Source organism: Phalangium opilio, unplaced genomic scaffold, assembly GCF_054372755.1.
Source record: "Phalangium opilio isolate 3A_F unplaced genomic scaffold, DU_Popi_V2 ptg000019l_1, whole genome shotgun sequence".
NCBI lineage: Eukaryota > Metazoa > Arthropoda > Arachnida > Opiliones > Phalangiidae > Phalangium > Phalangium opilio.
In genome coordinates, this window is record NW_028324152.1 from 8,629,152 (window position 1) to 8,688,009 (window position 58,858).

At 31.1% G+C, this 58,858-nt stretch overlaps 1 non-coding gene and 15 pseudogenes across 1 annotated transcript; all 16 read right to left on the minus strand.

The window, feature by feature from the left end:
* Positions 1-7,379: 7,379 nt before the first annotated feature.
* On the minus strand, positions 7,380-7,482 carry LOC149701885 (5S ribosomal RNA; annotated as a pseudogene).
* Positions 7,483-7,619: 137 nt separating this feature from the next.
* Positions 7,620-7,738, minus strand: LOC149701886 (5S ribosomal RNA; annotated as a pseudogene).
* Positions 7,739-7,871: 133 nt separating this feature from the next.
* On the minus strand, positions 7,872-7,990 carry LOC149701887 (5S ribosomal RNA; annotated as a pseudogene).
* A 360-nt stretch (positions 7,991-8,350) lies between these two features.
* LOC149701888 (5S ribosomal RNA) lies at positions 8,351-8,469 on the minus strand (annotated as a pseudogene).
* A 122-nt stretch (positions 8,470-8,591) lies between these two features.
* On the minus strand, positions 8,592-8,694 carry LOC149701889 (5S ribosomal RNA; annotated as a pseudogene).
* Positions 8,695-8,829: 135 nt separating this feature from the next.
* Positions 8,830-8,948, minus strand: LOC149701890 (5S ribosomal RNA; annotated as a pseudogene).
* A 122-nt stretch (positions 8,949-9,070) lies between these two features.
* LOC149701891 (5S ribosomal RNA) lies at positions 9,071-9,173 on the minus strand (annotated as a pseudogene).
* A 5,406-nt stretch (positions 9,174-14,579) lies between these two features.
* LOC149701892 (5S ribosomal RNA) lies at positions 14,580-14,698 on the minus strand (annotated as a pseudogene).
* A 1,118-nt stretch (positions 14,699-15,816) lies between these two features.
* Positions 15,817-15,919, minus strand: LOC149701893 (5S ribosomal RNA; annotated as a pseudogene).
* A 375-nt stretch (positions 15,920-16,294) lies between these two features.
* On the minus strand, positions 16,295-16,413 carry LOC149701894 (5S ribosomal RNA; annotated as a pseudogene).
* A 122-nt stretch (positions 16,414-16,535) lies between these two features.
* On the minus strand, positions 16,536-16,638 carry LOC149701895 (5S ribosomal RNA; annotated as a pseudogene).
* A 121-nt stretch (positions 16,639-16,759) lies between these two features.
* LOC149701896 (5S ribosomal RNA) lies at positions 16,760-16,878 on the minus strand (annotated as a pseudogene).
* A 121-nt stretch (positions 16,879-16,999) lies between these two features.
* Positions 17,000-17,118, minus strand: LOC149701897 (5S ribosomal RNA; annotated as a pseudogene).
* Positions 17,119-17,254: 136 nt separating this feature from the next.
* Positions 17,255-17,373, minus strand: LOC149701898 (5S ribosomal RNA). Its single transcript, XR_016382326.1, has one exon. It is a non-coding gene; the product is annotated as a 5S ribosomal RNA (ribosomal RNA).
* A 137-nt stretch (positions 17,374-17,510) lies between these two features.
* On the minus strand, positions 17,511-17,629 carry LOC149701899 (5S ribosomal RNA; annotated as a pseudogene).
* A 122-nt stretch (positions 17,630-17,751) lies between these two features.
* LOC149701900 (5S ribosomal RNA) lies at positions 17,752-17,854 on the minus strand (annotated as a pseudogene).
* Between the last annotated feature and the right edge of the window lie 41,004 nt (positions 17,855-58,858).

Below are 58,858 nucleotides of genomic sequence, written 5' to 3' on the forward strand. Positions count from 1 at the left end.
TTAGATCAGTGGAAGGGCTAATCGTTATTGGGTTATAGCTTAGAAGTTTTCATTCTTATTATGGTGCGTATTGACTTTCAGTGCGTCCAACCACAAGTCAGCTTTGGTGATATTTAACGTTAACACTCATGTTGGCAAACTAAGAAAATCGTAGATAAACGAGACTGTAGTGTTTATATTGCTAACCAGTTGTGAATGTAGCTATAAGAATATAGGGTTAACAGTTGAGGCGTAGACAGTTGGGCGTCTTCAAAGACATAAAGGTTATATCTCTACAAAATCTATACACTTCATTTCCTGTTTTTTCCCATTTACTTATTAAATGTGTCCAAGACGTATCATTATTGGATGTAAATGTCGTCTGCTTTACTGTATATTCGCTATGCTCGGAATACTGGTTTAAAAATTCGTAAATTTTTACTTCAAAAAAGAGAAATAATTCTATATCTAGGTTAATAAGTTTGTAGTAGTAGTCCTCCTCTTGACTCGGAGAGGTAATATTTTGGTTTTTAGAACTTGTTACACTAGTGCAACGCGTTAGCAGTTCGCCTCGTGTAAAGAAATCCTACAAAACCTTAATATTTTCTTTTTTCATAATTTAAAAGTAATATACAGATTTATTTTTCGCAATTTCGATGCCTTTGGTAGTTTTGTAGCTATAAAGATCCGTTTTATTTTGATATTCCAAGAATAATTTTTATATTATAATTTGAAATAGTTGTTTATATATTACTTAAGCTATACCACATCTGTACATTAACGTTGGAAAACTACATGCGGGTTAGACATAAACGTTTTCAATCTGAACGCGTTTGAAATATAAACGTTTTCAATCTCAACGTGTTTGAAACATAAACGTTTTCAATCTTAACGCGTTTGAAACATAAACGTTTTCAATCTTAACGCGTTTCAAACATAAACGTTTTCAATCTTAACGCGTTTCAAACATAAACGTTTTCAATCTTAATGCGTTAGAAACATAAAAGTTTTCGATCTAAACGCGTTTCAAACATAAACGTTTTCATTCTAAACGAGTTTCAAACATAAACGTTTTCAATCTAAACGCGTTTGAAACATAATCGTTTTCAATCTAAACGCGTTTGAAACATAATCGTTTTCAATCTAAACGCGTTTGAAACATAATCGTTTTCAATCTAAACGCGTTTGAAACATAAACGTTCTCAACCTAAACGCGTTTGAGACCTAAGCGTTTTCAAAACAAACGCGTTTGAAACATAAACGTTTTCAATCTAAACGCGTTTCAAACATAAACGTTTTAAATCTAAACGCGTTTGAAACAGATACTTTTTCAATCTATGCGCGTTTGAAACGTAAACATTTTCAAACTATACGCGTTTGAAACGTAAACATTTTCAAACTATACGCGTTTGAAAAATAAAAATTTCAGAACTAAACGCGTATAGGCTGGGCTCGTGTTTAAAAAGGCGTTGCATTTTCCCGTTTAGGAAAACGTTTAGAATCTAAACATCGTTTTTTCTGTGTACAAAGATCACCATTACTATTATACTTATAAATATTATCGCGTACTGTTCAGTCTTGGGTTTCTTCTTGTTATGTGTAACTCACCGCCGTTGTTTGTACTGTTCTTGTCCTCTGTTGTATGGCTTCTTGTTTCTTAAGTCGCTCTTCCTTGGTTGCTTGTTGTGAGCATGTTTTAACTTGTCCAAGACAGTTCCATTCCTCGATTAGTTGACACACTTGGTCTGGGTTTTCTAACCCTAACTTCCACGTTGTACCGGATTACCGCACTGATTTTGACTGCCCCGTTCGTCGTTAAGCCTCGGCTATATACGTTGACTCCGTCCGCGTTTATTACCGCGTCATTACCATTAATCACGTTAAATATTTGTTGAATACCGTTAAATACCGCGAACCACGCTCTGCTACCATGTTAAATTAATATTCAAGAATGACGCCGGATTATATAAAACCATATTAGTTTATTATTAATCTGTTTATGTTAAGTTAGTCATCGTTCTTCATTACGGTAAAGCACTCTTACTGTTATTACATACTGGTTATAATTACAAATAGTTGAATACGTCCTACTACAATACTAGGTCTACTTAGCGTTACACACGAGAGGCACATCCTGAGGGAGACTCACTGGTAGAGAACCGATCGAGAGAGAGAGTGAGTGATGCATTATCACTAATTCAGTCTAATCCTAAACTCGGGTTAGGTGCAAAGGTTCTTTTTCTTTATCATGTGATTATAGCGAAGATAACTGTTCAGTTCAGTTCAGTTCCAACAAGAGTTTTTCCACAATAACTGACGACCATTTAATCTTGGGCTTCCGTGGCGCAATGGTTAGCGCGTTCGGCTGTTAACCAAAAGTTTGGTGGTTCGAGCCCACCCGGGAGCGGTGTTGTGAAGTCTCAAATGTAACGTAAAAAGCCAAAGTTTTTCCAAAATACCTGACGACCATTTGATTTTTGGGCTTCCGTGGCGCAATGGTTAGCGCGTTCGGCTGTTAACCGAGAGGCTGGTGGTTCGAGCCCACCCGGAAGTGGTGTTGTGGGGTCTCAGAAGTAGCGTAAAAAGTCAAAACTTTTCCACATAACGTGACAACCATTTAATTTCTGAGCTTCCGTGGCGCAATGGTTAGCGCGTTCGGCTGTTAACCAATAGGTTGGTGGTTCGAGCCCACCTGGGAGCGGTGATGTGGGATCGCAAATGTAATGTAAAATGCCAAAGTTTTTCCACAATACCTGACGACCATTTAATTTTTGGGCTTCCGTGCCGCAATGGTTAGCGCGTTCGGCTGTTAACCGAAAGGTTGGTGGTTCGAGCCCATTCGGGAGCGGTGTTGTGAGGTCTCAGATGTGACGTAAAAAGTCAAATTTTTCCACAATACCAGACGACCATTTCATTTCTGAGCTTTCTTGGCTCGATGGTTAGCTCGTTCGGATGTTAACAAAAAGTTTGGTGGTTCGAGCCCACCAAGGAGCGGTGTTGAGAAGACTCAAATGTAACGTAAAAAGCCAAAGTTTTTCCACAATACCTGACGACCATTTAATTTCTGGGCTTCCGTGGCGCAATGGTTAGCGCGTTCGGCTGTTAACGGAAAGGTTGGTGGATCGAGCCCACCCGGGAGCGGTGTTGTGAGATCTCAAATGTAACGTAAAAATCCAAAGTTTTTCCACAATACCAGACGAACATTTAATCTTTGGGCTGCCGTTTCGCAATGGTTAGCGCCGTCGGCTGTTAACCGGAAGGTTGGTGGTTCGAGCCCATCCGGGAGCGGTGTTGTGAGGTCTTACATGTTACAGTAACGTAAAATTCAGAGTTTTTCCACAATACCTGAAGAACATTTAATCTTTGGGCTTCCGTTGCGCAATGGTTAGCGCCGTCGGCTGTTAACCGAAAGGTTGGTGGTTCGACCCCATCCGGGAGCGGTGTTTTGAGGTCTTATATGTAACCTAAAATTCAGAGTTTTTCCACAATAACTGACGAACATTAAATTTTTGAGCTTCTGTGGCGCAATGGTTAGCGCGTTCAGCTGCTATTCAAAAGGTTTGTGGTTCGAGCCCATCCGGGAGTGGTGTTGCAAGGTCTCAGATGTGACGTATAAAGTCAAAGTTTTTCCACAATACCTGACGACCATTTCATTTCTGAGCTTTCTTGGCTCCATGGTTAGCTAGTTCGGCTGTTAACCGAAAGGTTGGTGGTTCGAGCCCATCCGGGAACAGTGTTTTGAGGTCTTAGATGTAACGTAAAATTCTGAGTTTTTCCACAATAACTGACGAACATTTAATTTTTGAGCTTCCGTGTTGCAATGGTTTGCGCGTTCAGCTGTTATTCAAAAGGTTTGTGGTTCGAGCCCATCTGGGAGCGGTGTTGCAAGGTCTCAGATGTGACGTAAAAAGTCGATGTTTTTCCACAATACCTGACGACCATTTCATTTCAGAGCTTCCTTGGCTCCATGGTTAGCGCGTTCGGATGTTAACCGAAAGGTTGGTGGTTCGAGCCCATCCTTGAGCGGTGTTGTGAGGTCTCAGATGTGACGTAAAAAGTCAAAGTTTTTCCACAATACCTGACGAACATTTAATTTTTGGGCTTCCGTGGCGCAATGGTTAACGCGTTCGGCTGTTATCCGAAAGGTTGGTGGTTCGACCCCACCCGGGAGCGGTGTTGTGGGATCTCAAATGTAACGTAAAAAGCCAAAGTTTTTCCACAATACCTGACGACCGTTTAATTTTTGGGCTTCCGTGGCGCAATGGTTAGCGCGTTCGGCTGTTAACCGAAAGGTTGGTGGTTCGAGCCCATCCGTGAGCGGTGTTGTGAGGTCTCAGATGTGACGTAAAAAGTGAAAGTTTTTCCACAATACCTGACGAACACTTAATATTTGGGCTTCCGTGGCGCAATGGTTAGCGCGTTCGGCTGTTAACCGAAAGGTTGGTGGTTCGAGCCCACCCGAGAGCGGTGTTGTATGATCTCACATGTAACGTAAAAGTCGAAAGTTTTTCCACAATACCTGACGACCATTTAATTTTTGGGCTTCCGTTGCGCAATGGTTAGCGCCGTCGGCTGTTAACCGAAAGGTTGGTGGTTCGAGCCCAGCCGGGAACAGTGTTTTGAGGTCTTAGATGTAACGTAAAATTCTGAGTTTTTCCACAATAACTGACGAACATTTAATTTTTGAGCTTCCGTGTTGCAATGGTTTGCGCGTTCAGCTGTTATTCAAAAGGTTTGTGGTTCGAGCCCATCCGGGAGCGGTGTTGCAAGGTCTCAGATGTGACGTAAAAAGTCGATGTTTTTCCACAATACCTGACGACCATTTCATTTCAGAGCTTCCTTGGCTCCATGGTTAGCGCGTTCGGATGTTAACCAAAAGGTTGGTGGTTCGAGCCCATCCGTGAGCGGTGTTGTGAGGTCTCAGATGTGACGTAAAAAGTCAAAGTTTTTCCACAATACCTGACGAACATTTAATTTTTGGGCTTCCGTGGCGCAATGGTTAGCGCGTTCGGCTGTTATCCGAAAGGTTGGTGGTTCGAGCCCACCCGAGAGCGGTGTTGTGAGGTCTTAGATGTAACGTAAAGTTCAGAGTTTTTTAAAAATAACTGACGAACATTAAATTTTTGAGCTTCTGTGGCGCAATGGTTAGCGCGTTCAGCTGCTATTCAAAAGGTTTGTGGTTCGAGCCCATCCGGGAGTGGTGTTGCAAGGTCTCAGATGTGACGTATAAAGTCAAAGTTTTTCCACAATACCTGACGACCATTTCATTTCTGAGCTTTCTTGGCTCCATGGTTAGCTAGTTCGGCTGTTAACCGAAAGGTTGGTGGTTCGAGCCCATCCGGGAACAGTGTTTTGAGGTCTTAGATGTAACGTAAAATTCTGAGTTTTTCCACAATAACTGACTAACATTTAATTTTTGAGCTTCCGTGTTGCAATGGTTTGCGCGTTCAGCTGTTATTCAAAAGGTTTGTGGTTCGAGCCCATCTGGGAGCGGTGTTGCAAGGTCTCAGATGTGACGTAAAAAGTCGATGTTTTTCCACAATACCTGACGACCATTTCATTTCAGAGCTTCCTTGGCTCCATGGTTAGCGCGTTCGGATGTTAACCGAAAGGTTGGTGGTTCGAGCCCATCCTTGAGCGGTGTTGTGAGGTCTCAGATGTGACGTAAAAAGTCAAAGTTTTTCCACAATACCTGACGAACATTTAATTTTTGGGCTTCCGTGGCGCAATGGTTAACGCGTTCGGCTGTTATCCGAAAGGTTGGTGGTTCGAGCCCACCCGGGAGCGGTGTTGTGGGATCTCAAATGTAACGTAAAAAGCCAAAGTTTTTCCACAATACCTGACGACCGTTTAATTTTTGGGCTTCCGTGGCGCAATGGTTAGCGCGTTCGGCTGTTAACCGAAAGGTTGGTGGTTCGAGCCCATCCGTGAGCGGTGTTGTGAGGTCTCAGATGTGACGTAAAAAGTGAAAGTTTTTCCACAATACCTGACGAACACTTAATATTTGGGCTTCCGTGGCGCAATGGTTAGCGCGTTCGGCTGTTAACCGAAAGGTTGGTGGTTCGAGCCCACCCGAGAGCGGTGTTGTATGATCTCACATGTAACGTAAAAGTCGAAAGTTTTTCCACAATACCTGACGACCATTTAATTTTTGGGCTTCCGTTGCGCAATGGTTAGCGCCGTCGGCTGTTAACCGAAAGGTTGGTGGTTCGAGCCCATCCGGGAACAGTGTTTTGAGGTCTTAGATGTAACGTAAAATTCTGAGTTTTTCCACAATAACTGACGAACATTTAATTTTTGAGCTTCCGTGTTGCAATGGTTTGCGCGTTCAGCTGTTATTCAAAAGGTTTGTGGTTCGAGCCCATCCGGGAGCGGTGTTGCAAGGTCTCAGATGTGACGTAAAAAGTCGATGTTTTTCCACAATACCTGACGACCATTTCATTTCAGAGCTTCCTTGGCTCCATGGTTAGCGCGTTCGGATGTTAACCAAAAGGTTGGTGGTTCGAGCCCATCCGTGAGCGGTGTTGTGAGGTCTCAGATGTGACGTAAAAAGTCAAAGTTTTTCCACAATACCTGACGAACATTTAATTTTTGGGCTTCCGTGGCGCAATGGTTAGCGCGTTCGGCTGTTATCCGAAAGGTTGGTGGTTCGAGCCCACCCGAGAGCGGTGTTGTGAGGTCTTAGATGTAACGTAAAGTTCAGAGTTTTTTAAAAATAACTGACGAACATTTAATTTTTGGGCTTCCGTGGCGCAATGGTTAGCGCGTTCAGCTGTTATTCAAAAGGTTGGTGGTTCGAGCCCATCCGGGAGCGGTGTTGTGAAGTCTCAGATGTGACGTAAAAAGTCAGAGTTTTTCCACAATACCTGACGAACATTGCATTTCTGAGCTTCCTTTTCTCGAAGGTTAGCGCGTTCGGATGTTAACCAAAAGGTTGGTGGTTCGAGCCCACCTGGGAGCCGTGTTTTGAAGTCTCAAATGTAAAAAGCCAAAGTTTTTCCACAATACCTGACGACCATTTAATTTTTGGGCTTCCGTGGCGCAATGGTTAGCGCGTTCGGCTGTTAGCCCAGAGGCTGGTAGTTCGAGCCCACCCGGAAGTGGTGTTGTTGGGTCTCAGATGTAGCGTAAAAAGTCAAAACTTTTCCACAATACGTGACAACCACTTAATTTCTGAGCTTCCGTGGCTCAAGGGTTAGCGCGTTCGGCTGTTAACCAATAGGTTGGTGGTTCGAGCCCACCCGGGAGCGGTGTTGTGTGCCAAAGTTTTTCCACAATACCTGACGACCATTGAATTTTTAATTTAATTAACCTTCATATTTATAAAACAATAACAAAAAGAAGATATGTTTGGTTTTTTCATATCTGGTGGAATTTAATAGAGGAAACAAAAAGGAAAAAGCCAACGGCACGCAGTGTTCCCAAGTACTGACTGCGCTCGACGCTGCTTAACTTCGGTGATCGGACGAGAACCGGTGTTTTCAGCGTGATTTGGCCGTTGCCGAGAGTGCTAGTTAATAATTCGAATTTAAATTAAGTGAGACAAATTAACCTTCATCTTTTTAAAACAATAACAAAAAGAAAATATGTTTGCTTTTTTCATATCTATTGGAATTTAAAAGAGGAAAAAAAAGTGAAAAAGCCAACGGCACGCAGTGTTCCTAAGTGGTCTCCCTCCCAAATACAGACTGCGCTCGACGCTGCTTAACTTCGGTGATCGGACGAGAACCGGTGTTCTCAGCGTGAAATGGCCGTTGCCGAGAGCGCTAGTTAATAATTCGAATTTAATTTAAGTGAGACAAATTAACCATCTTTTTAAAACAATAACAAAAAGAAAATATCTTTGCTTTTTTTCATATCTATTGGAATTTAAAAGACAAAAAAAGTGAAAAAGCTAACGGCACGCAGTGTTCCTAAGTGGTCTCCCTCCGAAGTACTGACTGCGCTCGACGCTGCTTAACTTCGGTGATCGGACGAGAAACGGTGTATTCAGCGTGATATGGCCGTTGCCGAGAGTGCTAGTTAATAATTTGAATTTAATTAACCTTCATCTATATAAAACAATAACAAAAAGAAGATATGTTTGCTTTTTTCATATCTGGTGGAATTTATAAGAGGAAACAAAAAGGAAAAAGCCCACGGCACGCAGTAGTCCCAAGTACTGACGGCGCTCGACGCTGCTTAACTTCGGTGATCGGACGAGAACCGGTTTTCTCAGCGTGAAATGGCCGTTGCCGAGAATGCTATTTAATAATTCGAATTTAATTTAAGTGAGACAAATTAACCTTCATCTTTTTAAAACAATAACATAAAGAAAATATCTTTGCTTTTTTCATATCTATTGGAATTTAAAGACAAAAAAAAGTGAAAAAGCTAACGGCACGCAGTGTTCCTAAGTGGTCTCCCTCCGAAGTACTGACTGCCCTCGACGCTGCTTAACTTCGGTGATCGGACGAGAAACGGTGTATTCAGCGTGATATGACCGTTGCCGAGAGTGCTAGTTAATAATTTGAATTTAATTAACCTTCATCTTTATAAAACAATAACAAAAAGAAGATATGTTTGCTTTTTTCATATCTGGTGGAATTTATAAGAGGAAACAAAAAGGAAAAAGCCAACGGCACGCAGTGTTCCCAAGTACTGACTGCGCTCGACGCTGCTTAACTTCGGTGATCGGACGAGAACCGGTGTTTTCAGCGTGATATGGCCGTTGCCGAGAGTGCTAGTTAATAATTCGAATTTAAATTAAGTGAGACAAATTAACCTTCATCTTTTTAAAACAATAACAAAAAGAAAATATGTTTGCTTTTTTCATATCTATTGGAATTTAAAAGACAAAAAAAGTGAAAAAGCTAACGGCACGCAGGGTTCCTAAGTGGTCTCCCTCCCAAGTACTGACTGCGCTCGACGCTGCTTAACTTCGGTGATCGGACGAGAAAGGGTTTATTCAGCGTGATATGGCCGTTGCCGACAATGCTAGTTAATAATTTGAATTTAATTAACCTTCATCTTTATAAAACAATAACAAAAAGAAGATATGTTTGCTTTTTTCATATCTGGTGGAATTTATAAGAGGAAACAAAATGGAAAAAGCCAACGGCACGCAGTGTTCCCAAGTACTGACTGCGCTCGACGCTGCTTAACTTCGGTGATCGGACGAGAACCGGTGCTTTCAGCGTGATATGGCCGTTGCCGAGAGTGCTAGATAATAATTTAATTTAATTAACCTTCATATTTATAAAACAATAACAAAAAGATGATATGTTTGGTTTTTTCATATCTGGTGGAATTTAAAAGAGGAAACAAAAAGGAAAAAGCCAACGGCACGCAGTGTTCCCAAGTACTGACTGCGCTCGACGCTGCTTAACTTCGGTGATCGGACGAAACCCGTGTTTTCAGCGTGATTTGGCCGTTGCCGAGAGTCCTAGTTAATAATTCGAATTTAAATTAAGTGAGACAAATTAACCTTCATCTTTTTAAAACAATAACAAAAAGAAAATTAATTAAAAATGTCTTGATTAGAATCAAGACCTAAAAAGTATCGATAAGACGGAGGTTATCACTTGTCTGAAGGTTCAGATATTAATTTTTCTTTTTAATTGAAACTTAAATACATGCTTAAGAAAAAACAAGGTTCCATTACCGTTTTCCGTTGAAATAAATTATTTTACTGGTAATCAATTTCAAAAATTTACTTATCTCGGCTTTTCGACCACAATTCCATTCCCCGAAAATATTTTATCATTGCATTAATTATTTTTGGGAGAGTACGTGTATGGTTTTGCATTTTAAAAGGTTCCTAAAGACGTTACATCCCCATTCGTGACCGGCACGCTTCGCAGTGGAACATTTTAATTATTCTAAAACCAATGGCGCCAAATTCAATAGGGACAGTAAGATTTTTACTCGCGGTTTTGCAAAATGATGTAATATCAAGTGTACTTTAGTCAACCGTCGTATTGTTCTTTCTCATAGTTCAGGGCATGATCAGTGTTACTGCCCAATTTCTCTCTCTAGTTTCTAGCAATGGTTAGAGACTATTTGATATGGCACGGAAGTAGTACAAAAGGAATTTTTTTAATATTTTGGTTTGAATTAAATAAATTCATGATTGTAGTTATAACGAACAGAAAGTCAAGGGAATGGCACCGGTAATGAGCAGCAAAAAGAAAGGAAAGTTTGCTTCAAGTTAGCAGAGGGACATGGTAGTGAAATGTTCGTTCAAACCTTAATATATCATGAAAAATTCAAGTGAGGAGACGGCACTACCAAGAAAGATTGGTTTTGGCAGATAACAGCGAAAAAATTATGTTCTACACACACTGGGACTATGGGAGAGTTTCAAGGCCGAGGCCGCACATGATGAAATTTCAACTCCAGTTTACGTCAATTCTCCCTGGTCGTACTAGTAGCAGGTTAAGCTATAGTTTGCTCAGGTCCTGTTAGTCTCGAAAGGGTTATATAGTGCTTGAAACTTTTAAAAGGTTCTTGTCATGGCTAAACAGACCGCTATTACAGTTTTTTATTGTTTTATAGGTTATTTTGACACGTTATCTCCCAAAAGTAATTAATGTAATGATAAAATGTTTTCGGGGAATGGAATTGTGGTCGAAAAGCCGAGATAAGTAAATTTTTGAAATTGATTACCAGTAAAATAATTTATTTCAACGGAAAACGGTAATGGAACGTTGTTTTTTCTTAAGCATGCATTTAAGTTTCAATTAAAAAGAAAAATTAATATCTGAACCTTCAGACAAGTGATAACCTCAGTCTTATCGATACTTTTTAGGTCTTGATTCTAATCAAGACATTTTTGATTAATATCTGTTCCTTCAGTCTTCATTTTAATTAAGAATGTTAAGAAACTGTTTTACATTTTCATAATCTGCACTAAGCAGAAACTTATATAAAGGGGACCATAAATTTAGCTCAATCAGACATTTATTTATAATGATACTTAAAAAAAAACGTAAATCAATAAAAGTTAGTATTCTTATTGTAATTAACATAATACATTTTTTTACCCCAGAAATAGGACCAAATGGACAATTTTACAAAATTTTTAAAAATGCTGATTTATGTCCGTTTAACATTTAGCTCAAAATTGTCATAAGGCCAATATGAAGTTCGGATATCCTTAAAACTTCACAAAGACGATCCGAGATTGTCAATTTCAAACTTTTATGTAGCAAAAGTACCTACAAGCACCCGGAGCAAGTACCCACAAGCACCCGGGGCAAGTACCTACAAGCACCCACAAACACCCACAAGTACCCACAAGTACCTACAAGCACCCACAAGTACCTTCAAGCACCCACAAGTACCTACAAGCACCCACAAGCAACCACAAGTACCCACAAGTACCTACAAGCACCCACAAGTACCCACAAGTACCTACAAGCACCCACAAATACCTACAAGCCACCACAAGCAACCACAAGTACCCACAAGTACCTACAAGCACCCACAAGTACCCACAAGCACCCAAAAGTGCCCACAAGCACCCACAAGTACAAACAAGCACCCACAAGTACCCATAAGCAAACCACAAGCACCCACAAGTACCAACAAGTACCTACAAGCACCCACAAGTACCTACATGCACCCACAAGTACCTACAAGCACCCACAAGTACTTCATGCACCCACAAGTACCTACAAGAACCCAAAAGTACCTACAAGAACCCACAAGTACCTACAAGCACCCACAAGTACCTACATGCACCCACAAGTACCTACAAGCACCCACAAGTACCTTCAAGCACCCACAAGTACCTACAAGCACCCACAAGTACCTACAAGCACCCACAAGTACCTACAAGCACCCACTAGTACCTTCAAGCACCCACAAGTACCTACAAGCACCCATAAGTACCTACAAGCACCCACAAGTACCTACAAGCACCCACTAGTACCTACAAGCAACCACTAGTACCTACAAGCACCCACAAGTACCTAAAGCACCCACAAGCACCCACAAGTACCTACAAGCAGCCACAAGTACCTACAAGCATCCATAAGTACCTAGAAGCACCCACAAGTACCTACAAGCACCCACAAGTAACTACAAGCACCCACAAGTACCTACAAGCTCCCACAAGTACCTACAAGCACCCACAAGTACCTACAAGTACCCACAAGTACCTACAAGTACCCACAAGTACCTACAAGCACCCACAAGTACCTACAAACACCGACAAGCACCCACAAGTACCTACAAGCACCCACAAGTACCTACAAACACCCACAAGTACCCGGGGCAAGTACCCACAACTACCTACAAACACCCGGAGCAAGTACCCACAAGCACCCGGGGCAAGTACCTACAAGCACCCACAAACACCCACAAGTACCCACAAGTACCTACAAGCACCCACAAGTACCTTCAAGCACCCACAAGTACCTACAAGCACCCACAAGCAACCACAAGTACCCACAAGTACCTACAAGCACCCACAAGTACCCACAAGTACCTACAAGCACCCACAAATACCTACAAGCCACCACAAGCAACCACAAGTACCCACAAGTACCTACAAGCACCCACAAGTACCCACAAGCACCCAAAAGTGCCCACAAGCACCCACAAGTACAAACAAGCACCCACAAGTACCCATAAGCAAACCACAAGCACCCACAAGTACCAACAAGTACCTACAAGCACCCACAAGTACCTACATGCACCCACAAGTACCTACAAGCACCCACAAGTACTTCATGCACCCACAAGTACCTACAAGAACCCAAAAGTACCTACAAGAACCCACAAGTACCTACAAGCACCCACAAGTACCTACATGCACCCACAAGTACCTACAAGCACCCACAAGTACCTTCAAGCACCCACAAGTACCTACAAGCACCCACAAGTACCTACAAGCACCCACAAGTACCTACAAGCACCCACTAGTACCTTCAAGCACCCACAAGTACCTACAAGCACCCATAAGTACCTACAAGCACCCACAAGTACCTACAAGCACCCACTAGTACCTACAAGCAACCACTAGTACCTACAAGCACCCACAAGTACCTAAAGCACCCACAAGCACCCACAAGTACCTACAAGCAGCCACAAGTACCTACAAGCATCCATAAGTACCTAGAAGCACCCACAAGTACCTACAAGCACCCACAAGTAACTACAAGCACCCACAAGTACCTACAAGCTCCCACAAGTACCTACAAGCACCCACAAGTACCTACAAGTACCCACAAGTACCTACAAGTACCCACAAGTACCTACAAGCACCCACAAGTACCTACAAACACCGACAAGCACCCACAAGTACCTACAAGCACCCACAAGTACCTACAAACACCCACAAGTACCCGGGGCAAGTACCCACAACTACCTACAAACACCCACAAGTACCCGGGGCAAGTACCCACAAGCACCCACTAGTACCTACAAGCACCCACAAGTACCCACAAGAACCCACTAGTACCTACAAGCACCCACTAGTACCTACAAGCACCCACTAGTACCTACAAGCACCCACTAGTACCTACTAGCACCCACTAGTACCTACTAGCACCCACTAGTACCTACAAGCACCCACAAGTACCCACAAGAACCCACTAGTACCTACAAGCACCCACTAGTACCTACAAGCACCCACTAGTACCTACAAGCACCCACTAGTACCTACTAGCACCCACTAGTACCTACTAGCACCCACTAGTACCTACTAGCACCCACTAGTACCTACTAGCACCCACTAGTACCTACAAGCACCCACTAGTACCTACAAGCACCCACTAGTACCTACTAGCACCCACTAGTACCTACTTGCACCCACTAGTACCTACTAGCACCCACTAGTACCTACTAGCACCCACAAACACCCACAAGTACCTACAAGCATCCATAAGTACCTACAAGCACCCACAAGTACCTACAAGTACCCACAAGTACCAAAGGCAGTTGGTTACATAATTTATTAGTGTGGGGGTACTTTTCCAACTTAACTTGTTAGCTCACACAAAGCTAGGTCCCCTTGTTTTTCAACCACCAAGAAATATGAACCAAATAGCTTTAAAAGTGCTAACATCATAAACTGACTCTTTACACTGCTTAAATATCGCAGATTGGAATGGTTTTGAAAATTTAAATTTAAACATACCTAGACTTAATTATAGTCAATGAAAATTGCTTAGCGGAATGTAAGGTGGTGTACCTTCCATTTAAAACCGTTTTCAAGTCTAACAAACGTATAGTTTTTCTAAAATCGAATTAACCGGAATGTTTTTTTCTTAAAATTTCCCATGTTATTTCTATGGGAAAAATTCCCGTTTTTCATCGAAAGGTGTGATTAATTTTATGGAAATGAAAACCACCCTTAGCAACTTTATTTTTTATAAAATTAACTAATTAATGGATCTCTTTGAAATTTAAACCACATATTGTGGGCCAGAATTGTAGTTCTGTGGAAGTTTTTCAAAACAGTTAATGCAATACAAAAAAATCTACATCCAAACAAAAAACCCTCCTTATACATTAAGAGCAGTATGAAGTCATATCTAAGAGAGCTACCGCTCTCTCAGAATATCTTTGCTTTTTTCATATCTATTGGAATTTAAAAGACAAAAAAGTGAAAAAGCTAACGGCACGCAGTGTTCCTAAGTGGTCTCCCTCCCAAGTACTGACTGCGCTCGACGCTGCTTAACTTCGGTGATCGGACGAGAAACGGTGTATTCAGCGTGATATGGCCGTTGCCGAGAGTGCTAGTTAATAATTTGAATTTAAATTAAGTGCGACAAATTAACCTACATCTTTTTAAAACAATAACAAATAGAAAATATGTTTGCTTTTTTCATATCTATTGGAATTTAAAAGAGGAAAAAAAGTGAAAAAGCACACGGCACGCAGTGTTCCTAAGTGGTCTCCCTCCCAAGTACTGACTGCGCTCGACGCTGCTTAACTTCGGTGACCGGACGAGAACCGGTGTATTCAGCGTAGTGTTGTAAATTTTCCGGAAAAATAAAACGCGGAAAATTTTCCGGTAAATTTTCCGGAAAATTTTCCGCGAAGAGGAAAATTTTCCGCTAATCGGAAAAATATAAAACTAGCAATTAAGTGAGCTTTGAGTCAATTTATCAAACTTTTGAAGATATTTCGATAGCTTCTTCAGTTTTGTTGTCCTGAGTTCGAAATTAATATAATAGATACATTTTAAAACAGAAACTGCAGCCTTTTTATATAATTGAATTACGAATTTGACTAATTACACCTCGCTGACATACCAAATGTAGTTGCATATCATGAGAAGACTAATTTTTCGTGCAGGTAATTTTAAAACTTTTCAATGCAGATGGGGAACACTTTTTGCACATACCAGATGAAAAGTGGCGTTTCATCCACGTTTTGTTATTTGCATAACATTGTTTTCAATATATACATTCCCCAGTTATTAAAGTACCGCCAAATATTAGTGGTTGATTTTTCCATAATTTGTGACTTTAAACAGGGTTAACAAACAATTTTTCCCCCTCCGAATTCACCGAAAACAAAATAATGAATGTTTTGAAAAGAAAGGCAATTGAAAAATTTTAAAGTTTTAACATTTTAATTGAGAAACCGGTAGCGGAAAAATACGGAAAATTTTCCGGAAAAATATAGCTCGGTCATTTTCCGGAAAATTTTCCGAGCGGAAAATTTCCCGCGGAAAATTTTCCGACTTACAACCCTAATTCAGCGTGATATGGCCGTTGCCGAGAGTGCTAGTTAATAATTTGAATTTAATTAACCTTCGTCTTTATAAAACAATAACAAAAAGAAGATATGTTTGCTTTTTTCATATCTGGTGGAATTTAAAAGAGGAAACAAAAAGGAAAAAGCCAACGGCACGCAGTGTTCCCAAGTACTGACTGCGCTCGACGCTGCTTAACTTCGGTGATCGGACGTGAACCGGTGTTTTCAGCGTGATATGGCCGTTGCCGAGAGTGCTAGTTAACAATTCGAATTTAAATTAAGTGAGACAAATTAACCTTCATTTTTTTAAAACAATAACAAAAAGAAAATATGTTTGCTTTAATCATATCTGGTGGAATATAAAAGAGGAAATAAAAGTGAAAAAGCCAACTTCACGCAGTGTTTCTAAGTACTGACTGCGCTCGACGCTGCTTAACTTCGGTGATCGGACTAGAACCGGTGTTTTCAGCGTGATATGGCCGATGCCGAGAGTGCTAGTTAATAATTCGAATTTAAATTAAGTGAGACAAATTAACCTTCATCTTTTTAAAACAATAACAAAAAGAAAATATGTTTGCTTTTTTCATATCTATTGGAATTTAAAAGAAAAAAAAAGTGAAAAAGCTAACGGCACGCAGTGTTCCTAAGTGGTCTCCCTCCCAAGTACTGACTGCGCTCGACGCTGCTTAACTTCGGTGATCGGACGAGAAACGGTGTATTCAGCGTGAAATGGCCGTTGCCGAGAGTGCTAGTTAATAATTTGAATTTAATAAACCTTCATCTTTATAAAACAATTACAAAAAGAAGATATGTTTGCTTTTTTCATATCTGGTGGAATTTAAAAGAGGAAACAAAAAGGAAAAAGCCAACGGCACGCAGTGTTCCCAAGTACTGACTGCGCTCGACGCTGCTTAACTTCGGTGATCGGACGAGAACCGGTGTTTTCAGCGTGATATGGCCGTTGCCGAGAGTGCTTGTTAATAATTTGAATTTAATTAATCTTCATCTTTATAAAACAATAACAAAAAGAAGATGTGTTTGCTTTTTTCATATCTATTGGAATTTAAAAGACAAAAAAAAGTGATAAATCTAGCGGCAAGCAGTGTTCCTAAATGGTCTTCCTCCGAAGTACTGACTGCGCTCGACGCTGCTTAACTTCGGTGACCGGACGAGTACCGGTGTATTCAGCGTGATATGGCCGTTGCCGAGAGTGCTCGTTAATAATTTGAATTTAATTAACCTTCATCTTTTTAAAACAATAACAAAAAGAAAATATATTTGCTTTTTTCATATCTATTGGAATTTAAAAGAGGAAAAATAGTGAAAAAGCCAACGGCACTCAGTGTTCCTAAGTGGTCTCCCTCCCAAGTACTGACTGCGCGCGACGCTTCTTAACTTCGGTGATCGGACGAGAACCGGTGTTTTCAGCGTGATATGGCCGTTGCCGAGAGTGCTAGTTAATAATTCGAATTTAAATTAAGTGCGACAAATTAACCTTCATCTTTTTAAAACAATAACAAATATAAAATATGATTGCTTTTTTCATATCTATTGGAATTTAAAAGAGGAAAAAAAGTGAAAAAGCCAACGGCTCGCAGTGTTCCTAAGTGGTCTCCCTCCCAAGTACTGACTGCGCTCGACGCTGCTTAACTTCGGTGATCGGACGAGAACCGGTGTTCTCAGCGTGATATGGCCGTTGCCGAGAGTACTAGTTAATAATTCGAATTTAAATTAAGTGAGACAAATTAACCTTCATCTTTTTAAAACAATAACAAAAAGAAAATATGTTTGCTCTTTTCATATCTATTGGAATTTAAAAGAGGAAAAAAAAGTGAAAAAGCCAACGGCACACAGTGTTCGTAAGTGGTCTCCCTCCCAAGTACTGACTGCGCTCGACGCTTTTTAACTTCAGTGATTGGACGAAAACCGGTGTTTTCAGCGTGATATGGCCGTTGCCGAGAGTGCTATTTAATAATTTGAATTTAATTAACCTTCATCTTTATAAAACAATAACAAAAAGAAGATATGTTTGCTTTTTTCATATCTGGTGGAATTTAAAAGAGGAAACAAAAGTGAAAAAGCCAACGGCACGCAGAGTTTCCAAGTACTGACTGCGCTCGACGCTGCTTAACTTCGGTGATCGGACGAGAACCGGTGTTTTCAGCGTGATATGGCCGTTGCCGAGAGTGCTAGTTAATAATTCGAATTTAAATTAAGTGCGACAAATTAATCTTCATCTTTTTAAAACAATAACAAATCGAAAATATGTTTGCTTTTTTCATATCTATTTTAGGGCCGTGCAGACTACTCGTTACTATTTGGTCGGACCAAATAATTTGGTCAAAATTGACGTTTACTATTCGCACCGACGAATCGAATAATGGTTTTCAAAATTCTAGAATATAATCACTGAAACTATTATTTTTGTACTTTTTGCTTTAATTCAAGCAAATATAACGATATTCATTCAAAAAACTGTTAAAATTCAATTTTCAATAAGAAATCGTTGTCACGGATTTTGTATCTTGAAGAAATGAAACATGCGATTTTTTCGGTACATTTTTAATCCATTTTTTTCTGGACAAATTTTTGACCGAATTCAGCTTAATTACTTATAAAATACTCATTAAAAGTGACTTCATCTCGATTGATCAATAAATAAAATGTACCTCGATTTTTAATAACATTTTCAAAATCGACGTTTCTCGACCAGAGAAGCACATTTTGAGAATTTTTTCACTATTTTCAAATATAATCACTGAAACTATTATTTTTGTACTTTTTGCTTTAATTCAAGCAAATATAACGATATTCATTCAAAAAACTGTTAAAATTCAATTTTCAATAAGAAATCGTTGTCACGGATTTTGTATCTTGAAGAAATGAAACATGCGATTTTTTCGGTACACTTTTCAGTGCATTTTTTTCTGGACAAATTTTTGACCGAATTCAGCTTAATTACCTATAAAATACTCATTAAAAGTGATTTCATCTCGATTGATCAATAAATAAAAATGTACCTCGATTTTTAATTACATTTTCAAAATCGACGTTTCTCGACCAGAAAAGCACATTTTGCGAATATTTTCACTATTTTCAAATATAATCACTGAATCCATTATTTTTGTAATTTTTGCTTTAATCCAAGCAAATATAACGATATTCATTCAAAAAACTGTTAAAATTCAATTTTCAATAAGAAATCCTTGTCACGGATTTTTTATCTCGAAGAAAAAAAACATGCGATTTTTTCGGTACACTTTTTAATGCATTTTTTCTGGACAAATTTTTGACCGAATTCAGCTTAATTACCTATAAAATACTCATTAAAAGTGATTTCATCTCGATTGATCAATAAATAAAAATGTACCTCGATTTTTAATTACATTTTCAAAATCGACGTTTCTCGACCAGAGAAGCACATTTTGAGAATTTTTTCACTATTTTCAAATATAATCACTGAATCCATTATTTTTGAATTTTTGCTTTAATTCAAGCAAATATAACGATATTCATTCAAAACACTGTTCAAATTCAATTTTCAATAAGAAATCGTTGTCACGGATTTTGTATCTTGAAGAAAAAAACATGCGATTTTTTCGGTACACTTTTGAATGCATTTTTTTCTGGACAAATTTTTGACGGAATTCAGCTTATTTACCTATAAAATACTCAATAAAGGTGATTTCATCTCGATTGATCAATAAATAAAAATTCACCTCGATTTATAATAACATTTTCAAAATCGACGTTTCTCGACCAGAGAAGCACATTTTGAGAATTTTTTCACTATTTTCAAATATAACCAATGAAACCATTATTTTTGTACTTTTTGCTTTAATTCAAGCAAATGTAAGGATATTCATTCAAAAAACTGTTCAAATTGAATTTTCAATAAGAAATCGTTGTCACGGATTTTGTATCTTGAAGAAAAAAAAACGTGCGATTTTTTCGGCAAACTTTTTAATGCATTTTTTTCTGGACAAATTTTTGACCGAATTTAGCTTATTTACCTATAAAATACTCAATAAAAGTGATATCATCTCGATTGATCAATAAATAAAAATTCACCTCGATTTTTAATAACATTTTCAAAATCGACGTTTCTCGACCAGAGAAGCACATTTTGAGAATTTTTTCGCTATTTTCAAATATAACCACTGAAACCATTATTTTTGTACTTTTTGCTTTAATTCATGCAAATGTAACGATATTCATTCAAAAAACTGTTAAAATTCAATTTTCAATACGAAATCGTTGTCACGGATTTTGTATCTTGAAGAAATGAAACATGCGATTTTTTCGGTACATTTTTAATCCATTTTTTTCTGGACAAATTTTTGACCGAATTCAGCTTAATTACTTATAAAATACTCATTAAAAGTGACTTCATCTCGATTGATCAATAAATAAAATGTACCTCGATTTTTAATAACATTTTCAAAATCGACGTTTCTCGACCAGAGAAGCACATTTTGAGAATTTTTTCACTATTTTCAAATATAATCACTGAAACTATTATTTTTGTACTTTTTGCTTTAATTCAAGCAAATATAAAGATATTCATTCAAAAAACTGTTAAAATTCAATTTTCAATAAGAAATCGTTGTCACGGATTTTGTATCTTGAAGAAATGAAACATGCGATTTTTTCGGTACACTTTTTAATGCATTTTTTTCTGGACAAATTTTTGACCGAATTCAGCTTAATTACCTATAAAATACTCATTAAAAGTGATTTCATCTCGATTGATCAATAAATAAAAATGTACCTCGATTTTTAATTACATTTTCAAAATCGACGTTTGTCGACCAGAAAAGCACATTTTGAGAATTTTTTCACTATTTTCAAATATAATCACTGAATACATTATTTTTGTATTTTTGCTTTAATTCAAGCAAATATAACGATATTCATTCAAAAAACTGTTCAAATTCAATTTTCAATAAGAAATCGTTGTCACGGATTTTGTATCTTGAAGAAATGAAACATGCGATTTTTTCGGTACATTTTTAATCCATTTTTTTCTGGACAAATTTTTGACCGAATTCAGCTTAATTACTTATAAAATACTCATTAAAAGTGACTTCATCTCGATTGATCAATAAATAAAATGTACCTCGATTTTTAATAACATTTTCAAAATCGACGTTTCTCGACCAGAGAAGCACATTTTGAGAATTTTTTCACTATTTTCAAATATAATCACTGAAACTATTATTTTTGTACTTTTTGCTTTAATTCAAGCAAATATAACGATATTCATTCAAAAAACTGTTAAAATTCAATTTTCAATAAGAAATCGTTGTCACGGATTTTGTATCTTGAAGAAATGAAACATGCGATTTTTTCGGTACACTTTTTAATGCATTTTTTTCTGGACAAATTTTTGACCGAATTCAGCTTAATTACCTATAAAATACTCATTAAAAGTGATTTCATCTCGATTGATCAATAAATAAAAATGTACCTCGATTTTTAATTACATTTTCAAAATCGACGTTTGTCGACCAGAAAAGCACATTTTGAGAATTTTTTCACTATTTTCAAATATAATCACTGAATACATTATTTTTGTATTTTTGCTTTAATTCAAGCAAATATAACGATATTCATTCAAAAAACTGTTCAAATTCAATTTTCAATAAGAAATCGTTGTCACGGATTTTGTATCTTGAAGAAAAAAAAAATACGATTTTTTCGGTACACTTTTGAATGCATTTTTTCTGGACAAATTTTTGACGGAATTCAGCTTATTTTCCTATAAAATACTCAATAAAAGTGATATCATCTCGATTGATCAATAGATAAAAATTCACCTCGATTTTTAATAACATTTTCAAAATCGACGTTTCTCGACCAGAGAAGCACATTTTGAGAATTTTTTCGCTATTTTCAAATATAACCACTGAAACCATTATTTTTGTACTTTTTGCTTTAATTCATGCAAATGTAACGATATTCATTCAAAAAACTGTTAAAATTCAATTTTCAATACGAAATCGTTGTCACGGATTTTGTATCTTGAAGAAATGAAACATGCGATTTTTTCGGTACATTTTTAATCCATTTTTTTCTGGACAAATTTTTGACCGAATTCAGCTTAATTACTTATAAAATACTCATTAAAAGTGACTTCATCTCGATTGATCAATAAATAAAATGTACCTCGATTTTTAATAACATTTTCAAAATCGACGTTTCTCGACCAGAGAAGCACATTTTGAGAATTTTTTCACTATTTTCAAATATAATCACTGAAACTATTATTTTTGTACTTTTTGCTTTAATTCAAGCAAATATAACGATATTCATTCAAAAAACTGTTAAAATTCAATTTTCAATAAGAAATCGTTGTCACGGATTTTGTATCTTGAAGAAATGAAACATGCGATTTTTTCGGTACACTTTTTAATGCATTTTTTTCTGGACAAATTTTTGACCGAATTCAGCTTAATTACCTATAAAATACTCATTAAAAGTGATTTCATCTCGATTGATCAATAAATAAAAATGTACCTCGATTTTTAATTACATTTTCAAAATCGACGTTTGTCGACCAGAAAAGCACATTTTGAGAATTTTTTCACTATTTTCAAATATAATCACTGAATACATTATTTTTGTATTTTTGCTTTAATTCAAGCAAATATAACGATATTCATTCAAAAAACTGTTCAAATTCAATTTTCAATAAGAAATCGTTGTCACGGATTTTGTATCTTGAAGAAATGAAACATGCGATTTTTTCGGTACATTTTTAATCCATTTTTTTCTGGACAAATTTTTGACCGAATTCAGCTTAATTACTTATAAAATACTCATTAAAAGTGACTTCATCTCGATTGATCAATAAATAAAATGTACCTCGATTTTTAATAACATTTTCAAAATCGACGTTTCTCGACCAGAGAAGCACATTTTGAGAATTTTTTCACTATTTTCAAATATAATCACTGAAACTATTATTTTTGTACTTTTTGCTTTAATTCAAGCAAATATAACGATATTCATTCAAAAAACTGTTAAAATTCAATTTTCAATAAGAAATCGTTGTCACGGATTTTGTATCTTGAAGAAATGAAACATGCGATTTTTTCGGTACACTTTTTAATGCATTTTTTTCTGGACAAATTTTTGACCGAATTCAGCTTAATTACCTATAAAATACTCATTAAAAGTGATTTCATCTCGATTGATCAATAAATAAAAATGTACCTCGATTTTTAATTACATTTTCAAAATCGACGTTTGTCGACCAGAAAAGCACATTTTGAGAATTTTTTCACTATTTTCAAATATAATCACTGAATACATTATTTTTGTATTTTTGCTTTAATTCAAGCAAATATAACGATATTCATTCAAAAAACTGTTCAAATTCAATTTTCAATAAGAAATCGTTGTCACGGATTTTGTATCTTGAAGAAATGAAACATGCGATTTTTTCGGTACATTTTTAATCCATTTTTTTCTGGACAAATTTTTGACCGAATTCAGCTTAATTACTTATAAAATACTCATTAAAAGTGACTTCATCTCGATTGATCAATAAATAAAATGTACCTCGATTTTTAATAACATTTTCAAAATCGACGTTTCTCGACCAGAGAAGCACATTTTGAGAATTTTTTCACTATTTTCAAATATAATCACTGAAACTATTATTTTTGTACTTTTTGCTTTAATTCAAGCAAATATAACGATATTCATTCAAAAAACTGTTAAAATTCAATTTTCAATAAGAAATCGTTGTCACGGATTTTGTATCTTGAAGAAATGAAACATGCGATTTTTTCGGTACACTTTTTAATGCATTTTTTTCTGGACAAATTTTTGACCGAATTCAGCTTAATTACCTATAAAATACTCATTAAAAGTGATTTCATCTCGATTGATCAATAAATAAAAATGTACCTCGATTTTTAATTACATTTTCAAAATCGACGTTTGTCGACCAGAAAAGCACATTTTGAGAATTTTTTCACTATTTTCAAATATAATCACTGAATACATTATTTTTGTATTTTTGCTTTAATTCAAGCAAATATAACGATATTCATTCAAAAAACTGTTCAAATTCAATTTTCAATAAGAAATCGTTGTCACGGATTTTGTATCTTGAAGAAATGAAACATGCGATTTTTTCGGTACATTTTTAATCCATTTTTTTCTGGACAAATTTTTGACCGAATTCAGCTTAATTACTTATAAAATACTCATTAAAAGTGACTTCATCTCGATTGATCAATAAATAAAATGTACCTCGATTTTTAATAACATTTTCAAAATCGACGTTTCTCGACCAGAGAAGCACATTTTGAGAATTTTTTCACTATTTTCAAATATAATCACTGAAACTATTATTTTTGTACTTTTTGCTTTAATTCAAGCAAATATAACGATATTCATTCAAAAAACTGTTAAAATTCAATTTTCAATAAGAAATCGTTGTCACGGATTTTGTATCTTGAAGAAATGAAACATGCGATTTTTTCGGTACACTTTTTAATGCATTTTTTTCTGGACAAATTTTTGACCGAATTCAGCTTAATTACCTATAAAATACTCATTAAAAGTGATTTCATCTCGATTGATCAATAAATAAAAATGTACCTCGATTTTTAATTACATTTTCAAAATCGACGTTTGTCGACCAGAAAAGCACATTTTGAGAATTTTTTCACTATTTTCAAATATAATCACTGAATACATTATTTTTGTATTTTTGCTTTAATTCAAGCAAATATAACGATATTCATTCAAAAAACTGTTCAAATTCAATTTTCAATAAGAAATCGTTGTCACGGATTTTGTATCTTGAAGAAAAAAAAAATACGATTTTTTCGGTACACTTTTGAATGCATTTTTTCTGGACAAATTTTTGACGGAATTCAGCTTATTTTCCTATAAAATACTCAATAAAAGTGATATCATCTCGATTGATCAATAGATAAAAATTCACCTCGATTTTTAATAACATTTTCAAAATCGACGTTTCTCGACCAGAGAAGCACATTTTGAGAATTTTTTCGCTATTTTCAAATATAACCACTGAAACCATTATTTTTGTACTTTTTGCTTTAATTCATGCAAATGTAACGATATTCATTCAAAAAACTGTTAAAATTCAATTTTCAATACGAAATCGTTGTCACGGATTTTGTATCTTGAAGAAATGAAACATGCGATTTTTTCGGTACATTTTTAATCCATTTTTTTCTGGACAAATTTTTGACCGAATTCAGCTTAATTACTTATAAAATACTCATTAAAAGTGACTTCATCTCGATTGATCAATAAATAAAATGTACCTCGATTTTTAATAACATTTTCAAAATCGACGTTTCTCGACCAGAGAAGCACATTTTGAGAATTTTTTCACTATTTTCAAATATAATCACTGAAACTATTATTTTTGTACTTTTTGCTTTAATTCAAGCAAATATAACGATATTCATTCAAAAAACTGTTAAAATTCAATTTTCAATAAGAAATCGTTGTCACGGATTTTGTATCTTGAAGAAATGAAACATGCGATTTTTTCGGTACACTTTTTAATGCATTTTTTTCTGGACAAATTTTTGACCGAATTCAGCTTAATTACCTATAAAATACTCATTAAAAGTGATTTCATCTCGATTGATCAATAAATAAAAATGTACCTCGATTTTTAATTACATTTTCAAAATCGACGTTTGTCGACCAGAAAAGCACATTTTGAGAATTTTTTCACTATTTTCAAATATAATCACTGAATACATTATTTTTGTATTTTTGCTTTAATTCAAGCAAATATAACGATATTCATTCAAAAAACTGTTCAAATTCAATTTTCAATAAGAAATCGTTGTCACGGATTTTGTATCTTGAAGAAATGAAACATGCGATTTTTTCGGTACATTTTTAATCCATTTTTTTCTGGACAAATTTTTGACCGAATTCAGCTTAATTACTTATAAAATACTCATTAAAAGTGACTTCATCTCGATTGATCAATAAATAAAATGTACCTCGATTTTTAATAACATTTTCAAAATCGACGTTTCTCGACCAGAGAAGCACATTTTGAGAATTTTTTCACTATTTTCAAATATAATCACTGAAACTATTATTTTTGTACTTTTTGCTTTAATTCAAGCAAATATAACGATATTCATTCAAAAAACTGTTAAAATTCAATTTTCAATAAGAAATCGTTGTCACGGATTTTGTATCTTGAAGAAATGAAACATGCGATTTTTTCGGTACACTTTTTAATGCATTTTTTTCTGGACAAATTTTTGACCGAATTCAGCTTAATTACCTATAAAATACTCATTAAAAGTGATTTCATCTCGATTGATCAATAAATAAAAATGTACCTCGATTTTTAATTACATTTTCAAAATCGACGTTTGTCGACCAGAAAAGCACATTTTGAGAATTTTTTCACTATTTTCAAATATAATCACTGAATACATTATTTTTGTATTTTTGCTTTAATTCAAGCAAATATAACGATATTCATTCAAAAAACTGTTCAAATTCAATTTTCAATAAGAAATCGTTGTCACGGATTTTGTATCTTGAAGAAATGAAACATGCGATTTTTTCGGTACATTTTTAATCCATTTTTTTCTGGACAAATTTTTGACCGAATTCAGCTTAATTACTTATAAAATACTCATTAAAAGTGACTTCATCTCGATTGATCAATAAATAAAATGTACCTCGATTTTTAATAACATTTTCAAAATCGACGTTTCTCGACCAGAGAAGCACATTTTGAGAATTTTTTCACTATTTTCAAATATAATCACTGAAACTATTATTTTTGTACTTTTTGCTTTAATTCAAGCAAATATAACGATATTCATTCAAAAAACTGTTAAAATTCAATTTTCAATAAGAAATCGTTGTCACGGATTTTGTATCTTGAAGAAATGAAACATGCGATTTTTTCGGTACACTTTTTAATGCATTTTTTTCTGGACAAATTTTTGACCGAATTCAGCTTAATTACCTATAAAATACTCATTAAAAGTGATTTCATCTCGATTGATCAATAAATAAAAATGTACCTCGATTTTTAATTACATTTTCAAAATCGACGTTTGTCGACCAGAAAAGCACATTTTGAGAATTTTTTCACTATTTTCAAATATAATCACTGAATACATTATTTTTGTATTTTTGCTTTAATTCAAGCAAATATAACGATATTCATTCAAAAAACTGTTCAAATTCAATTTTCAATAAGAAATCGTTGTCACGGATTTTGTATCTTGAAGAAATGAAACATGCGATTTTTTCGGTACATTTTTAATCCATTTTTTTCTGGACAAATTTTTGACCGAATTCAGCTTAATTACTTATAAAATACTCATTAAAAGTGACTTCATCTCGATTGATCAATAAATAAAATGTACCTCGATTTTTAATAACATTTTCAAAATCGACGTTTCTCGACCAGAGAAGCACATTTTGAGAATTTTTTCACTATTTTCAAATATAATCACTGAAACTATTATTTTTGTACTTTTTGCTTTAATTCAAGCAAATATAACGATATTCATTCAAAAAACTGTTAAAATTCAATTTTCAATAAGAAATCGTTGTCACGGATTTTGTATCTTGAAGAAATGAAACATGCGATTTTTTCGGTACACTTTTTAATGCATTTTTTTCTGGACAAATTTTTGACCGAATTCAGCTTAATTACCTATAAAATACTCACTAAAAGTGATTTCATCTCGATTGATCAATAAATAAAAATGTACCTCGATTTTTAATTACATTTTCAAAATCGACGTTTGTCGACCAGAAAAGCACATTTTGAGAATTTTTTCACTATTTTCAAATATAATCACTGAATATATTATTTTTGTATTTTTGCTTTAATTCAAGCAAATATAACGATATTCATTCAAAAAACTGTTCAAATTCAATTTTCAATAAGAAATCGTTGTCACGGATTTTGTATCTTGAAGAAAAAAAAAATACGATTTTTTCGGTACACTTTTGAATGCATTTTTTCTGGACAAATTTTTGACGGAATTCAGCTTATTTTCCTATAAAATACTCAATAAAAGTGATATCATCTCGATTGATCAATAGATAAAAATTCACCTCGATTTTTAATAACATTTTCAAAATCGACGTTTCTCGACCAGAGAAGCACATTTTGAGAATTTTTTCGCTATTTTCAAATATAACCACTGAAACCATTATTTTTGTACTTTTTGCTTTAATTCATGCAAATGTAACGATATTCATTCAAAAAACTGTTAAAATTCAATTTTCAATACGAAATCGTTGTCACGGATTTTGTATCTTGAAGAAATGAAACATGCGATTTTTTCGGTACATTTTTAATCCATTTTTTTCTGGACAAATTTTTGACCGTATTCAGCTTAATTACTTATAAAATACTCATTAAAAGTGACTTCATCTCGATTGATCAATAAATAAAATGTACCTCGATTTTTAATAACATTTTCAAAATCGACGTTTCTCGACCAGAGAAGCACATTTTGAGAATTTTTTCACTATTTTCAAATATAATCACTGAAACTATTATTTTTGTACTTTTTGATTTAATTCAAGCAAATATAACGATATTCATTCAAAAAACTGTTAAAATTCAATTTTCAATAAGAAATCGTTGTCACGGATTTTGTATCTTGAAGAAATGAAACATGCGATTTTTTCGGTACACTTTTTAATGCATTTTTTTCTGGACAAATTTTTGACCGAATTCAGCTTAATTACCTATAAAATACTCATTAAAAGTGATTTCATCTCGATTGATCAATAAATAAAAATGTACCTCGATTTTTAATTACATTTTCAAAATCGACGTTTGTCGACCAGAAAAGCACATTTTGAGAATTTTTTCACTATTTTCAAATATAATCACTGAATACATTATTTTTGTATTTTTGCTTTAATTCAAGCAAATATAACGATATTCATTCAAAAAACTGTTCAAATTCAATTTTCAATAAGAAATCGTTGTCACGGATTTTGTATCTTGAAGAAAAAAAAAATACGATTTTTTCGGTACACTTTTGAATGCATTTTTTTCTGGACAAATTTTTGACGGAATTCAGCTTATTTTCCTATAAAATACTCAATAAAAGTGATATCATCTCGATTGATCAATAGATAAAAATTCACCTCGATTTTTAATAACATTTTCAAAATCGACGTTTCTCGACCAGAGAAGCACATTTTGAGAATTTTTTCGCTATTTTCAAATATAACCACTGAAACCATTATTTTTGTACTTTTTGCTTTAATTCATGCAAATGTAACGATATTCATTCAAAAAACTGTTAAAATTCAATTTTCAATACGAAATCGTTGTCACGGATTTTGTATCTTGAAGAAAAAAAACGTGCGATTTTTTCGGCACACTTTTTAATGCATTTTTTTCTGGACAAATTTTTGACCGAATTTAGCTTAAATACTTATAAAATACTCATTAAAAGTGATTTCATCTCGATTGATCAATAAATAAAAATGTACCTCGACTATTAGTACCATTTTCAAAATCGACGTTTCTCGACCAGAAAAACACATTTTGAGTTTTTTTTCACTATTTTCAAATATAACCAATGAAACCATTATTTTTGTACTTTTTGCTTTAATTCAAGCAAATGTAACGATATTTTATAAAAAAACTGTTCAAATTGAATTTTCAATGGGAAATCGTTGTCACGGATTTTGTATCTTGAAGAAAAAAAAGCATGCGATTTTTTCGGTACACTTTTTAATGGCTTTTTTTCTGGACAAATTTTTGACCGAATTTAGCTTAAATACTTATAAAATACTCATTAAAAGTGATTTCATCTCGATTGATCAATAAATAAAAATGTACCTCGACTATTAGTACCATTTTCAAAATCGACGTTTCTCGACCAGAAAAACACATTTTGAGTTTTTTTTCACTATTTTCAAATATAACCAATGAAACCATTATTTTTGTACTTTTTGCTTTAATTCAAGCAAATGTAACGATATTTTATAAAAAAACTGTTCAAATTGAATTTTCAATGGGAAATCGTTGTCACGGATTTTGTATCTTGAAGAAAAAAAGCATGCGATTTTTTCGGTACACTTTTTAATGGCTTTTTTTCTGGACAAATTTTTGACCGAATTTAGCTTAAATACTTATAAAATACTCATTAAAAGTGATTTCATCTCGATTGATCAATAAATAAAAATGTACCTCGACTATTAGTACCATTTTCAAAATCGACGTTTCTCGACCAGAAAAACACATTTTGAGTTTTTTTTCACTATTTTCAAATATAACCAATGAAACCATTATTTTTGTACTTTTTGCTTTAATTCAAGCAAATGTAACGATATTTTATAAAAAAACTGTTCAAATTGAATTTTCAATGGGAAATCGTTGTCACGGATTTTGTATCTTGAAGAAAAAAAGCATGCGATTTTTTCGGTACACTTTTTAATGGCTTTTTTTCTGGACAAATTTTTGACCGAATTTAGCTTAAATACTTATAAAATACTCATTAAAAGTGATTTCATCTCGATTGATCAATAAATAAAAAAGTTCCTCGATTATTAGTACCATTTTCAAAATCGACGTTTCTCGACCAGAAAAGCACATTTTGAGTTTTTTTCACTATTTTCAAATATAACCAATGAAACCATTATTTTTGTACTTTTTGCTTTAATTCAAGCAAATGTAACGATATTCATTCAAAAAACTGTTCAAATTCAATTTTCAATAAGAAAGCGTTGTCATGGATTTTTTATCTTGAAGAAAAAACATGCGATTTTTTCGGTACACTTTTGAATGCATTTTTTTCTGAACAAATTTTTGACCGAATTCAGCTTATTTACCTATAAAATACTCAATAAAAGTGATATCATCTCGATTGATCAATAAATAAAAATTCACCTCGATTTTTAATAACATTTTCAAAATCGACGTTTCTCGACCAGAGAAGCACATTTTGAGAATTTTTTCGCTATTTTCAAATATAACCACTGAAACCATTATTTTTGTACTTTTTGCTTTAATTCATGCAAATGTAACGATATTCATTCAAAAAACTGTTAAAATTCAATTTTCAATACGAAATCGTTGTCACGGATTTTGTATCTTGAAGAAATGAAACATGCGATTTTTTCGGTACATTTTTAATCCATTTTTTTCTGGACAAATTTTTGACGGAATTCAGCTTATTTACCTATAAAATACTCAATAAAGGTGATTTCATCTCGATTGATCAATAAATAAAAATTCACCTCGATTTATAATAACATTTTCAAAATCGACGTTTCTCGACCAGAGAAGCACATTTTGAGAATTTTTTCACTATTTTCAAATATAACCAATGAAACCATTATTTTTGTACTTTTTGCTTTAATTCAAGCAAATGTAAGGATATTCATTCAAAAAACTGTTCAAATTGAATTTTCAATAAGAAATCGTTGTCACGGATTTTGTATCTTGAAGAAAAAAAACGTGCGATTTTTTCGGCACACTTTTTAATGCATTTTTTTCTGGACAAATTTTTGACCGAATTTAGCTTAAATACTTATAAAATACTCATTAAAAGTGATTTCATCTCGATTGATCAATAAATAAAAATGTACCTCGACTATTAGTACCATTTTCAAAATCGACGTTTCTCGACCAGAAAAACACATTTTGAGTTTTTTTTCACTATTTTCAAATATAACCAATGAAACCATTATTTTTGTACTTTTTGCTTTAATTCAAGCAAATGTAACGATATTTTATAAAAAAACTGTTCAAATTGAATTTTCAATGGGAAATCGTTGTCACGGATTTTGTATCTTGAAGAAAAAAAAGCATGCGATTTTTTCGGTACACTTTTTAATGGCTTTTTTTCTGGACAAATTTTTGACCGAATTTAGCTTAAATACTTATAAAATACTCATTAAAAGTGATTTCATCTCGATTGATCAATAAATAAAAATGTACCTCGACTATTAGTACCATTTTCAAAATCGACGTTTCTCGACCAGAAAAACACATTTTGAGTTTTTTTTCACTATTTTCAAATATAACCAATGAAACCATTATTTTTGTACTTTTTGCTTTAATTCAAGCAAATGTAACGATATTTTATAAAAAAACTGTTCAAATTGAATTTTCAATGGGAAATCGTTGTCACGGATTTTGTATCTTGAAGAAAAAAAGCATGCGATTTTTTCGGTACACTTTTTAATGGCTTTTTTTCTGGACAAATTTTTGACCGAATTTAGCTTAAATACTTATAAAATACTCATTAAAAGTGATTTCATCTCGATTGATCAATAAATAAAAATGTACCTCGACTATTAGTACCATTTTCAAAATCGACGTTTCTCGACCAGAAAAACACATTTTGAGTTTTTTTTCACTATTTTCAAATATAACCAATGAAACCATTATTTTTGTACTTTTTGCTTTAATTCAAGCAAATGTAACGATATTTTATAAAAAAACTGTTCAAATTGAATTTTCAATGGGAAATCGTTGTCACGGATTTTGTATCTTGAAGAAAAAAAGCATGCGATTTTTTCGGTACACTTTTTAATGGCTTTTTTTCTGGACAAATTTTTGACCGAATTTAGCTTAAATACTTATAAAATACTCATTAAAAGTGATTTCATCTCGATTGATCAATAAATAAAAAAGTTCCTCGATTATTAGTACCATTTTCAAAATCGACGTTTCTCGACCAGAAAAGCACATTTTGAGTTTTTTTCACTATTTTCAAATATAACCAATGAAACCATTATTTTTGTACTTTTTGCTTTAATTCAAGCAAATGTAACGATATTCATTCAAAAAACTGTTCAAATTCAATTTTCAATAAGAAAGCGTTGTCATGGATTTTTTATCTTGAAGAAAAAACATGCGATTTTTTCGGTACACTTTTGAATGCATTTTTTTCTGAACAAATTTTTGACCGAATTCAGCTTATTTACCTATAAAATACTCAATAAAAGTGATATCATCTCGATTGATCAATAAATAAAAATTCACCTCGATTTTTAATAACATTTTCAAAATCGACGTTTCTCGACCAGAGAAGCACATTTTGAGAATTTTTTCGCTATTTTCAAATATAACCACTGAAACCATTATTTTTGTACTTTTTGCTTTAATTCATGCAAATGTAACGATATTCATTCAAAAAACTGTTAAAATTCAATTTTCAATACGAAATCGTTGTCACGGATTTTGTATCTTGAAGAAATGAAACATGCGATTTTTTCGGTACATTTTTAATCCATTTTTTTCTGGACAAATTTTTGACGGAATTCAGCTTATTTACCTATAAAATACTCAATAAAGGTGATTTCATCTCGATTGATCAATAAATAAAAATTCACCTCGATTTATAATAACATTTTCAAAATCAACGTTTCTCGACCAGAGAAGCACATTTTGAGAATTTTTTCACTATTTTCAAATATAACCAATGAAACCATTATTTTTGTACTTTTTGCTTTAATTCAAGCAAATGTAAGGATATTCATTCAAAAAACTGTTCAAATTGAATTTTCAATAAGAAATCGTTGTCACGGATTTTGTATCTTGAAGAAAAAAAACGTGCGATTTTTTCGGCACACTTTTTAATGCATTTTTTTCTGGACAAATTTTTGACCGAATTTAGCTTAAATACTTATAAAATACTCATTAAAAGTGACTTCATCTCGATTGATCAATAAATAAAATGTACCTCGATTTTTAATAACATTTTCAAAATCGACGTTTCTCGACCAGAGAAGCACATTTTGAGAATTTTTTCACTATTTTCAAATATAATCACTGAAACTATTATTTTTGTACTTTTTGCTTTAATTCAAGCAAATATAACGATATTCATTCAAAAAACTGTTAAAATTCAATTTTCAATAAGAAATCGTTGTCACGGATTTTGTATCTTGAAGAAAAAAAACATGGGATTTTTTCGGTACACTTTTGAATGCATTTTTTTCTGGACAAATTTTTGACCGAATTTAGCTTAAATACTTATAAAATACTCATTAAAAGTCATTTCATCTCGATTGATCAATAAATAAAAATGTACCTCGATTATTAGTACCATTTTCAAAATCGACGTTTCTCGACCAGAAAAACACATTTTGAGTTTTTTTTCACTATTTTCAAATATAACCAATGAAACCATTATTTTTGTACTTTTTGCTTTAATTCAAGCAAATGTAACGATATTTTATAAAAAAACTGTTCAAATTGAATTTTCAATGGGAAATCGTTGTCACGGATTTTGTATCTTGAAGAAAAAAAGCATGCGATTTTTTCGGTACACTTTTTAATGGCTTTTTTTCTGGACAAATTTTTGACCGAATTTAGCTTAAATACTTATAAAATACTCATTAAAAGTGATTTCATCTCGATTGATCAATAAATAAAAAAGTTCCTCGATTATTAGTACCATTTTCAAAATCGACGTTTCTCGACCAGAAAAGCACATTTTGAGTTTTTTTCACTATTTTCAAATATAACCAATGAAACCATTATTTTTGTACTTTTTGCTTTAATTCAAGCAAATGTAACGATATTCATTCAAAAAACTGTTCAAATTCAATTTTCAATAAGAAAGCGTTGTCATGGATTTTTTATCTTGAAGAAAAAACATGCGATTTTTTCGGTACACTTTTGAATGCATTTTTTTCTGAACAAATTTTTGACCGAATTCAGCTTATTTACCTATAAAATACTCAATAAAAGTGATATCATCTCGATTGATCAATAAATAAAAATTCACCTCGATTTTTAATAACATTTTCAAAATCGACGTTTCTCGACCAGAGAAGCACATTTTGAGAATTTTTTCGCTATTTTCAAATATAACCACTGAAACCATTATTTTTGTACTTTTTGCTTTAATTCATGCAAATGTAACGATATTCATTCAAAAAACTGTTAAAATTCAATTTTCAATACGAAATCGTTGTCACGGATTTTTTATCTTGAAGAAATGAAACATGCGATTTTTTCGGTACATTTTTAATCCATTTTTTTCTGGACAAATTTTTGACGGAATTCAGCTTATTTACCTATAAAATACTCAATAAAGGTGATTTCATCTCGATTGATCAATAAATAAAAATTCACCTCGATTTATAATAACATTTTCAAAATCGACGTTTCTCGACCAGAGAAGCACATTTTGAGAATTTTTTCACTATTTTCAAATATAACCAATGAAACCATTATTTTTGTACTTTTTGCTTTAATTCAAGCAAATGTAAGGATATTCATTCAAAAAACTGTTCAAATTGAATTTTCAATAAGAAATCGTTGTCACGGATTTTGTATCTTGAAGAAAAAAAACGTGCGATTTTTTCGGCACACTTTTTAATGCATTTTTTTCTGGACAAATTTTTGACCGAATTTAGCTTAAATACTTATAAAATACTCATTAAAAGTGATTTCATCTCGATTGATCAATAAATAAAAATGTACCTCGACTATTAGTACCATTTTCAAAATCGACGTTTCTCGACCAGAAAAACACATTTTGAGTTTTTTTTCACTATTTTCAAATATAACCAATGAAACCATTATTTTTGTACTTTTTGCTTTAATTCAAGCAAATGTAACGATATTTTATAAAAAACTGTTCAAATTGAATTTTCAATGGGAAATCGTTGTCACGGATTTTGTATCTTGAAGAAAAAAAAGCATGCGATTTTTTCGGTACACTTTTTAATGGCTTTTTTTCTGGACAAATTTTTGACCGAATTTAGCTTAAATACTTATAAAATACTCATTAAAAGTGATTTCATCTCGATTGATCAATAAATAAAAAAGTTCCTCGATTATTAGTACCATTTTCAAAATCGACGTTTCTCGACCAGAAAAGCACATTTTGAGTTTTTTTCACTATTTTCAAATATAACCAATGAAACCATTATTTTTGTACTTTTTGCTTTAATTCAAGCAAATGTAACGATATTCATTCAAAAAACTGTTCAAATTCAATTTTCAATAAGAAAGCGTTGTCATGGATTTTTTATCTTGAAGAAAAAACATGCGATTTTTTCGGTACACTTTTGAATGCATTTTTTTCTGAACAAATTTTTGACCGAATTCAGCTTATTTACCTATAAAATACTCAATAAAAGTGATATCATCTCGATTGATCAATAAATAAAAATTCACCTCGATTTTTAATAACATTTTCAAAATCGACGTTTCTCGACCAGAGAAGCACATTTTGAGAATTTTTTCGCTATTTTCAAATATAACCACTGAAACCATTATTTTTGTACTTTTTGCTTTAATTCATGCAAATGTAACGATATTCATTCAAAAAACTGTTAAAATTCAATTTTCAATACGAAATCGTTGTCACGGATTTTGTATCTTGAAGAAATGAAACATGCGATTTTTTCGGTACATTTTTAATCCATTTTTTTCTGGACAAATTTTTGACCGAATTCAGCTTAATTACTTATAAAATACTCATTAAAAGTGACTTCATCTCGATTGATCAATAAATAAAATGTACCTCGATTTTTAATAACATTTTCAAAATCGACGTTTCTCGACCAGAGAAGCACATTTTGAGAATTTTTTCACTATTTTCAAATATAATCACTGAAACTATTATTTTTGTACTTTTTGCTTTAATTCAAGCAAATATAACGATATTCATTCAAAAAACTGTTAAAATTCAATTTTCAATAAGAAATCGTTGTCACGGATTTTGTATCTTGAAGAAATGAAACATGCGATTTTTTCGGTACACTTTTTAATGCATTTTTTTCTGGACAAATTTTTGACCGAATTCAGCTTAATTACCTATAAAATACTCATTAAAAGTGATTTCATCTCGATTGATCAATAAATAAAAATGTACCTCGATTTTTAATTACATTTTCAAAATCGACGTTTGTCGACCAGAAAAGCACATTTTGAGAATTTTTTCACTATTTTCAAATATAATCACTGAATACATTATTTTTGTATTTTTGCTTTAATTCAAGCAAATATAACGATATTCATTCAAAAAACTGTTCAAATTCAATTTTCAAAAAAAAATTGTTGTCACGGATTTTGTATCTTGAAGAAAAAAAAAATACGATTTTTTCGGTACACTTTTGAATGCATTTTTTTCTGGACAAATTTTTGACGGAATTCAGCTTATTTTCCTATAAAATACTCAATAAAAGTGATATCATCTCGATTGATCAATAGATAAAAATTCACCTCGATTTTTAATAACATTTTCAAAATCGACGTTTCTCGACCAGAGAAGCACATTTTGAGAATTTTTTCGCTATTTTCAAATATAACCACTGAAACCATTATTTTTGTACTTTTTGCTTTAATTCATGCAAATGTAACGATATTCATTCAAAAAACTGTTAAAATTCAATTTTCAATACGAAATCGTTGTCACGGATTTTGTATCTTGAAGAAATGAAACATGCGATTTTTTCGGTACATTTTTAATCCATTTTTTTCTGGACAAATTTTTGACCGAATTCAGCTTAATTACTTATAAAATACTCATTAAAAGTGACTTCATCTCGATTGATCAATAAATAAAATGTACCTCGATTTTTAATAACATTTTCAAAATCGACGTTTCTCGACCAGAGAAGCACATTTTGAGAATTTTTTCACTATTTTCAAATATAATCACTGAAACTATTATTTTTGTACTTTTTGCTTTAATTCAAGCAAATATAACGATATTCATTCAAAAAACTGTTAAAATTCAATTTTCAATAAGAAATCGTTGTCACGGATTTTGTATCTTGAAGAAATGAAACATGCGATTTTTTCGGTACACTTTTTAATGCATTTTTTTCTGGACAAATTTTTGACCGAATTCAGCTTAATTACCTATAAAATACTCATTAAAAGTGATTTCATCTCGATTGATCAATAAATAAAAATGTACCTCGATTATTAATTACATTTTCAAAATCGACGTTTCTCGACCAGAAAAGCACATTTTGAGAATTTTTTCACTATTTTCAAATATAATCACTGAATCCATTATTTTTGTAATTTTTGCTTTAATCCAAGCAAATATAACGATATTCATTCAAAAAACTGTTAAAATTCAATTTTCAATAAGAAATCCTTGTCACGGATTTTTTATCTCGAAGAAAAAAAACATGCGATTTTTTCGGTACACTTTTTAATGCATTTTTTCTGGACAAATTTTTGACCGAATTCAGCTTAATTACCTATAAAATACTCATTAAAAGTGATTTCATCTCGATTGATCAATAAATTAAAATGTACCTCGATTTTTAATTACATTTTCAAAATCGACGTTTCTCGACCAGAGAAGCACATTTTGAGAATTTTTTCACTATTTTCAAATATAATCACTGAATCCATTATTTTTGAATTTTTGCTTTAATTCAAGCAAATATAACGATATTCATTCAAAACACTGTTCAAATTCAATTTTCAATAAGAAATCGTTGTCACGGATTTTGTATCTTGAAGAAAAAAACATGCGATTTTTTCGGTACACTTTTGAATGCATTTTTTTCTGGACAAATTTTTGACGGAATTCAGCTTAGTTACCTATAAAATACTCAATAAAGGTGATTTCATCTCGATTGATCAAAAAATAAAAATTCACCTCGATTTATAATAACATTTTCAAAATCGACGTTTCTCGACCAGAGAAGCACATTTTGAGAATTTTTTCACTATTTTCAGATATAACCAGTGAAACCATTATTTTTGTACTTTTTGCTTTAATTCAAGCAAATGTAAGGATATTCATTCAAAAAACTGTTCAAATTGAATTTTCAATAAGAAATCTTTGTCACGGATTTTGTATCTTGAAGAAAAAAAAAAGTGCGATTTTTTCGGCACACTTTTTAATGCATTTTTTTCTGGACAAATTTTTGACCGAATTTAGCTTAAATACTTATAAAATACTCATTAAAAGTGATTTCATCTCGATTGATCAATAAATAAAAATGTACCTCGACTATTAGTACCATTTTCAAAATCGACGTTTCTCGACCAGAAAAGCACATTTTGAGAATTTTTTCACTATTTTCAAATATAATCACTGAATACATTATTTTTGTATTTTTGCTTTAATTCAAGCAAATATAACGATATTCATTCAAAAAACTGTTCAAATTCAATTTTCAATAAGAAATCGTTGTCACGGATTTTGTATCTTGAAGAAAAAAAAATACGATTTTTTCGGTACACTTTTGAATGCATTTTTTTCTGGACAAATTTTTGACGGAATTCAGCTTATTTACCTATAAAATACTCAATAAAAGTGATATCATCTCGATTGATCAATAAATAAAAATTCACCTCGATTTTTAATAACATTTTCAAAATCGACGTTTCTCGACCAGAGAAGCACATTTTGAGAATTTTTTCGCTATTTTCAAATATAACCACTGAAACCATTATTTTTGTACTTTTTGCTTTAATTCATGCAAATGTAACGATATTCATTCAAAAAACTGTTCAAATTGAATTTTCAATAAGAAATCGTTGTCACGAATTTTGTATCTTGAAGAAAAAAAACATGCGATTTTTTCGGTACACTTTTGAATGCATTTTTTCTGGACAAATTTTTGACCGAATTTAGCTTAAATACTTATAAAATACTCATTGAAAGTGATTTCATCTCGATTGATCAATAAATAATAATGTACCTCGATTATTAGTACCATTTTCAAAATCGACGTTTCTCGACCAGAAAAGCACATTTTGAGTTTTTTTCACTATTTTCAAATATAACCAATGAAACCATTATTTTTGTACTTTTTGCTTTAATTCAAGCAAATGTAACGATATTCATTCAAAAAACTGTTCAAATTCAATTTTCAATAAGAAATCGTTGTCAGGGATTTTGTGTCTTGAAGAAAAAAAAACATGCGATTTTTTCGGTACACTTTTTAATGCATTTTTTTCTGGACAACTTTTTGACCGAATTCAGCTTAATTACCTATAAAATACTCATTAAAAGTCATTTCATCTCGATTGATCAATAAATAAAAATGTACCTCGATTTTTAATAACATTTTCAAAATCGACGTTTCTCGGCCAGAGAAGAATATTTTGAGTATTTCTTCACTATTTTCAAATATAACCACTGAATCCATTATTTTTGTACTTTTTGCTTTAATTCATGCAAATGTAACGATATTCATTCAAAAAACTCTTAAAATTCAATTTTCAATAAGAAATCGTTGTCACGGATTTTGTATCTTGAAGAAAAAAACATGGGATTTTTTCGGTACACTTTTGAATGCATTTTTTTCTGGACAAATTTTTGACCGAATTTAGCTTAAATACTTATAAAATACTCATTAAAAGTCATTTCATCTCGATTGATCAATAAATAAAAATGTACCTCGATTATTAGTACCATTTTCGAAATCGACGTTTCTCGACCAGAAAAGCACATTTTGAGTTTTTTTCCACTATTTTCAAATATAACCAATGAAACCATTATTTTTGTACTTTTTGCTTTAATTCAAGCAAATGTAACGATATTCATTCAAAAAACTGTTCAAATTGAATTTTCAATAAGAAATCGTTGTCACGGATTTTGTATCTTGAAGAAAAAAAAACATGCGATTTTTTCGGTACACTTTTGAATGCATTTTTTTCTGGACAAATTTTTGACGGAATTCAGCTTATTTACCTATAAAATACTCAATAAAAGTGATTTCATCTCGATTGATCAATAAATAAAAATTCACCTCGATTTTTAATAACATTTTCAAAATCGACGTTTCTCGACCAGAAAAGCACATTTTGAGTTTTTTTCACTATTTTCAAATATAACCAATGAAACCATTATTTTTGTACTTTTTGCTTTAATTCATGCAAATGTAACGATATTCATTCAAAAAACTCTTAAAATTCAATTTTCAATAAGAAATCGTTGTCACGGATTTTGTATCTTGAAGAAAAAAACATGGGATTTTTTCGGTACACTTTTGAATGCATTTTTTTCTGGACAAATTTTTGACCGAATTTAGCTTAAATACTTATAAAATACTCATTAAAAGTCATTTCATCTCGATTGATCAATAAATAAAAATGTACCTCGATTATTAGTACCATTTTCGAAATCGACGTTTCTCGACCAGAAAAGCACATTTTGAGTTTTTTTTCACTATTTTCAAATATAACCAATGAAACCATTATTTTTGTACTTTTTGCTTTAATTCAAGCAAATGTAACGATATTCATTCAAAAAACTGTTCAAATTGAATTTTCAATAAGAAATCGTTGTCACGGATTTTGTATCTTGAAGAAAAAAAAACATGCGACTTTTTCGGTACACTTTTGAATGCATTTTTTTCTGGACAAATTTTTGACGGAATTCAGCTTATTTACCTATAAAATACTCAATAAAAGTGATTTCATCTCGATTGATCAATAAATAAAAATTCACCTCGATTTTTAATAACATTTTCAAAATCGACGTTTCTCGACCAGAAAAGCACATTTTGAGTTTTTTTCACTATTTTCAAATATAACCACTGAAACCATTATATTTGTACTTTTTGCTTTAATTCATGCAAATGTAACGATATTCATTCAAAAAACTCTTAAAATTCAATTTTCAATAAGAAATCGTTGTCACGGATTTTGTATCTTGAAGAAAAAAAACATGGGATTTTTTCGGTACACTTTTGAATGCATTTTTTTCTGGACAAATTTTTGACCGAATTTAGCTTAAATACTTATAAAATACTCATTAAAAGTCATTTCATCTCGATTGATCAATAAATAAAAATGTACCTCGATTATTAGTACCATTTTCAAAATCGACTTTTCTCGACCAGAAAAGCACATTTTGAGTTTTTTTTCACTATTTTCAAATATAACCAATGAAACCATTATTTTTGTACTTTTTGCCTTAATTCAAGCAAATGTAACGATATTCATTCAAAAAACTGTTCAAATTGAATTTTCAATAAGAAATCGTTGTCACGAATTTTGTATCTTGAAGAAAAAAAACATGCGATTTTTTCGGTACACTTTTGAATGCATTTTTTCTGGACAAATTTTTGACGGAATTCAGCTTATTTTCCTATAAAATACTCAATAAAAGTGATATCATCTCGATTGATCAATAGATAAAAATTCACCTCGATTTTTAATAACATTTTCAAAATCGACGTTTCTCGACCAGAGAAGCACATTTTGAGAATTTTTTCGCTATTTTCAAATATAACCACTGAAACCATTATTTTTGTACTTTTTGCTTTAATTCATGCAAATGTAACGATATTCATTCAAAAAACTGTAAAAATTCAATTTTCAATACGAAATCGTTGTCACGGATTTTGTATCTTGAAGAAATGAAACATGCGATTTTTTCGGTACATTTTTAATCCATTTTTTTCTGGACAAATTTTTGACCGAATTCAGCTTAATTACTTATAAAATACTCATTAAAAGTGACTTCATCTCGATTGATCAATAAATAAAATGTACCTCGATTTTTAATAACATTTTCAAAATCGACGTTTCTCGACCAGAGAAGCACATTTTGAGAATTTTTTCACTATTTTCAAATATAATCACTGAAACTATTATTTTTGTACTTTTTGCTTTAATTCAAGCAAATATAACGATATTCATTCAAAAAACTGTTAAAATTCAATTTTCAATAAGAAATCGTTGTCACGGATTTTGTATCTTGAAGAAATGAAACATGCGATTTTTTCGGTACACTTTTTAATGCATTTTTTCTGGACAAATTTTTGACCGAATTCAGCTTAATTACCTATAAAATACTCATTAAAAGTGATTTCATCTCGATTGATCAATAAATAAAAATGTACCTCGATTTTTAATTACATTTTCAAAATCGACGTTTGTCGACCAGAAAAGCACATTTTGAGAATTTTTTCACTATTTTCAAATATAATCACTGAATACATTATTTTTGTATTTTTGCTTTAATTCAAGCAAATATAACGATATTCATTCAAAAAACTGTTCAAATTCAATTTTCAATAAGAAATCGTTGTCACGGATTTTGTATCTTGAAGAAAAAAAAAATACGATTTTTTCGGTACACTTTTGAATGCATTTTTTTCTGGACAAATTTTTGACGGAATTCAGCTTATTTTCCTATAAAATACTCAATAAAAGTGATATCATCTCGATTGATCAATAGATAAAAATTCACCTCGATTTTTAATAACATTTTCAAAATCGACGTTTCTCGACCAGAGAAGCACATTTTGAGAATTTTTTCGCTATTTTCAAATATAACCACTGAAACCATTATTTTTGTACTTTTTGCTTTAATTCATGCAAATGTAACGATATTCATTCAAAAAACTGTTAAAATTCAATTTTCAATACGAAATCGTTGTCACGGATTTTGTATCTTGAAGAAATGAAACATGCGATTTTTTCGGTACATTTTTAATCCATTTTTTTCTGGACAAATTTTTGACCGAATTCAGCTTAATTACTTATAAAATACTCATTAAAAGTGACTTCATCTCGATTGATCAATAAATAAAATGTACCTCGATTTTTAATAACATTTTCAAAATCGACGTTTCTCGACCAGAGAAGCACATTTTGAGAATTTTTTCACTATTTTCAAATATAATCACTGAAACTATTATTTTTGTACTTTTTGCTTTAATTCAAGCAAATATAACGATATTCATTCAAAAAACTGTTAAAATTCAATTTTCAATAAGAAATCGTTGTCACGGATTTTGTATCTTGAAGAAATGAAACATGCGATTTTTTCGGTACACTTTTTAATGCATTTTTTTCTGGACAAATTTTTGACCGAATTCAGCTTAATTACCTATAAAATACTCATTAAAAGTGATTTCATCTCGATTGATCAATAAATAAAAATGTACCTCGATTATTAATTACATTTTCAAAATCGACGTTTCTCGACCAGAAAAGCACATTTTGAGAATTTTTTCACTATTTTCAAATATAATCACTGAATCCATTATTTTTGTAATTTTTGCTTTAATCCAAGCAAATATAACGATATTCATTCAAAAAACTGTTAAAATTCAATTTTCAATAAGAAATCCTTGTCACGGATTTTTTATCTCGAAGAAAAAAAACATGCGATTTTTTCGGTACACTTTTTAATGCATTTTTTCTGGACAAATTTTTGACCGAATTCAGCTTAATTACCTATAAAATACTCATTAAAAGTGATTTCATCTCGATTGATCAATAAATTAAAATGTACCTCGATTTTTAATTACATTTTCAAAATCGACGTTTCTCGACCAGAGAAGCACATTTTGAGAATTTTTTCACTATTTTCAAATATAATCACTGAATCCATTATTTTTGAATTTTTGCTTTAATTCAAGCAAATATAACGATATTCATTCAAAACACTGTTCAAATTCAATTTTCAATAAGAAATCGTTGTCACGGATTTTGTATCTTGAAGAAAAAAACATGCGATTTTTTCGGTACACTTTTGAATGCATTTTTTTCTGGACAAATTTTTGACGGAATTCAGCTTAGTTACCTATAAAATACTCAATAAAGGTGATTTCATCTCGATTGATCAAAAAATAAAAATTCACCTCGATTTATAATAACATTTTCAAAATCGACGTTTCTCGACCAGAGAAGCACATTTTGAGAATTTTTTCACTATTTTCAGATATAACCAGTGAAACCATTATTTTTGTACTTTTTGCTTTAATTCAAGCAAATGTAAGGATATTCATTCAAAAAACTGTTCAAATTGAATTTTCAATAAGAAATCTTTGTCACGGATTTTGTATCTTGAAGAAAAAAAAAAGTGCGATTTTTTCGGCACACTTTTTAATGCATTTTTTTCTGGACAAATTTTTGACCGAATTTAGCTTAAATACTTATAAAATACTCATTAAAAGTGATTTCATCTCGATTGATCAATAAATAAAAATGTACCTCGACTATTAGTACCATTTTCAAAATCGACGTTTCTCGACCAGAAAAGCACATTTTGAGAATTTTTTCACTATTTTCAAATATAATCACTGAATACATTATTTTTGTATTTTTGCTTTAATTCAAGCAAATATAACGATATTCATTCAAAAAACTGTTCAAATTCAATTTTCAATAAGAAATCGTTGTCACGGATTTTGTATCTTGAAGAAAAAAAAATACGATTTTTTCGGTACACTTTTGAATGCATTTTTTTCTGGACAAATTTTTGACGGAATTCAGCTTATTTACCTATAAAATACTCAATAAAAGTGATATCATCTCGATTGATCAATAAATAAAAATTCACCTCGATTTTTAATAACATTTTCAAAATCGACGTTTCTCGACCAGAGAAGCACATTTTGAGAATTTTTTCGCTATTTTCAAATATAACCACTGAAACCATTATTTTTGTACTTTTTGCTTTAATTCATGCAAATGTAACGATATTCATTCAAAAAACTGTTCAAATTGAATTTTCAATAAGAAATCGTTGTCACGAATTTTGTATCTTGAAGAAAAAAAACATGCGATTTTTTCGGTACACTTTTGAATGCATTTTTTCTGGACAAATTTTTGACCGAATTTAGCTTAAATACTTATAAAATACTCATTGAAAGTGATTTCATCTCGATTGATCAATAAATAATAATGTACCTCGATTATTAGTACCATTTTCAAAATCGACGTTTCTCGACCAGAAAAGCACATTTTGAGTTTTTTTCACTATTTTCAAATATAACCAATGAAACCATTATTTTTGTACTTTTTGCTTTAATTCAAGCAAATGTAACGATATTCATTCAAAAAACTGTTCAAATTCAATTTTCAATAAGAAATCGTTGTCAGGGATTTTGTGTCTTGAAGAAAAAAAAACATGCGATTTTTTCGGTACACTTTTTAATGCATTTTTTTCTGGACAACTTTTTGACCGAATTCAGCTTAATTACCTATAAAATACTCATTAAAAGTCATTTCATCTCGATTGATCAATAAATAAAAATGTACCTCGATTTTTAATAACATTTTCAAAATCGACGTTTCTCGGCCAGAGAAGAATATTTTGAGTATTTCTTCACTATTTTCAAATATAACCACTGAATCCATTATTTTTGTACTTTTTGCTTTAATTCATGCAAATGTAACGATATTCATTCAAAAAACTCTTAAAATTCAATTTTCAATAAGAAATCGTTGTCACGGATTTTGTATCTTGAAGAAAAAAACATGGGATTTTTTCGGTACACTTTTGAATGCATTTTTTTCTGGACAAATTTTTGACCGAATTTAGCTTAAATACTTATAAAATACTCATTAAAAGTCATTTCATCTCGATTGATCAATAAATAAAAATGTACCTCGATTATTAGTACCATTTTCGAAATCGACGTTTCTCGACCAGAAAAGCACATTTTGAGTTTTTTTTCACTATTTTCAAATATAACCAATGAAACCATTATTTTTGTACTTTTTGCTTTAATTCAAGCAAATGTAACGATATTCATTCAAAAAACTGTTCAAATTGAATTTTCAATAAGAAATCGTTGTCACGGATTTTGTATCTTGAAGAAAAAAAAACCTGCGATTTTTTCGGTACACTTTTGAATGCATTTTTTTCTGGACAAATTTTTGACGGAATTCAGCTTATTTACCTATAAAATACTCAATAAAAGTGATTTCATCTCGATTGATCAATAAATAAAAATTCACCTCGATTTTTAATAACATTTTCAAAATCGACGTTTCTCGACCAGAAAAGCACATTTTGAGTTTTTTTCACTATTTTCAAATATAACCAATGAAACCATTATTTTTGTACTTTTTGCTTTAATTCATGCAAATGTAACGATATTCATTCAAAAAACTCTTAAAATTCAATTTTCAATAAGAAATCGTTGTCACGGATTTTGTATCTTGAAGAAAAAAACATGGGATTTTTTCGGTACACTTTTGAATGCATTTTTTTCTGGACAAATTTTTGACCGAATTTAGCTTAAATACTTATAAAATACTCATTAAAAGTCATTTCATCTCGATTGATCAATAAATAAAAATGTACCTCGATTATTAGTACCATTTTCGAAATCGACGTTTCTCGACCAGAAAAGCACATTTTGAGTTTTTTTTCACTATTTTCAAATATAACCAATGAAACCATTATTTTTGTACTTTTTGCTTTAATTCAAGCAAATGTAACGATATTCATTCAAAAAACTGTTCAAATTGAATTTTCAATAAGAAATCGTTGTCACGGATTTTGTATCTTGAAGAAAAAAAAACATGCGATTTTTTCGGTACACTTTTGAATGCATTTTTTTCTGGACAAATTTTTGACGGAATTCAGCTTATTTACCTATAAAATACTCAATAAAAGTGATTTCATCTCGATTGATCAATAAATAAAAATTCACCTCGATTTTTAATAACATTTTCAAAATCGACGTTTCTCGACCAGAAAAGCACATTTTGAGTTTTTTTCACTATTTTCAAATATAACCACTGAAACCATTATATTTGTACTTTTTGCTTTAATTCATGCAAATGTAACGATATTCATTCAAAAAACTCTTAAAATTCAATTTTCAATAAGAAATCGTTGTCACGGATTTTGTATCTTGAAGAAAAAAAACATGGGATTTTTTCGGTACACTTTTGAATGCATTTTTTTCTGGACAAATTTTTGACCGAATTTAGCTTAAATACTTATAAAATACTCATTAAAAGTCATTTCATCTCGATTGATCAATAAATAAAAATGTACCTCGATTATTAGTACCATTTTCAAAATCGACTTTTCTCGACCAGAAAAGCACATTTTGAGTTTTTTTTCACTATTTTCAAATATAACCAATGAAACCATTATTTTTGTACTTTTTGCCTTAATTCAAGCAAATGTAACGATATTCATTCAAAAAACTGTTCAAATTGAATTTTCAATAAGAAATCGTTGTCACGAATTTTGTATCTTGAAGAAAAAAAACATGCGATTTTTTCGGTACACTTTTGAATGCATTTTTTCTGGACAAATTTTTGACGGAATTCAGCTTATTTTCCTATAAAATACTCAATAAAAGTGATATCATCTCGATTGATCAATAGATAAAAATTCACCTCGATTTTTAATAACATTTTCAAAATCGACGTTTCTCGACCAGAGAAGCACATTTTGAGAATTTTTTCGCTATTTTCAAATATAACCACTGAAACCATTATTTTTGTACTTTTTGCTTTAATTCATGCAAATGTAACGATATTCATTCAAAAAACTGTAAAAATTCAATTTTCAATACGAAATCGTTGTCACGGATTTTGTATCTTGAAGAAATGAAACATGCGATTTTTTCGGTACATTTTTAATCCATTTTTTTCTGGACAAATTTTTGACCGAATTCAGCTTAATTACTTATAAAATACTCATTAAAAGTGACTTCATCTCGATTGATCAATAAATAAAATGTACCTCGATTTTTAATAACATTTTCAAAATCGACGTTTCTCGACCAGAGAAGCACATTTTGAGAATTTTTTCACTATTTTCAAATATAATCACTGAAACTATTATTTTTGTACTTTTTGCTTTAATTCAAGCAAATATAACGATATTCATTCAAAAAACTGTTAAAATTCAATTTTCAATAAGAAATCGTTGTCACGGATTTTGTATCTTGAAGAAATGAAACATGCGATTTTTTCGGTACACTTTTTAATGCATTTTTTTCTGGACAAATTTTTGACCGAATTCAGCTTAATTACCTATAAAATACTCATTAAAAGTGATTTCATCTCGATTGATCAATAAATAAAAATGTACCTCGATTTTTAATTACATTTTCAAAATCGACGTTTCTCGACCAGAAAAGCACATTTTGAGAATTTTTTCACTATTTTCAAATATAATCACTGAATCCATTATTTTTGTAATTTTTGCTTTAATCCAAGCAAATATAACGATATTCATTCAAAAAACTGTTAAAATTCAATTTTCAATAAGAAATCCTTGTCACGGATTTTTTATCTCGAAGAAAAAAAACATGCGATTTTTTCGGTACACTTTTTAATGCATTTTTTCTGGACAAATTTTTGACCGAATTCAGCTTAATTACCTATAAAATACTCATTAAAAGTGATTTCATCTCGATTGATCAATAAATTAAAATGTACCTCGATTTTTAATTACATTTTCAAAATCGACGTTTCTCGACCAGAGAAGCACATTTTGAGAATTTTTTCACTATTTTCAAATATAATCACTGAATCCATTATTTTTGAATTTTTGCTTTAATTCAAGCAAATATAACGATATTCATTCAAAACACTGTTCAAATTCAATTTTCAATAAGAAATCGTTGTCACGGATTTTGTATCTTGAAGAAAAAAACATGCGATTTTTTCGGTACACTTTTGAATGCATTTTTTTCTGGACAAATTTTTGACGGAATTCAGCTTAGTTACCTATAAAATACTCAATAAAGGTGATTTCATCTCGATTGATCAAAAAATAAAAATTCACCTCGATTTATAATAACATTTTCAAAATCGACGTTTCTCGACCAGAGAAGCACATTTTGAGAATTTTTTCACTATTTTCAAATATAACCAGTGAAACCATTATTTTTGTACTTTTTGCTTTAATTCAAGCAAATGTAAGGATATTCATTCAAAAAACTGTTCAAATTGAATTTTCAATAAGAAATCGTTGTCACGGATTTTGTATCTTGAAGAAAAAAAAAAGTGCGATTTTTTCGGCACACTTTTTAATGCATTTTTTTCTGGACAAATTTTTGACCGAATTTAGCTTAAATACTTATAAAATACTCATTGAAAGTGATTTCATCTCGATTGATCAATAAATAAAAATGTACCTCGACTATTAGTACCATTTTCAAAATCGACGTTTCTCGACCAGAAAAGCACATTTTGAGAATTTTTTCACTATTTTCAAATATAATCACTGAATACATTATTTTTGTATTTTTGCTTTAATTCAAGCAAATATAACGATATTCATTCAAAAAACTGTTCAAATTCAATTTTCAATAAGAAATCGTTGTCACGGATTTTGTATCTTGAAGAAAAAAAAATACGATTTTTTCGGTACACTTTTGAATGCATTTTTTTCTGGACAAATTTTTGACGGAATTCAGCTTATTTACCTATAAAATACTCAATAAAAGTGATATCATCTCGATTGATCAATAAATAAAAATTCACCTCGATTTTTAATAACATTTTCAAAATCGACGTTTCTCGACCAGAGAAGCACATTTTGAGAATTTTTTCGCTATTTTCAAATATAACCACTGAAACCATTATTTTTGTACTTTTTGCTTTAATTCATGCAAATGTAACGATATTCATTCAAAAAACTGTTCAAATTGAATTTTCAATAAGAAATCGTTGTCACGAATTTTGTATCTTGAAGAAAAAAAACATGCGATTTTTTCGGTACACTTTTGAATGCATTTTTTCTGGACAAATTTTTGACCGAATTTAGCTTAAATACTTATAAAATACTCATTGAAAGTGATTTCATCTCGATTGATCAATAAATAATAATGTACCTCGATTATTAGTACCATTTTCAAAATCGACGTTTCTCGACCAGAAAAGCACATTTTGAGTTTTTTTCACTATTTTCAAATATAACCAATGAAACCATTATTTTTGTACTTTTTGCTTTAATTCAAGCAAATGTAACGATATTCATTCAAAAAACTGTTCAAATTCAATTTTCAATAAGAAATCGTTGTCAGGGATTTTGTGTCTTGAAGAAAAAAAAACATGCGATTTTTTCGGTACACTTTTTAATGCATTTTTTTCTGGACAACTTTTTGACCGAATTCAGCTTAATTACCTATAAAATACTCATTAAAAGTCATTTCATCTCGATTGATCAATAAATAAAAATGTACCTCGATTTTTAATAACATTTTCAAAATCGACGTTTCTCGGCCAGAGAAGAATATTTTGAGTATTTCTTCACTATTTTCAAATATAACCACTGAATCCATTATTTTTGTACTTTTTGCTTTAATTCATGCAAATGTAACGATATTCATTCAAAAAACTCTTAAAATTCAATTTTCAATAAGAAATCGTTGTCACGGATTTTGTATCTTGAAGAAAAAAACATGGGATTTTTTCGGTACACTTTTGAATGCATTTTTTTCTGGACAAATTTTTGACCGAATTTAGCTTAAATACTTATAAAATACTCATTAAAAGTCATTTCATCTCGATTGATCAATAAATAAAAATGTACCTCGATTATTAGTACCATTTTCGAAATCGACGTTTCTCGACCAGAAAAGCACATTTTGAGTTTTTTTTCACTATTTTCAAATATAACCAATGAAACCATTATTTTTGTACTTTTTGCTTTAATTCAAGCAAATGTAACGATATTCATTCAAAAAACTGTTCAAATTCTATTTTCAATAAGAAATCGTTGTCACGGATTTTGTATCTTGAAGAAAAAAAACATGGGATTTTTTCGCTACACTTTTGAATGCATTTTTTTCTGGACAAATTTTTGACCGAATTTAGCTTAAATACTTATAAAATACTCATTAAAAGTCATTTCATCTCGATTGATCAATAAATAAAAATGTACCTCGATTATTAGTACCATTTTCGAAATCGACGTTTCTCGACCAGAAAAGCACATTTTGAGTTTTTTTTCACTATTTTCAAATATAACCAATGAAACCATTATTTTTGTACTTTTTGCTTTAATTCAAGCAAATGTAACGATATTCATTCAAAAAACTGTTCAAATTGAATTTTCAATAAGAAATCGTTGTCACGGATTTTGTATCTTGAAGAAAAAAAAACATGCGATTTTTTCGGTACACTTTTGAATGCATTTTTTTCTGGACAAATTTTTGACGGAATTCAGCTTATTTACCTATAAAATACTCAATAAAAGTGATTTCATCTCGATTGATCAATAAATAAAAATTCACCTCGATTTTTAATAACATTTTCAAAATCGACGTTTCTCGACCAGAAAAGCACATTTTGAGTTTTTTTCACTATTTTCAAATATAACCAATGAAACCATTATTTTTGTACTTTTTGCTTTAATTCATGCAAATGTAACGATATTCATTCAAAAAACTCTTAAAATTCAATTTTCAATAAGAAATCGTTGTCACGGATTTTGTATCTTGAAGAAAAAAACATGGGATTTTTTCGGTACACTTTTGAATGCATTTTTTTCTGGACAAATTTTTGACCGAATTTAGCTTAAATACTTATAAAATACTCATTAAAAGTCATTTCATCTCGATTGATCAATAAATAAAAATGTACCTCGATTATTAGTACCATTTTCGAAATCGACGTTTCTCGACCAGAAAAGCACATTTTGAGTTTTTTTTCACTATTTTCAAATATAACCAATGAAACCATTATTTTTGTACTTTTTGCTTTAATTCAAGCAAATGTAACGATATTCATTCAAAAAACTGTTCAAATTGAATTTTCAATAAGAAATCGTTGTCACGGATTTTGTATCTTGAAGAAAAAAAAACATGCGATTTTTTCGGTACACTTTTGAATGCATTTTTTTCTGGACAAATTTTTGACGGAATTCAGCTTATTTACCTATAAAATACTCAATAAAAGTGATTTCATCTCGATTGATCAATAAATAAAAATTCACCTCGATTTTTAATAACATTTTCAAAATCGACGTTTCTCGACCAGAAAAGCACATTTTGAGTTTTTTTCACTATTTTCAAATATAACCACTGAAACCATTATATTTGTACTTTTTGCTTTAATTCATGCAAATGTAACGATATTCATTCAAAAAACTCTTAAAATTCAATTTTCAATAAGAAATCGTTGTCACGGATTTTGTATCTTGAAGAAAAAAAACATGGGATTTTTTCGGTACACTTTTGAATGCATTTTTTTCTGGACAAATTTTTGACCGAATTTAGCTTAAATACTTATAAAATACTCATTAAAAGTCATTTCATCTCGATTGATCAATAAATAAAAATGTACCTCGATTATTAGTACCATTTTCAAAATCGACTTTTCTCGACCAGAAAAGCACATTTTGAGTTTTTTTTCACTATTTTCAAATATAACCAATGAAACCATTATTTTTGTACTTTTTGCCTTAATTCAAGCAAATGTAACGATATTCATTCAAAAAACTGTTCAAATTGAATTTTCAATAAGAAATCGTTGTCACGAATTTTGTATCTTGAAGAAAAAAAACATGCGATTTTTTCGGTACACTTTTGAATGCATTTTTTCTGGACAAATTTTTGACCGAATTTAGCTTAAATACTTATAAAATACTCATTGAAAGTGATTTCATCTCGATTGATCAATAAATAATAATGTACCTCGATTATTAGTACCATTTTCAAAATCGACGTTTCTCGACCAGAAAAGCACATTTTGAGTTTTTTTCACTATTTTCAAATATAACCAATGAAACCATTATTTTTGTACTTTTTGCTTTAATTCAAGCAAATGTAACGATATTCATTCAAAAAACTGTTCAAATTCTATTTTCAATAAGAAATCGTTGTCACGGATTTTGTATCTTGAAGAAAAAAAACATGGGATTTTTTCGCTACACTTTTGAATGCATTTTTTTCTGGACAAATTTTTGACCGAATTTAGCTTAAATACTTATAAAATACTCATTAAAAGTCATTTCATCTCGATTGATCAATAAATAAAAATGTACCTCGATTATTAGTACCATTTTCGAAATCGACGTTTCTCGACCAGAAAAGCACATTTTGAGTTTTTTTTCACTATTTTCAAATATAACCAATGAAACCATTATTTTTGTACTTTTTGCTTTAATTCAAGCAAATGTAACGATATTCATTCAAAAAACTGTTCAAATTGAATTTTCAATAAGAAATCGTTGTCACGGATTTTGTATCTTGAAGAAAAAAAAACATGCGATTTTTTCGGTACACTTTTGAATGCATTTTTTTCTGGACAAATTTTTGACGGAATTCAGCTTATTTACCTATAAAATACTCAATAAAAGTGATTTCATCTCGATTGATCAATAAATAAAAATTCACCTCGATTTTTAATAACATTTTCAAAATCGACGTTTCTCGACCAGAAAAGCACATTTTGAGTTTTTTTTCACTATTTTCAAATATAACCACTGAAACCATTATTTTTGTACTTTTTGCTTTAATTCATGCAAATGTAACGATATTCATTCAAAAAACTCTTAAAATTCAATTTTCAATAAGAAATCGTTGTCACGGATTTTGTATCTTGAAGAAAAAATCATGGGATTTTTTCGGTACACTTTTGAATGCATTTTTTTCTGGACAAATTTTTGACCGAATTTAGCTTAAATACCTATAAAATACTCATTAAAAGTGACTTCATCTCGATTGATCAATAAATAAAAATGTACCTCGATTTTTAATAACATTTTCAAAATCGACGTTTCTCGGCCAGAGAAGCATATTTTGAGTATTTCTTCACTATTTTCAAATATAACCACTGAAACCATTATTTTTGTACTTTTTTGCTTTAATTCATGAAAATGTAACGATATTCATTCAAAAAACTCTTAAAATTCAATTTTCAATAAGAAATCGTTGTCACGGATTTTGTATCTTGAAGAAAAAAAAACATGCGATTTTTTCGGTACACTTTTGAATGCATTTTTTTCTGGACAAATTTTTGACGGAATTCAGCTTATTTACCTATAAAATACTCAATAAAAGTGATTTCATCTCGATTGATCAATAAATAAAAATTCACCTCGATTTTTAATAACATTTTCAAAATCGACGTTTCTCGACCAGAAAAGCACATTTTGAGTTTTTTTCACTATTTTCAAATATAACCACTGAAACCATTATATTTGTACTTTTTGCTTTAATTCATGCAAATGTAACGATATTCATTCAAAAAACTCTTAAAATTCAATTTTCAATAAGAAATCGTTGTCACGGATTTTGTATCTTGAAGAAAAAAAACATGGGATTTTTTCGGTACACTTTGGAATGCATTTTTTTCTGGACAAATTTTTGACCGAATTTAGCTTAAATACTTATAAAATACTCATTAAAAGTCATTTCATCTCGATTGATCAATAAATAAAAATGTACCTCGATTATTAGTACCATTTTCAAAATCGACTTTTCTCGACCAGAAAAGCACATTTTGAGTTTTTTTTCACTATTTTCAAATATAACCAATGAAACCATTATTTTTGTACTTTTTGCCTTAATTCAAGCAAATGTAACGATATTCATTCAAAAAACTGTTCAAATTGAATTTTCAATAAGAAATCGTTGTCACGAATTTTGTATCTTGAAGAAAAAAAACATGCGATTTTTTCGGTACACTTTTGAATGCATTTTTTCTGGACAAATTTTTGACCGAATTTAGCTTAAATACTTATAAAATACTCATTGAAAGTGATTTCATCTCGATTGATCAATAAATAATAATGTACCTCGATTATTAGTACCATTTTCAAAATCGACGTTTCTCGACCAGAAAAGCACATTTTGAGTTTTTTTCACTATTTTCAAATATAACCAATGAAACCATTATTTTTGTACTTTTTGCTTTAATTCAAGCAAATGTAACGATATTCATTCAAAAAACTGTTCAAATTCTATTTTCAATAAGAAATCGTTGTCACGGATTTTGTATCTTGAAGAAAAAAAACATGGGATTTTTTCGCTACACTTTTGAATGCATTTTTTTCTGGACAAATTTTTGACCGAATTTAGCTTAAATACTTATAAAATACTCATTAAAAGTCATTTCATCTCGATTGATCAATAAATAAAAATGTACCTCGATTATTAGTACCATTTTCGAAATCGACGTTTCTCGACCAGAAAAGCACATTTTGAGTTTTTTTTCACTATTTTCAAATATAACCAATGAAACCATTATTTTTGTACTTTTTGCTTTAATTCAAGCAAATGTAACGATATTCATTCAAAAAACTGTTCAAATTGAATTTTCAATAAGAAATCGTTGTCACGGATTTTGTATCTTGAAGAAAAAAAAACATGCGATTTTTTCGGTACACTTTTGAATGCATTTTTTTCTGGACAAATTTTTGACGGAATTCAGCTTATTTACCTATAAAATACTCAATAAAAGTGATTTCATCTCGATTGATCAATAAATAAAAATTCACCTCGATTTTTAATAACATTTTCAAAATCGACGTTTCTCGACCAGAAAAGCACATTTTGAGTTTTTTTTCACTATTTTCAAATATAACCACTGAAACCATTATTTTTGTACTTTTTGCTTTAATTCATGCAAATGTAACGATATTCATTCAAAAAACTCTTAAAATTCAATTTTCAATAAGAAATCGTTGTCACGGATTTTGTATCTTGAAGAAAAAATCATGGGATTTTTTCGGTACACTTTTGAATGCATTTTTTTCTGGACAAATTTTTGACCGAATTTAGCTTAAATACCTATAAAATACTCATTAAAAGTGACTTCATCTCGATTGATCAATAAATAAAAATGTACCTCGATTTTTAATAACATTTTCAAAATCGACGTTTCTCGGCCAGAGAAGCATATTTTGAGTATTTCTTCACTATTTTCAAATATAACCACTGAAACCATTATTTTTGTACTTTTTTGCTTTAATTCATGAAAATGTAACGATATTCATTCAAAAAACTCTTAAAATTCAATTTTCAATAAGAAATCGTTGTCACGGATTTTGTATCTTGAAGAAAAAAAAACATGGGATTTTTTCGGTACACTTTTGAATGCATTTTTTTCTGGACAAATTTTTGACCGAATTTAGCTTAAATACTTATAAAATACTCATTAAAAGTCATTTCATCTCGATTGATCAATAAATAAAAATGTACCTCGATTATTAGTACCATTTTCAAAATCGACGTTTCTCGACCAGAAAAGCACATTTTGAGTTTTTTTTCACTATTTTCAAATATAACCAATGAAACCATTATTTTTGTACTTTTTGCCTTAATTCAAGCAAATGTAACGATATTCATTCAAAAAACTGTTCAAATTGAATTTTCAATAAGAAATCGTTGTCACGAATTTTGTATCTTGAAGAAAAAAAACATGCGATTTTTTCGGTACACTTTTGAATGCATTTTTTCTGGACAAATTTTTGACCGAATTTAGCTTAAATACTTATAAAATACTCATTGAAAGTGATTTCATCTCGATTGATCAATAAATAATAATGTACCTCGATTATTAGTACCATTTTCAAAATCGACGTTTCTCGACCAGAAAAGCACATTTTGAGTTTTTTTCACTATTTTCAAGTATAACCAGTGAAACCATTATTTTTGTACTTTTTGCTTTAATTCAAGCAAATGTAACGATATTCATTCAAAAAACTGTTCAAATTGAATTTTCAATAAGAAATCGTTGTCACGGATTTTGTATCTTGAAGAAAAAAAAACATGCGATTTTTTCGCTACACTTTTGAATGCATTTTTTTCTGGACAAATTTTTGACGGAATTCAGCTTATTTACCTATAAAATACTCAATAAAAGTGATTTCATCTCGATTGATCAATAAATAAAAATTCACCTCGATTTTTAATAACATTTTCAAAATCGACGTTTCTCGACCAGAAAAGCACATTTTGAGTTTTTTTCACTATTTTCAAATATAACCACTGAAACCATTATATTTGTACTTTTTGCTTTAATTCATGCAAATGTAACGATATTCATTCAAAAAACTCTTAAAATTCAATTTTCAATAAGAAATCGTTGTCACGGATTTTGTATCTTGAAGAAAAAAAAACATGGGTCTTTTTCGCTACACTTTTGAATGCATTTTTTTCTGGACAAATTTTTGACCGAATTTAGCTTAAATACTTATAAAATACTCATTAAAAGTCATTTCATCTCGATTGATCAATAAATAAAAATGTACCTGGATTATTAGTACCATTTTCGAAATCGACGTTTCTCGACCAGAAAAGCACATTTTGAGTTTTTTTTCACTATTTTCAAATATAACCAATGAAACCATTATTTTTGTACTTTTTGCTTTAATTCAAGCAAATGTAACGATATTCATTCAAAAAACTGTTCAAATTGAATTTTCAATAAGAAATCGTTGTCAGGGATTTTGTATCTTGAAGAAAAAAAAACATGCGATTTTTTCGGTACACTTTTTAATGCATTTTTTTCTGGACAAATTTTTGACCGAATTCAGCTTAATTACCTATAAAATACTCATTAAAAGTGACTTCATCTCGATTGATCAATAAATAAAAATGTACCTCGATTTTTAATAACATTTTCAAAATCGACGTTTCTCGGCCAGAGAAGCATATTTTGAGTATTTCTTTACTATTTTCAAATATAACCACTGAAACCATTATTTTTGTACTTTTTGCTTTAATTCATGCAAATGTAACGATATTCATTCAAAAAACTCTTAAAATTCAATTTTCAATAAGAAATCGTTGTCACGGATTTTGTATCATGAAGAAAAAATCATGGGATTTTTTCGGTACACTTTTGAATGCATTTTTTTCTGGACAAATTTTTGACCGAATTTAGCTTAAATACTTATAAAATACTCATTAAAAGTCATTTCATCTCGATTGATCAATAAATAAAAATGTACCTCGATTATTAGTACCATTTTCGAAATCGACGTTTCTCGACCAGAAAAGCACATTTTGAGTTTTTTTTCACTATTTTCAAATATAACCAATGAAACCATTATTTTTGTACTTTTTGCTTTAATTCAAGCAAATGTAACGATATTCATTCAAAAAACTGTTCAAATTCAATTTTCAATAAGAAATCGTTGTCAGGGATTTTGTATCTTGAAGAAAAAAAAACATGCGATTTTTTCGGTACACTTTTTAATGCATTTTTTTCTGGACAAATTTTTGACCGAATTCAGCTTAATTACCTATAAAATACTCATTAAAAGTGACTTCATCTCGATTGATCAATAAATAAAAATGTACCTCGATTTTTAATAACATTTTCAAAATCGACGTTTCTCGGCCAGAGAAGCATATTTTGAGTATTTCTTCACTATTTTCAAATATAACCACTGAAACCATTATTTTTGTACTTTTTGCTTTAATTCATGCAAATGTAACGATATTCATTCAAAAAACTCTTAAAATTCAATTTTCAATAAGAAATCGTTGTCACGGATTTTGTATCTTGAAGAAAAAAAACATGGGATTTTTTCGGTACACT